The sequence below is a fragment of the Moschus berezovskii genome, chromosome 6, assembly GCF_049115385.1.
Source record: "Moschus berezovskii isolate FMDL1 chromosome 6, NW_MosBer_1.0, whole genome shotgun sequence".
NCBI lineage: Eukaryota > Metazoa > Chordata > Mammalia > Artiodactyla > Moschidae > Moschus > Moschus berezovskii.
In genome coordinates, this window is record NC_142465.1 from 94,700,247 (window position 1) to 94,772,335 (window position 72,089).

The window sequence follows — 72,089 nt, forward strand, 5'->3', positions numbered from 1 at the left end:
AATTTAGTTAATAATTACACAACATCTTTGTATGGTGACAGATGGTTTCTATACTGATGGTGATTACTGTAATGTATAGAAATATCAAATCACTATTTTACATGCCAGGAAAAAACATAATGCTGTAGGTCAATTATACTTTAACAAACAAACTCACAAAAACAGAGGTCAGACTTGTGGTTACTAGAGGCAGGAAATGAGGGAAGGGGAAATTGGATGAAAGTGGTCAGAAGGTACAGACATTCAGTTATAAGAAACAATAAGTACTAAGGATGTAACGTACATTATTAAGATAATAAGCACTGCTGTATGTTATATATGAAAGCTATTATAAGAGTAAATTCTAAAGAGGTCTCATCATGAGAAAAAAAATTTTCTTTTGTTTTCCTCTTATTTTGTATCTATGTGAGATGATGGGAATTCACTAAATTTATTATAATCATTTCATGATATATGTGATTCAAACCATTATACTGTACACAGACTTATACAAGGTTATATGTCATTTATATCTCAATAAAATTGGAAGAGAAAAAGTCAGCAACAAGAATTAAACAGTAAAAACAACAAATGGATCACTACTCTCTCTATTAGCAAGATAACTTTGTTTATTTTACATTGCAAATGTTATCTAATTTAATTTCTCCCTTTCTATAGCAATTTTACTTTGTCAGTTCATGTCTCTCCTTTATGCTACTAACACTGTTTGGCATCTGAGTCCACATTTGGAATTTTCTCATCTCATTGTCAAATAAGTAATTTTTTGTAACAGAAGATGTTACCGGTGAGCTTGGAAAAACAAGACATAAAGATCATCTCTAGTCTCTATTTAAGTAATATTCTTATCACTATTTCTCACATGGAATCCCTCTTTTTTGCACTTTTGCTTTAAATCTTTTTTTTTAATTTAGAATTGTATGAAGGATATGAAATACTGTATCAAACAAGCTGTTTTGAAAGATCATTTAAAACATTTCTGGTGTGTTCTTCTCTACATATAAAACTAATGAGGACATCAAGTCCTGCTCGAACTGTGAGCGTTATCATTAGCACTCTGAGTAAAAATGTGATTCCAAGTAAAAATATTTATCCATAAAACTGCAAAACTCAAATACAGTATGATTTATCAAGATAACTGACTCAATAAAACAGACTTCTATTCCCAAAGATAATTTATCAGAAGGGTTCCCACTCCACAGACAGTGGAGTATGTATGAGAAGTCTAAAACATCAGTGATATGCATGATCCCATCTGTAAGAAACAGGGAATGAACTAATCCTCTAATTACTGTCACAAAGAACAAAACTTAAATCATGTTAATCCTTTTTTTAAGTTATTGAAGAAATCAAGGAGACACTGAAAAGCAGATGGGAGCCAAAAGAGAGGAGTGATTTGAAGCAAATAGTTTATTAGCAGAAGCAGAAAAATTATGTTGGAAACAAGTCTAAAGATATTGTTTAGCAGAATGCTTAAAAGTACATTCTTGTCCACACGTCCACTCAGTGGTAAAGACACTTCTCTCAGAAAGTGACGTACTCACACTCGTCTTATACTGGGCACCTCCTTCTCACTATTATAAAACAAACCATCAAGTAGAATCCTCCAGCTTTCTTTTCCTGCCTTTGGTTGGGATGCAAATATATTAGGAACAAAAACATAAAATTCAGGGACTTCCCTGGTAGTCCAGAGGTTGGAAATCTGCCTGCCAATGCTGGGGACACGTTCAATCCCTGGTCCGGGAAGATCCCACCTGTGGTGGAGCAACTGAACCCCTGCACCCCAACTATTGAGCCCGTGCTCTAGAGCTCTGAAGCATCAGCTACTGAGCCCCTTACCTCGAATCCTAAAGTCTGTACTCTGCAACAGGAGAAGCCCTGTAATGAGAAGCCCACACACTGCAGCTAGAGAGTAGTCCACCACCACCACCACATCTAGACAAAGCCTGTGCAGCAACAAAGGCCCATCTAAAGACCCAAAATAAAAACATAAATTCCAAGGTTTATATTATTTTCTTGTTTCATCTCAAAGTGACTCCTTTCATACAGACTATAAAGTTGAATGATACATAGGAAAGTAAATAGACTGATGCTAAGTCATTTTTAAAAATCCAATTACTTAACTTACATTTTTTAACTAATAACATTCCAGGTATAAAGATATGTATTTACTTAACACAGGCAACTCACTCTTGTTAATACTTAGCATCACTACAATGGGACTTCATGTGATAGAGCTGTACAAATGAATTCCTACATGGAAACAATAAAATATGATTGCTAAAAATATGAGATCACCTTAGTGAAAGTGTGAAAGTTGCTCAGTCGTGTATGACTCTTTGAGACTCCATGGACTTCCAGGCCAAAATACTGCAGTGGGTAGCCATTCCCTTCTCCATGGGATCTTCCCAACCCAGGGATCAAACCCAGGTCTCCCACATTGCAGGTGGATTCTTTTCCAGCTGAGCCACCAGAGAAGCTCTCATTTTACTTTAAGTGAGCTCATATGTAGGATCAAGGGCTCAGACTCTCCTCTAGCAGCTTCCTTTGATTAAGCAAAGGGGGAAAAGGAAAAGGAACACTCTCATACAGAGGTGGATGTCACCAGAGTGAACCCCGCCATTCTGGATGTAAGGCCACTTGGAAATATGAGATCACCTTAGGCTGAATTTACAACTTTTTATAAAGCAGTCAAATATATGGTGGTAACAGTACTCTCATTGGTCATACCACATCTGAAATATCTTTCATTCTAGAAAGTGAAAGTGAAAGTCGCTCAGTCGTCATGTCTAACTTTTTTCGACCCCATGGACTGTATAGTCCATGGAATTCTCTAGGCCAGAATACTGGAGTGGGTAGCCTATCCCTTTTCCAGCGGATCTTCCTGACCCAGGAATTGAACCAGGGTCTCCTGCATTGCAGGTGGATTCTTTACCAACTGAGCTATCAGGGAAGGCCTTCATTCTAGAAGGAGTGTTTTAAGACATAGTAAGTAATGGGCAAATGCAGAAAAAGATAACAGCATTACACTGGAGCTTGAAGTTATCCTGCAGAAAGAACAGTAGCTGCTCTCAAAAAGAAGAGGAGGGGAGAAATAACTTGCTTACCCACTGAGTCTGAGGCACTCTGCTTGATAATTTAAGTGGGAAAAATTGCTAACACACATCTGCTTTCCAAAGAGACTTGTGATCACTAAGAAAAGTCTTTTCATCAGCTGGCCATTTCACATCCGGAATTAGTAAAATGAGCTAGGGACTGAGTTCTGGAGTAAGGACTGGAAAGAACTGTATTAATTTGAATTAGTTATAATATTTTGCATGAATTATGCAGAATTATTATTAAAACAGAATGAGTTTTGGAAATACCAAAGACAATCATGAATGCAAGGAATTATAAGGAAGAAAAAGGAATTGATAGGCAAAGGAGACTTAGAGCTAAAGGAGATACAGTTTAGACAAAGGAAACAAGTAAGTATGATTTAAAGCAAAGAAAATGTGTTGGGGTGGTGGTGCAGTTGGGAGGAATGAACAGGAGTTGTCAGACAGGAAAATTAGTCACAGGATAGAGTTTGGATTTTATCCAAAGGCTGGTGGGAAGTCACTAGCAAGGAAGCTGCATGCCCAATTTTGAATTTTCTAAGGGCTGTTTTGTCCATGAAGAACAAGTAGGAGTGTATAGCTTTATATCAGGTGAAAGATGATGGTGACAAGAAATGAGGCAGTTCCATTAGTAGTGGAGACAAGAGAATGATTTGATAGCCCAGGGTAACTGACAGAAAAGATAGTATCAAGGTTGACACTTAGGTTTTTCTGGCTTCAGCTCAAGTTACATTGGAAGGAAACCATGGAACTTCTCTTTGGAAATCCTTCCTTTGCTGGTTTGCCTTCTGAAATTCAGCTTCTGGTTTTCTCCCACGAAACATGCATCCTTTCCCGAAATCTTGAACCCTGGGGTTTTATGTTAACAGGGCTTCCCTGGTGGCTTAGACAGTAAAGAATCCGCCTGTTATGCGTGAGACCTGGGTTCAATCCCTGAGTTGGGAAGTGAGTTGGAAACCCACTCCAGTATTCTTGCTTGGAGAATCCCCACAGACAGAGGAGCTTGGCTGACTTCAGTCCATGGGGTCGCAAAGAATCAGACACGACTAAGCGTCTAAGCACACACACAGCACACAAGGAGCTAGACGGTCATAGAATTCACTAAGCTAGATGAAAACTATGATGACTTCTGTTTTGTACATGTTCAATATGCAGGTAGATACATAAGTTTCTTGCTCTGAGCCAGAGATACCCATTTGAGACTTAGCTTTACATAAGGATAGTGCATGGAGACTTGAGTGCAACAACTTAACACGAGGAGAATCTGGAGAGGAGATTGCTTAGAATAGAAATAAACAACCCCAGCAGTTAAGTGCCCTGGAAAGGCTGAAGATCCAGCACTGCACAGTGAAGAGAAATAAGAAGGATGAGAAAACTCAGACAAAAGCATTCCAGAGGAGAGAGCAGTTCAAAGTGATGAGATTTCAAGTAGCCTAAGAATGTCCTTTTAGATTAATAACCAGAAATGTTTGATGAGAATCCGGAGTACAGTTTTAATGGAAAAATGAGAATGTTATTCCATAAAAGTCCCTGTGATCCTTATATAAATATGATTAATTTTATTTTTTTAATTTAACACTGAAAGAGAATTTTATTGCCTAAATCCTGCTTAACATTAAATTATTCTGAAAAGTGAAAAGTAAAGTAATACTATAAATTTTGCTGAAGTCTGAGTATTTCTTCATAAACACAGTAAATGAGGAATTCATAGCAAGGCCAGGGATATAACCTATTTTCAAGAATCAGACAAGAGGTGTTGAAATCTGTTGCTCATGTTGGTTGGAAAGAAGTGACCGTAATGCTTATAAATTAAGAGGGTAAACTTACTGCAGTGAAGTTCTTGAGCAAGAGGGCTGAGATCAAGTGCACAAGTAGAAATATTGGCCTTTGATAGGTGTGTGAATGATCCTTTCACACTAACAGAAGAAGGGGAGTGATAAACACAGATATAGATTGTTAAATGTGATTCTAAGAGTGTGCAGTGGTTCTCTTCTAATGGCTTCTGTTTTTCTCAGTCAAATAGGACCAAGGTCATCAACTCAAAGTAGATGAGAGAGGAAGTACTGGAAGGTGGTAAACAGAGAAAAGATATGAAATAGAAATCCAGCAGGAAAGGGAATGAATGGTTTAGAGAAGTGTTCTAAGATTGTGGGCAGCTCTAAGGCCATACATGAGGGTCTGTGGTCATGAATTTAAAGTGAGAGCATCAGAATGGTATTGTATTGTTTCTAGCCACATTCATCTGGACATGTGCTGACCAACCAAAGCACTGAGGATTTTGCCTGGTAGGCACATTAAAGTACATAAAAACAGGGACATTACTTATTATGAAAGAAAGTGAAAAGTGAAAGTGTTAGTTGCTCAGTTGTGTCCAACCCTTTGCAACCCCATGAACTGTAGCCCACCAGGCCCCTCTGTCTATGGAATTCTATAAGCAAGAATACTGGAGTGGGTTGCTGTTCCCTTCTCCAGGGGATCTTCCTGACCCAGGAATCGAATCTGAGTCTCCTGCATTGCAGACAAATTGTTTACTATTTGAGCCACCAGGGAAGCCCTGGTGGATAACAAGTGAATTTATACTGAATAAGGAGAAAAATGAGAACTTTAGGGAAATGAAAGATAGTGAAACGCTGGTCAATTCATCTGGAGTACGATAACTTTTAGAATTGGAGTACTCACAGAAGTAAATTAGAGAGACAAGAGGTTATGGTCAGAAAACAATGTTTAAAATTGAGATTATGAAGTTTGGGTTATTGGTGATGACAAGATTTAAGTTACGTTCAAGAATGAAGACGGGAGATGGCTGAGGTAGAGTGCAGATCAGATCATTAGAGAAAGAGAGATTGAGGAATGGAGAGGGCAGCATATTTGAAGGACTGTCTGTGTAGATGCTGACATTGCTACAGAGAATGAGAAGAACAGTGCTGTGTGGACAGCGCCTTTGAGTGTGAAATTTAGACTTTCAGGAAATGAGGAAGAAGAACTTAGGAGTTCTACAGCTGTCTCCAGCAAGGTGAGTTAGGACGTGGTTTAGTTTGATGGGTTTAAAGGTAGTGACTTTTAGAGTGAAAAGGAGACAGAAAAACAGCAATAGAAAACAAAGTGAACTGATGTGATTTCACTGCTATGACTGAGAGCTTGAGGAGGGCTTTAAGAGAAGCAGTGTCCTCGAGAAGAAGCATGTGGTGGGTAGTTTCCTTCCTCTAGACCACATTTCACTCTCTTTCTCTCTCACACTCTTCTCACTTTCTTCTCTCTCTCAGCGTATACACACATACTCCCGCATATACATAGCGCTTATAAGCACAGGTATCAGATAATGACATCCCTTATCCTCTTTTTCAGGCAGCCTATCATTGTACGTGGGACTTCCCAGGTGGCGCTAGTGGTAAAGAACCCACCTGCCAATGCAAGGGACATCACACACATCAACGTGGGTTTGATTCCTGGGTTGGGAAGATCCCCTGGAGAAGGAATGGCAACCCACTCTAGTATTCTTGCCTGGAGAATCCCATGGACAGAGGAGTCTGGTGGGCTGAAGCACATGGAGTCACAAAGAGTCGGACACAACTGAGCGACTAACACCTTCACGTTTCAAAGCTGAAAAAAATTCCAAAAAGCTCCAATTTTCCTCTTGTAAGAAAGCCAGTCATTGATTAGGGCCCATCCTAATCCAGGATGACCTCATCTTACTCTGATTAAATCCACAAAGACTCTATTTCCAAACAAGGTCACCTCAGCCCATCCCAGATTAGAAATGCTGTGTTTCCTGCTGGACCAAGGAAACCGATTCCTGGAATCTGCCTCCAAGTCTGCTACTGCCCACACATGCTAAATTGCTTCAGTCACGTCCCACTCTGCAACACCATGGACTATAGGCCGCCAGGCTCCTCTGTCCATGGGATTCTCCAGGCAAGAATACTGGAGTGGGTTACCATGCCCTCCTCCACGAGGTCTTCCCGACCCAGGGATTGAGCTCAGGTCTCCCAAAGTGAGATGCTTCCTCCCATCGACAACTGGCAGACCTCTTCCAAGGCCACAGTTTCATTCCAAACCCAAAGAGAAAATTAAATGGAAAAAAATTTATATTATTTTGTTTTTTCGTGTACAGAATGTTTAATGCTCTCAGTAAGAGGAATGTGGTATGAATCTGTTAGTAGGATTAATGATCTTATTTTCCTTGATAATGAGACTGACCAAGCCCTGTACAGCTCCAAACAGAAAGGAGACTTCTGCCCATTGTCTTCTTTGCTTGTTTGGCATCATTGATTTTTCTCAATCCATTGTTTCTTAGTAGGAATCTTTTAGAAACACTTGTCAGTTTGGGTTAGTATAAATAAGATAAGATACTATAATCCACAAATCCACTTCATCAATCACAGGTAGACTGTGATATATTGTCAACTCCTTCTATGTTGTGAAATGTCTGTGGTTCTCCCAGGATGTGTTGGGGAATGTACATCGTATATGATTGTCTCTTGTACATCCAAGTGAAGAAGCCAAGACCAATCTACATACTTAATATTAAATAAAATACTATTCTTTTTATAATAAATATAATTAGTATTCAATTAGAATTCTTACATTTTCTCCATGTTTCAGTGGCTCGTCTTACAACACACATTTGGAAAACCACCTTTCCAGGAAACATCAACATGTATCTAAAAGAAGTATCCGATAAGATGCTGTTTCAGTTCTTTAATGTTCTCCCTTTCATATCAGTCACTGTCTCTTTTCTTTAGTCATCATCAACACTTCCATCTGACCTCAAGATTGTCCAATTCTAGATTTCCTGGTCAATTATTATTGTAAACCTAATGCTATATATCCAGAGAAGGCAATGGCAAGCCACTCCAGTACTATTGCCTAGAAAATCCCATGGATGGAGGAGCCTGGTAGGCTGCAGTCCGTGGGGTCGCTAAGGGTCGGACACGACTGAGCGACTTCACTTTCACTTTTCACTTTCCACTTTCACACATTGGAGAAGGAAATGGCAACCCACTCCAGTGTTCTTGCCTGGAGAATCCCAGGGACGGGGGAGCCTGGTGGGCTTCCGTCTATGGGGTCACACAGAGTCGGACACGACTGAAGTGACTTAGCAGCAGCAGCAGCAATGCTATATATCGGAGAAGGCAATGGCAAGCCACTCCAGTACTCTTGCCTGGAAAATCCCATGGACGGAGGAGCCTGGTAGGCTGCAGTCCATGGGGTCGCTAAGAGTCAGACATGACTGAGCAACTTCACTTTCCCTTTTCACTTTCACACATTGGAGAAGGAAATGGCAACCCATCCCAGTGTTCTTGCCTGGAGAATCCCAGGGACGGGGGAGCCCGGTGGGCTTCCATCTATGGGGTCACACAGAGTCGGACACGACTGAAGTGACTTAGCAGCAGCAGCAATGCTATATATTTCATTGAGAAAATCAGTCTCATTACCCTCGTATTGCACTTGCAGCTCTTTCATACCTTCACTTCCTTCTCAAGCCACTATAACAGAGACAGCAAAATATGTGAGCTAAAATCTAGGATTCTAGAGTCAGAAAAACCTGGGTGTATGACATATGCAGAGTTGTTTTACTTCTCTGAGCCTCAGTCTCTTTGACATAGAAAGTGGGGACAAAAACCAAAGCCTGCATAGTCTTCTTCAGAATAAAAAAAAAAAAAAAATTAAGGTATGTAAAGTATCATCCAGAAAGCTTGTGGTTCTAAAAAGAAAGTCAAATGTAAGAAATGGTCCAGATGGATGAAGTCGGCCAGTATCCAGTGAATCTGACTACACAAAATAAATGTGCTATAGTAGCAGCAGCATCATGTCTGTTGATTCCTTGGTTGTTTGTTCATCTCTCTCTAGACTCTGTACCATTCCATCACATCTGAATGAGGAGACGTCATTCAAATGCTGACTGTTTGTCACCATCTGCCCTCCATAAAATCTTGTCCTTTCCTTACTGCTTCCAGATACTTCTCTAGACTTTGGTGATGTCTCCCCTGGTTCCTATTGTTAACTCTCTCACCTTCACAACTGAGACTCAACTTGGACATTATCAATGGTCAAGCATTAAAGATACCAAGGCAGGGGCTTTCCTGGTGGCTCAGCAGTAAAACATCTACCTGCCAATGCAGGAGACAAGGGTTCCACCCCTGATCCAGGAAGGTCTTACATGCCACAGAGCAACTCAGTCCATGCATGACAACTACTGAGGCTGTGCTCTGGAGTCCAAGAGCCACAACTACTAAAGCCTGCTCACCCTAGAGCCCATGCTCAGCAACAAGAGAAGTCACTGCAAAGAGAAGCCCAAGCACTGAATCTAGAGAGTAGCCCCCACTTGACTCAACTAAAGAAAAGCCCACACAGCAAGAAAGACCCAGCATAGCCAAAAATAAAAGAAGCACTTTTTTTAATTGAAAAAAAGAAAATGACTTTTAAAAAGTTAGTGAGGCACAGAAAAGAAATGTAGGGGAATAGGCTGGGGTAACCTATATTGTGAAGTCTATCCCTAGGGCTACCACTAAAATAAATGGTTTTCAGGACTGGAATTTAGCATCATTAAAGAATTTTGTTCAGAAAATGGTAAATAGGCAGTGGAAAACCAAGTTGAAGGCTCTGTTTCTACCTGAGTCAGGTCATCATGAACTTGACAACAAAATATGCTCTGAAGTCATCCTCCATGTGGTGTTCATGGTGCCCTGGGTACATGGTGTCCAAGTCATCTGTAGCTGGTGGTACACTTTTTAAAGACAAAACTTTGTTTTCAAATTTTTGGTTAATTTGAGCACCCATGGCTTGGTTTTGAGTATGCAATCTCACTGAAAATGGAGGCTTAAACTGTCACTTTGAGTGACACTTTCTCATATACGAAGTCTGCATACCTGTATGTAGAACCAGTGGAGCAGTAATTTCTAACCATACAGGAAGGTTTCTCCACCTGCTATTCTCATTTCTCTGGTTTCCATGCAGTACTACCTCCCCCATTTATCTTACTTAAGGTTGTTTTCCTCAATTGGTCAAACTTTACAAGCTAAGCAGTATCTCTGTGAAATCAGTCATTCTTTCCAAAGATCTAGAGATGAGATAAAACTAATAAAAGTGAAACTTGTGCATAAAAAATAATGGCTCTTACACCTCCAGTAAATAAATATCAATCTTTGAAATTTATTGGAAATTTTATATTTTATATTACTAGAACCCAGAACAGAATTCTGAGCATTTAAATTGAGCTTCTAGGATTCCATTAGAGGATAACTTACACTTGAAGCATTTAGGACACTTAATTTTATAAACTTTGAAGCCAGGAAAATGTTCTTAGGATTTATAATCTGGGGGAAAACACATACACATGGAAATAAAAGGAAATATTCAGTTTATACTATCTTCAGGATCACTTTGTTGTTTTCCAGTTGCTAAGCTGTGTCCAGCTCTTTGCAACCCCATGGACTGCAGTACGCCAGACTCCTCTGTCCTCCACTATCTCCTGGAGTTTGTGCAACTTCATGTCCATTGAGCCAGTTATGCTATCTAACCATATTATCTTCTGCTGCCTCCTTCTCCTTTTGCCTCAATCTTTCCTAGCACCAGGGTCTTTTCCAATGATTCAGCTCTTTGCATCAGGTAGCCAAAGTATTGGAGCTTCAGCTTTAGCATCAGTCCTTCCAATGAATATTCAGGGTTGATTTCCTTTAGAATTGATTGGTTTGATCTCCTTGCTGTCCAAGGGACTCTCAAGAGTCTTTTCCAACACCCTCAGGATTATATAGAGAGTTATATTTTAATGGTCTGCCCAGAATTCCAAAACCTTGGATGTATATATCAAAGATACTGTGTCCATGCCTTCTCCTTTGCCTCTGTCACTTCAGACACCCAGTTTCCCTTTGACCTTAAGCAGAGACTGAATGCCATGATCTCTTGTCTGCAATGTGTGTACAGATAGCATGGTCAGACTGAATCAGAAATCTTCGTGTTTTCTCGAATGTTAAATAGACACAGCCATTTTAGAAGACAATTCCACTTGAGATGACAATGGCTAAGTATGAACCCAAATTGTCCATGTCTTAATGCAAGATCTAAAGTGGAGGAAAACTGAAAGGGGTCATTTCTTTCAATCTTCACAATGTGGGCAGCCATTTATTTGTATTCAGTAACTTGCAATTCCTTTCAAGTTCTCACCTCCTTTTTACATTTTAGATTCCAGCACCATGGAGAACACACTTTTTACAATACAGGATTTCTTTATAGCCTCAGAATTGGATTAGAAGTTTACTCAATCTTATAACTTTACTGAAGCTTTCAATGGCTAAGTCAAAGATCTCGCTTGGTAAATGTCACATTACATTTGAAAATAGGTGGTTATTTTCAAATATCTTTTGATATTGATTTCTAACATAATTCCACAGTGATGAGAACATACTTTGTATGATTTCAATAACTCTAGACTATGAAATTTTTGCACCTTGTTTTATGTCCATGGGTATGTTTCAGTGTCTCCTAGTTTATAGTCTATGTGAACTTGAACAGAATTTGTATTACTGTGGTGTGAAAGTTGTATAAATCTTATTATGTTGAATTGATTCATGGTGCTTTTCAGGTCTCCTATATCCTTCTACTTTTCTGTCTATTTGTTCCATTAATTTTTGAGAGTTTGATATTGAAACTTCAACTGAAAACCTTAATTTATCTACCTATTTAGTGGAACTATATGCAACTTTGTTTTGCATTTTCCAAATCTCCTGTAAATGTGTTATCATGCTTTCATAATTGAAAAAATTAAAAAGAAAGAGAAAAATCAGAGTCTAGCTACTGCTGAACAAACCAGGAATACCTTGCTTTGTGAACTGTTTATACTATGCATCTTTGTACACTGCAACATTATACTGGTTTTCCAATATGCAACATATTTGACACATCCTTAACTTGTTCTCTTTAATGAGTTCAGTTCAGTTCAGTTCAGTCACTCAGTCGTGTCCGACTCTCCGCGACCCCATGAATCACCGCACGCCAGGCCTCCCTGTCCATCACCAACTCCCGGAGTTCACTCAAACTCATGTCCACAGAGTCGGTGATGCCATCCAGCCATCTCATTCTCTGTCGTCCCCTTCTCCTCCCGTCCCCAGCCTTTCCTAGCATCAGAGTCTTTTCCAGTGAGTCAACTCGTCGCATGAGATGGCCAAAGTATTGCAGTTTCAGCTTTAGCATCAGTCCTTCCAATGAACACCCAGGATTGATCTCCTTTAGAATGGACTGATTGGATCTCCTTGCAGTACAAGGGACTCTCAAGAGTCTTCTCCAACACCACAGTTCAAAAACATTCAGAAAACAAAGATCATGGCATCTGGTCCCATCACTTCGTGGGAAATAAATAGGGAAACAGTGGAAACAGTGTCAGACTTTATTTTTTGGGGCTCCAAAATCACTGAGGATGCTGATTGCAGCCATGAAATTAAAAGGCGCTTACTCCTTGGAAGGAAAGTTATGACCAACCTTGATAGTATATTAAAAAGCAGAGACATTACTTTGCCAACAAAGGTCCATCTAGTCAAGGCTATGGTTTTTCCCGTGGTCATGTATGGATGTGAGAGTTGGACTGTGAAGAAAGCTGATCGCCAAAGAATTGATGCTTTAATGAGTTAGAATACCTTTAAATACTCTAGTGACATGAGTCACAGCAAGAAACACTGTAAAAAGAGGAGAAATAAGCATAAATTTTACTCAACCATCCCTTTTATCATATACAAGAAGACCAACATGTTATTATTTGGGCATTGCAAGGGATAAAATAAATTCTTTTAAATGTTTTACTAGTAAATGTAAATTGCAAAATTATAAAACTCCTACCGGATAACCTAGATGACCTTGAATATATCAATAACTTTTAAATATACCACACTAAAGACACAATCCATGGAAGAAATAATTGATAAATTATGTTTCATCAAATTTAAAAATCTCCTCTCTGTGAAAGACAATGTCAAGGGAATGAGAAGATAAGCCACAGACTAGGAAAAAACATTTGCAAAAGAAACATTTGGTAAAGAAATGTTATTCAAGTTATGCAAGAACTCTTAAAACTCAACAAAAGAAAGCAGACCACCCAATTAAAAAATGGGCCAAAGACCTTAACAGACATTTCACAAAGAAGATATATGGATGGCAAATAAGCACACGAAAAGATGTTCCACATCATATGTCATCAGAGAAATGCAAATTAAAACAACTATGAGCTATCACTACATATCTATTCGAATGGCCAAAATTCAAACACTGACAATACCAAATGCCAGTAGGAACTGAAGCACTGGGAATGGTCATTCACGGCTGGTAGAACTACAAATGATACAGCCACATTGAAAGACAATTTGTCAGTTTCTTACAAGATCTAACTTCTTGTAACACATGATCCAACAAGTGTGCTCCTTAGCATTTACCCAAAGTAGCTGAAACCATGTCTGCACAAAGACCTGCACGTGGATATTTATAACAGCTGTGTTCATAATTGACAAAACGTGGAAACAACCAAGATATCCTTCAGTGGGTGAAAGGATAAACTGGTACATTCAGACAAGGAAAATTGTACATATATATATGCTGTGCTTAGTCACACCCACTCCAGTGTTCTTGCCTGGAGAATCCCAGGGATGGGGGAGCCTGGTGGGCTTCCGTCTGTGGGGTCACACAGAGTCGGACACGACTGAAGTGACTTAGCAGTAGTAGCAGCAGCAGCAGTGCTTAGTCACTCAGTTGTGTCGGACTCTTTGCACACCCACGGACTGTAACCCACCAGGCTCTTCTGTCCATGGGGATTCTCCAGGCAAGAATACTGGAGCGGGTTGCCATGCCCTCCTCCAGGCGATCTTCCCAATCCAGGGACTGAACCCAGGTCTCCTGCATTGCAGGCAGATTCTTTACCGTCTGAGCAACCAGGGAAGCCCATACATATGCACTAAAGTCCATTATCAGCACTAAAAACAAATGAGCATCAAGCAATGAAAAAGCATAAACTTGGCTTCCCTTGTGGCTCAGCTGGTAAAGAATCTGTCTGCGATGCCGGAGACCCGGGTTCAATCCCTGAGTTGGGAAGATCCCCTGGAGAAGGGAAAGGCTACCCACTCCAGTATTCTGGCCTGGAGAATTCCATGGTGTGTATAGTTCATGGGGTCACAAAGTGTTGGACACAACTGAGCGATTTTTGGGGCATCCCTGGTGGCTCAGAGGTTAAAGCGTCTGCCTCCAATGCGGGTGACCCGGGTTCGATCCCTGGGTCGGGAAGATCCCCTGGAGAAGGAAACGGTAACCCACTCCAGTATTCTTGCCTGGAGAATCTCATGGACGGAGAAGCCTGGTAGGCTACAGTCCATGGGGTCGCATAGAGTCGGACACGACTGAGCGACAGAACGGAACGGAAATACATATTATTAAGTAAAAGATGATTCTGAAGCCGAAACTCCAATACTCTGGCCACCTGATGCAAAGAACTGACTCACTGGAAAAGACCCTGATGCTGGGGAAGATTGAAGGAAGGAGGAGAAGGGGACGACAGAGGATGAGATGGTTGCGTGGCATCATCAACTTGATGGACATGAGTTTGAGCAAGCTCCGGGAGTTGGTGATGGACAGGGAAGCCTGGCGTGCTGCAGTTCATGGGGTCGCAAAGAGTCAGACATGACTGAGCAACTGAACTGAACTGAAGTAAAAGAAGCCAATGAAAAGACTACATGCTATATGAATCCAAGTATATGTTAATCTGGAAAGGGCAAAATTATGGAAACAATGAAAGGATCAGTGGTTGCCCAGGATAGGGAAATGGGGGAGGGAAGAATAGGCTGAGCACAGAGGAGTTTTAAGGCAATGAAAATACTCTGCACCATCTTATAATGAGAAATGCATATCATTATACACTTGGCCAAACTCATAGAAAGTATAACACAAAGAGTAAAACCTAATGTAAACTATGGACTTTGGACAATTATGATGTGTCAATAGAAGTTCAGCAGTTGTAAGAAATGTATCTCTTTGATGGAGGATGTGACAATAGGGGAAGCTTAGCAATCATGAGGGCAAGGGATAATGCAGGAAACCTCTGTTCCTTCCTTTCAGTTTTGCTGTGGATCTAAAACTGCTCCAAAAAAGCTACTGAAAATAATAATTAAATTATTTTTAAAAGAGCGGGTGGGGGTGTGTTGGAAATGAGTGCTCTAACATATTTCCAAACAAAATTCACTTGTGAAAGCACTTTTAAACCTGTGGTCTATACAGATGAATTAATACTTGCCTTTGATAACCTTAAAGTCAAGGACCTTAAAATTAAATATATAATATTTTTTCATTATATTTTCTCTCTAAAATTGCCACTGTATTTCCTGACATTTAAATTCAATATCTAGGCTCCATCAATAGATATGAATGCATTTGAGATCCCTGAATCACCTAATACCTAAGTGCTCTGAACAGGTGTCTGCTAAGACACATATAATCCATTTAGTGGAGGCCTATAATACTTGTTTCGTTTTCACAGGTGGTGTTGGATTATTAAAGTGGAAAGATGCCAGGAAGTTTTTAGAGTATATTTCCATTTAAGTTGGACTTTACATTATTTAAAGCTATGATAATTCAACTCAACTCTAATCCTCTTATAGTCTAGTCTGACCAAATCCATTATTTTCTATATCACCTGAATTTCAGTTTTCCTGTTACTAACCCCCGCCTCGTACAAAAAGTTTCAAGGAGAAAAATATCACTCACGTCCAATGTGTTTAGGCCATAGCCATATTTTCTTTTTATTTTTTAGAAAGCAGACAATGGACACTAGTGGGTTGAAATAGAGTTAGGAAAAAAAAATAATGGTGAATATACTACTGACTGACTATGGGGAGGTCATTAGGTCGCTCCTTATTTCACTTTAATTATTCGCTAAATAAGGTAGTAAATTTGTTCACACTATTAAGTTTTAAAGAGCAAACATGTTAAAGTAGCTCAAGATTTGCTTGTTTGTTGAGAAATAATATAAATTTAAAATATTATCATTTTTTACCTAATCATATACAATATCTACCAAGGGCCTTTTAGTTACTCAGGGTGACAGTCCTTGTTGTAGAGTAGAAAGATTTGGAGTTGGATAATGAATTCAGTTCTTTTGTTTAGTTTTGTTTGTTTAGTTTGCTGTGATCTTCAACATATGACATATGTGTTTCTTTGGCTGCCTAGAATCTGAACTACTTTTGTATCCCTGGAGAGTTCCTCATCATACACATTTCTGTGGAACTCTCTCCTACTATGGAAGCCGAAAGACCAAAAACCTACTCCTCTGTCCTCTACACTCATCACTCCTAGCATCTTGGGTATTGGCACAGAACCTGCTACTGCTACTGCTGCTAAGTCACTTCAGTCGTGTCCGACTCTGTGTGACCCCATAGACGGCAGCCCACCAGGCTCCCCAGTCCCTGGGATTCTCCAGGCAAGAACACTGGAGTGGGTTGCCATTTTCTTCTCCAATGTGTGAAAGTGAAAAGTGAAAGTGAAGTTGCTCAGTCGTGTCCGACTCTTAGCGACCCCACGGACTACAGCCTACCAGGCTCCTCCATCCATGGGATTTTCTAGGCAAGAGTACTGGAGTGGCTTGCCATTGCCTTCTCCACGGCAGGCTTCTCCAAATATCAGATTATTCCACTTGAAATTCTTGAATGAAATAGAGTACAATTCATTTTGCCAGTTGGAATGGCAATGGTGGGGATGGTGCTCTGGGCATTTCCGCTGAGTTGTTCCTACTAAGCAGCGCTACTGTTAGTCAGAAGGCTGAAATGGGGATTCAGATGGACGGTCATGATATCTATCCTGACTTTATACTGAGAAACTGGGAGAAGCCAGAGGATGAATTTAAGGCATGATATTTCATATCAGAATCCCATTTATCATGTGACCCTTCTGAAACACTCATTCAAACAAATGGACTCAGTGGTAAGTTCCCAGCAATTAGTTTTAGCTCAGAGCTGGTATGATTAAGTCCTAAGAGATCTGTGGGGTTTTTTAAGCTGTCAGTACACTTGGGAGGCTAGAGGACACACTTACAGGAGGACTTGCAGCTACACTCTATTGTCCCTTCTCATGCTGGTAGATGGGGAAACAGTGGAAACAGTGGCTGACTTTATTTTTCTAGGCTCCAAAATCACTGCATATGGTGACTGCAACCATGAAATTAAAAGATGCTTACTCCTTGGAAGGAAAGTTATGACCAACTTAGACAACATATTAAAAAGCAGAGATATTACTTTGCCAACAAATGTCCATCTAGTCAAGACTATGGTTCTTCCAGAGGTCAAGTATGGATGTGAGAGTTGGACTATAAAAAAAGCTAAGCACCAACTAATTGATGCTTTTGAACTGTGGTGTTGGAGAAGACTCTTGAGAATCCCTTGGACTGCAAGGAGATCTAACCAGTCCATCCTGAAGGAGATCAGTCCTGGGTGTTCATTGGAAGGACTGATGTTGAAGCTGAAACTCCAATACTTTGGCCACCTGATGTGAAGAGCTGATTCATTGTAAAAGACCCTGATGCTGGGAAAGATTGAGGTCAGGAGGAGAAGGGGACAACAGAGGATGAGATGGCTGGATGGCATCACTGACTCAATGGACATGGGTTTGGGTGGATTCTGGGAGTTGGTGATGGACAGGGAGGCCTGGCATGCTGTGGTTCATGGAGTCGCAAAGAGTCAGACACGACTGAGGTACTGAACTGAACTGAACTGAACATGCTGGTTAGCCTCCCCTCGGGTGACATTGGACCCACAAAAGCACAGCATCAGTAATTTCCCTCTCACCATGAGAACCTTCTCCAGGCAAACCACCTCATAAGAAACTACTTTCACAATCCCCTAAGGAAAAGTAAATGTTCCTAATGTGCTGAAGCTTGTCTAGAATAGATTAAAATCGCAAGCATATGCAAATACTAAATGAGTTACCACTTAATTAGGAAATGTTAAATTTGTCATTTTTATTATCAAGAAGTCACTTTGAGGGATAAGCTGTATCAGACTCATTTTAAAGATGAGAGACAGAAACAACAAGTGTTCTTAGCAAATATTAACCTAGAGTTTGAAACTGTGGTTCTTTAATTTTAAATATATTGACTCATGGCTGAGTCTCTTCATGGTTCACCTGAAACTATCACAACATTGTCAGTCAGCTATACCCCAATTTAAAAAAAAAAAAAAGTTCAAAATAAAATAAAACACACTGACTCTAGAGATAAAATTTCAAAAGTACCAATACTAATAAGACATGTTAATTTGTATATTATAATATTTAACAAATGTCTGGCTTCAGAATTAATTTTGCTCCTTTTAAGAATATATAGTTTAAAAGGAAATTATTTTAAATGGATAATATCACATACAAAACAAAGTTTATCCACAAATACTGCTTACCTGGTGGCTCGAATGGTAAAGAATCTGCCTTCAATGCAAGAGACGTGGGTTCGATCTCTGGGTCAGGAACATCCTCTGGAGAAGGGAATGGCAACCCATTCCAGTATTGTTGCCTGGAGAATTCCATGGAGGGAGGAATCTTGTGAACTCCTGTCCATGGGGTCAAAAAGAGTCAGACACGACTGAGCAACTAACACTTTCCCATTCACTTCACAAGTCATACAATGAAAAATGTTTTTTAACTTAAAAAATTATTTTAAGGAATTTAAACAACCAGGACTTAATGATGAAATTCTGATCATTAAGGTAGTGGTTGACGTAGTAATAGAGAAATTGACCAATGAATAAAGAGAGTATAGAAGCCCAGAGGCAGAACTAGTCCAGTGTGGAAAAATTTTGGTATATAAAAAGAGGTGAGGAAGAGAGAAACTATTTAATAAATGAAGCTGAAATAAATTTCTATTATGAAAAAGATCAAATTTGATCCCTACCACAGGCCATAATTTTTTTAAAAAATCAATTCTAAATAGAATAGGTATTGAAAATACAAAAAAAAAAAATTTCTAGAAGAAAATACAGGTGAATATTTAAGACCCTGCTGTAGGGAAAGATTTCTTAAAAAAAAAAACAACAGAATAAATAAATATAAACTTTGCTGTATCTAAATTAGGAAATTTTGTTCAAAAACACCTTAGGGAGGCGGTGTGGATAGGAGAGGGCTTTAATGCAGGAGAAGACACATGAACATTTGTAACAAGGAAAATTTCTGTAAAGAATATATCTTAGACTTCCCTGGTGGCACAGTGGATCAGAATTTTCCTGCAATGCAGGGGTCACAGGTTCAATCCCTGGTCAGGAAATATCTCACATGCCATGCAGCAGAGCAACTAAACCCATGTAACACAATTCCTGAGCCCAAATTCTAAGGTCTGAAAGCTGCAACTACTGAAGCCTGCATGCCTAGAGCCCGTGCTTTGCAACAAGAGAAGCCACTGCAATGAGAAGCCTTTGCACAACTAGAGAGTAGCCCTCACTTGCCACAATTAGAGAAAAAAAAAAAATCCTATCACATTCAAAATTTAAAAATAAGCTAATAAATAAAAGAATATATATTTTAAAACTCTTAAGAAAACAATAAGAAAATCAATATAGAAACTATTAGAATAAAGGACACAAACACTTAGCTAAAGATAAAATGCATATAAATAAGGAATACATGATAGGCAATGTTGTTAATAATCAGTGAAAGGTAAAACAAGACCCAAGTGAGATACCATGTTATGGCCATTAAATTTGCACAACTTAAAAAATCTGGAAATGTCAAGTGTCAGGAAGCACATGGAATTCCAAGGTCTCTTATATATTTCTGTTGTAAAGGTACCTGAACGAAATCACTCTGGAAAACAGTTTTATATTACCTCCAAAATCCAAACATTCATAAACCTTATGACCAGCAACTTAATTTGCAGGCATATATGCTTGAGAAATTCATAGATACGTACAATAGGAAACATGGATAGGATTCTTATAATAGCACTACTTTCAACAGCAAAAAGCTAAATGCCCATCAACATGAATAAGCTGGTATATTTACACAGTGGAATATTACATAGGCAGCATTTTACTATTCAGTTCAGTTCAGTCGCTCAGTCGTGTCCGACTCTCCGCGACCCCATGAATCACAGCACGCCAGGCCTCCCCGTCCACCACCAACTCCCGGAGTCCACCCAAACTCACGTCCACAGAGTCGGTGATGCCATCCAGCCATCTCATTCTCTGTCGTCCCCTTCTCCTCCCACCCCCAACCTTTCCTAGCATCAGAGTCTTTTCCAGTGAGTCAACTCGTCGCATGAGGTGGCCAAAGTATTGCAGTTTCAGCTTTAGCATCAGTCCTTCCAATGAATACCCAGGATTGATCTCCTTTAGAATGGACTGGTTGGATCTCCTTGCAGTACAAGGGACTCTCAAGAGTCTTCTCCAACACCACAGCTCAAAAGCATCAATTCTTCGCATCAGCTTTCTTCACAGTCCAACTCTCACATCCATACATGACCATGGGAAAAACCATAGCCTTGACTAGACAGACCTTTGTTGGCAAAGTAATGTCTCTGCTTTTTAATATACTATCAGCAACACAAATTGTGGTAGACTGAAAAATGGCCCCTGACAATACACTCAAATCCCAACTCCCAGAACCTATGAATATAGTAAGTCCTTCACATCCTCTCTGTCTACGGGTTCCATATCTATGGGTTGTACATTCCTGGACTGAAAATACAGTTTTTTAAATCCTGAATGTTCCACTAAGCAAAATTTGAATTTACTGCTCACTGGCAGCTATTTACTTAGCATTTATATTACAACTATATACCTAGCTTTTATATTGTATTAGCTATTATAAGTAATCTCAAGATGATTTAAAGGATGTACATAGGTTATATGAAAATACTACACCATTTTATATAAGGGTCAGGAGCATCCTCGGATTTTGATGTCTGGTGGGGATGGGTCCTGAAATTAATACCCCACAGACCCCAAGGATAAAAGGCTCACTTAAAACTCAACATTCAAAAAACTAAGATCACGACATCCAGTCTTATCTGGACCAGACTTACCATGAAGTCATGGTAATAGGTGGGGAAGAAAATGGAAACGGTGACAGACTTTATATTTCTTGGCTCCAAAATCACTGTAAATGGTGACTACAGTCATGAAAGAAAAGCTATGACAAACCTAGTCAGCTTACTGAAAAGCAGAGACATCACTTTACAAAGTTCTGTCTAGTCAAACCTATGGTTTTTCCAGTAGTCATGCATGGATGTGAGAGTTGGACCATAAAGAAGGCTGAGCACCAAAGAAGTGATGCTTTCAAATTGTGGTGCTAGAGAAGACTCTTGAGAGTCCCTTGGACTTCAAGGAGATCAAACCAGTCAATCTTAAAGGAAATCAGTCCTGACTAGTCATTGGAAGGACTGAAGCTGAAGCTCCAATACTTCTGCCAACTGATGTGAAGAACTGACTCACTGGAAAAAACCATGATACTGGGAAAGATAGAAAGCAGGAGGGGAAGGGGTCGACAGAAGATGAGATAGTTGGATGGCATCACTGACTCATTGGACATGAGTTTGAACAAACTCTGGGCAATGGTGAAGGGCAAAGGGGAGCCTAGCATGCTGCATTCTATGGGGTCGCAAAGAGTCAGACATGATTGATGACTGTACAACAGACACCAAGGGACAAATGTATTACCTTATACGGCGAAAGATTCAATCAAGTTAAAGCTACTGAGAGGAAGAACTTATTCTGATCTTTCTTATGGGCCCTAAATGATATCACATATATCCTTATAAGAGAGAGGAGAGGGAATTCTGAGACAGACATCCATAAAAAGAGGAGACAAAACCCACCAGACATCAAAATCCGAGGATGCTCCAGACCCTTATATAAAATGGTGTAGTATTTGCATATACCCTATTTACATCCTTTAAATCATCTTGAGATTACTTATAATAGCTAATACAATATAAAAGCTAGGTATACAGTTGTAATATAAATGCTAAGTAAATAGCTGTCAATGAGCAGTAAATTCAAATTTTGCTTAGAGATTTGAAAATGTTGACAATGTGGTGAAAAGCAAAGGCACGCTAGCAGCCACAGAAGCTGAAAGAGACAAGCAACAGAGTATTCCTCTTGAGCCTCTGAAAAGTGAACAGCCCTGGTAGCACCTTGATTTAGGTCCCAATGAAACAAATTTTGGACTTCTGGCCTCCTGAACAGAGGATAAATTTCTGTTGTTTTTAGCCACCACATTTATGGTAATTTGTTACAGCAACCACAGAAAGCTAACACACAATCCAATGATACTTCCATAAATACAGCAAGTATATTTTCTAAAATGTTGGCTGAGTGACTGCTCAGTGCATGTACTAAAACTGGAACAATACAGAGAAGATTAGCATGGCCCTGCCAAAAGATGACATGTAAATTCGTGAAGCATTCCATATTTTTAATGAATATTAGGATGTTAACAATAAATACAAAAGAATGGGAAAAAATTAGCTGAAACAGAAAACAAAAATAAAAGGCCTAAATAAAAACCAAGTAGGTTTTGTAAAATAATTTATATTAACATGGAAGGCTATATGGCAAAAATGAAAAGAATAAATCTAAAAAATTAAGGGAGAAATCTTCCTTAATCAAGAGATCACTGTATCAAGGCCAATGTCCTTTTCTGGGACATTGATCATACTGTCTGACTATCCACAGTGCATGCTTAGTCACTCAGTCGAATTGTCTGACTCTTTGCAACACCATAGACTATAACCCACCAGGCTTCTCTGTCCACAGAATTCTCCAGGCAAGAATACTGGAGTGGGTTGCCATTATCTTCTCCAGGGTATCTTTTCTACCCAGGGATCAACCCTGGGTCTCCTGCTTTGCAGGCAGACTTTTTACTGTCTGAGCCACCAGTGATCCATAGGATTATAACAACATATGAGGCTTCCTAATTATAATTAGATATGAAATGATGGAATGATCTTGGAATGGTGATAAGAACACTAGCTCTTTGGGATGTAAAGAAAAGAGACACAGGAATAGTTTGTTAAGATATAGATAGGAAGAACCAGCAATTTGAGAAACATAGAAATGACAGGTAGCATCCAGAGGGAATTCTGATTTAATTTGCATTAAGCAAGCAGCTTATGATAGCCTCATCTACTTTTCTACTACAATATATCCAAGACAGTGGTTCTGAAACTTTGATTGGAATCAGAATCACCTAAGAACTGGGCATAAACCCAAAGGCACAGGTCTACCCTCTTCAATGAGCCTGCTCTACTGTGTTTGTCCTGAGTTCTCCAGGTGTTCTGATATACACCAGCATTTGAGAAAACCAGCAATGTGGGGAAAATACACACAGGGAAAACTGTAATGTCACTGGCAGCTATTGACTAGGCCCCCAAAAGAGTAACAGAAAGCTATTATTTTCTCTCTGCCCATTCAAATCTGTTCTCTGAGGTTAATTCAAAGCAGAAATCTAAACAGATGCCATGACTTTTTTGATCACTCTCAGAAAAGAGTTCCTCTAGTCATCTTTAGTCACAAAATATTTAATTTGGGTACTTAAATGATCACTCCCAAGAAACACTCAAGACTCCAAACTTAATTTAAAGCTCCTCCCTCCCTCGCTTCCTTAGAGAGGAAGCTAGCATGGGAAGGTTTCTAGCTCCCTTGTTCTCACTCACTGCTCTTCTTCCAATCATCTAGATTTCAGGAAGGCATATTAGAAAGAGGTAAGGCCAAGAAAGTTTTCCTTTAATAGTCACCAGTAGAATCTGGCACTGGTATACCCTGGTTTGGCAGGAATTTAAGGCTGATTCTTTTCCTGGACAGTATTTGGACTTTCTATGGAGTCCCATCACTGGCAATGGGATCCCCCACTGCTGCTCTCTTTAAATGTGTGTGGGCTCCTCTGCCTGGACATTGATGATCTCACCCTGACTTTCTGAGGCCCATTCCACTCTCTCAAGAGCATAGAGCCCCTCCAAGGTAGCTCCAGGTATTCTTTCTCTTCCATATGGCCCCCTCTGGCATCCCCAGGAAGCCTGAATGAGTTCTTCCTTCCAAAGACTTCCAGCAATAACAAGCTGTTCCTAAGGCAGCCAGACTTCAGGTTTTTCTAGCAGCAATATCTGTGCCTCAGACTGCAATACACAAGGCAATCTCTTTAAAGGGCCCCCTTGAATCCTCTCTCATTTGGCTTGAGGAGAAATGGAAAAGCATTTCATAGGACTCCAAATCAAATAATCTCTACTTAAAAGATAGACAACCAAAACAAGAAACAAAAGAGTGGGTTACAGTGTATTTGGAAGCATTGAGAAAAACAAGACAAACAGCTTTGTTAATTTGAACAAAGTAGAATAGAAAGATTGTTTTTAACATGGATAAAAGAGAATCATGAGAGTAATAAGAGATGAAAATCCTAAAATGTATCAAAATACAGAAAGACAAATTCTTGGAATTGAGTGATAATTTGACATAGGATCAATTCTATACACATTTCTCAGCCCCTAATCAATTATATAGAAAATATATGATTATACTTAGGCTTCTCTGGTGGCTCAGATGGTAAAGAATCCACCTGCAATGCAAGAGACCTGGGTTCAATCCCTGGGTTGGGAAGATCCCCTGGAGGAGGTCATGGCAACCCACTCCAGTATTCTTGTCTGGAGAATCCCATGGACAGAGGAGCCTGGAGGGCTACAGTCCTTGGGGTCACAAAGAGTAAGACACAATTGAGCAACTAGCACAGCACACAGCACATAAAAATTAGAATAAATGAATTCAGAATTTTATATATATCAAATTTTGTGAAATTTTCAGTAGAAAATTAACCAATGCACATGACCCTTTAAAAACAATATATATCTTGCAAAAAACCTAAATTCCAAAGTACCAAAAATATGCTACTTCTAGTCTTTCTCTGCAAAAGAATAAAACTAGTATTTCCAAAAGAAATATTTTTTAAAAAGGATCTGATTAGTTAATAATTCAAAAATAGCCTCATAATACTTTGGGCCAAAAAATATGTATAATTATAAACTGTTTAGGAAGAAATGGTAATGAGTTATATGTATAATTTGTAGGGGCTGATCAAGGCAATGCTCAAAGGTAATTTCACATTAAATAAAATTTAAATTAGCTTAAAATGAATTATTTGTTTTTTATTATGTTATCCTAAATTCAAGCATTTGGAGAAAATCCATAGAAATCGAGGCAAGTCAGAAAGAAAATATTAATAGTTTTGAATCTTTGGACTTTGATGCTGAATGAAAAAAGACCTACTTTTTATTTATTAAAAAATAATTGGGGCTTCCCTGGTGGCTTAGTGGTAAAGAATCCACCTGCCAATGCAGGAGACATAGGTTCGATCCCTGATCCGGAAAGATCCCATATGCCGCAGAGCAACTGAGCCGGAGTGCCACAGTTATTGAATCTGTGCTCAAGAGCCCATGTGCCACAACTATTGAACCCACATGCTGCAACCGCTGAAGCCCACATGCCTAGTGCCTGTGTTCCATAACAAGAGAAGCCACTGCAATGAGAAGCCCATGCACTGCAACTAGAGAAAAGCCCCCACAGCAACGAAGACCCAGCAGAGCCAAAAATAAACTAAAAAATAAAAATAAGTTTTACAATTGGGTGCTTAATTCATGCTTGGCACTTTTCTATACAAAAAAAAAAAAAAGAACAAGTCACAGGTGTTATCCTCCAGAAATAGGGAATGAAGTCAGTAGGGAATTAAGTCAATAGATAATTAAAATATAGGGGATATCAGAGATTCTCTGACAGTAAGTACAAGAGGCCAAAAGGCAGGTAGCTGTACCATCTATAAGCCATAAGGTGACAGTGAAGGTCTTTTGAAGGAAGGATATGAAAAGCGAGTCTTGAGGGTGAAAGGCATTATCCATTAGGGAGAAGGGTGTGGTACACACACAGGGAAGCATATGGAAGGAGAAAGAACAGAGTGCATTTAAAGAACTGAACACAATATTGCTGTTGTTCAATTGCTAAGTCATGTCTGAATCTCTTGCAATCTCATGGAAATGTAGACGCGAGATGAAGTTAAGCAAGGAAATGAACACTGAAAACCTAAAATTATGTACCAGGAGCCAGGAAGTGAATACTAACAAATACTGACTAAGTAGAGAACAGAAGATCCAAAAGTGAAGGAAAAAGTAAAAGCAGCCAGAGAGAAGGGTACAAAGGAAAGATACAAAACTCAGAGGAAAGTGGAGATGAAATAATAAAAAATTAACAGAGATGTTATAAATTATCAGAACTGAGGAAAATTGGCAAAGCCTCCATTGTAACCTTAAGGAGAATAATTTCAGTAGAGTTGCACCACAATTCTATCAGGTTTCCTTTAAGGTCAATTGGCAAACTATTTCTTAGAAACTCATCATTCGGTCCTATTATGAAATTTCAATTCTCCAATCAATTAAAAACACGTATTAGACGACCATTCTCAAGATATACTAGGTAGGCTGAATGTGAAAGCTTAGAAATCAGGTTGTGATTCTCCGGAATCACAGAGCAGTAGTTACATAAGGACTTTAAAAAAAACAAAATAAAAGTTTTATGGGACGCTTCAGAGTAATCCTGCAAGTCAATCATTAATTTGAATAATATTGGGATTTTTTAATAAAATAATATTAATTTCCTGAACATCATTCCTAACAGTGATGGTAACATCACGTCAACTTATAACCAAAGCAGCATATGCTAAAAGTGAGAGGCTTCAATCTAAAATGTGAATTATGGGAATGTATGAAATTGCAGCAAAGAATTTTTAGGGGCTATGATTAGTGAAATATCACGTTCTCTCCACAGATTAGGAAATTGCTTCCCAGTGCCACTGAGCCCTTATGCTTCCATCAATTTGGTTACCAATTATTTCCCAATATCCATCAATTCCAGTCACTAATATGTTTATCTGTGGTATTTTAAAAGTAATCTTAAGGATAAAGTGGAATGGAAATGACTCATCTGCTCTTGCTGGAACAATTGGCCAATTCAAAATATTTAAGTGCCAGTTCTGAGTGTTATTATGAATATCACATTAAATACATCAACTGCCAGAGCTGATTATGTGGATACACTCATAGATGAAGTAAAACTTTGCAGAATTTCAGGAAATTTAAGTTCCAGGATTATATAAGCATTATTTAACTTTTTAGTCAGTTATTCAATCAATCATACATTAAGTATTTATTGAACATCTACTATGTACCAGGTCCTTTTCCAGGCACAGGGAGTAGCAGGAACAAAAAAGAAACAACTATATTCTCAATGATTATCACAGAGTTGCTTTCTCTAAGTATTCATTTCTGAAATAAGAAAAATTCGTGACACAAGACATTTTGAAGAGGTATGTGTTCTCTGAATGCTTTGATGATGAGTCTGATATATTTTGTCCCTTCTTCCCAAATCCATTTAAAATATTTATCATCTTTCTCTGACAAAATGTAAAATAATGTTTCTTTTTTGAAGGCAATGAAAAAGGATTCTGTAATAAAATTTGCTTATTGCTCATGAGAAAGAATTCTAATAACAGAGAGAATTTTTTTAAAAAAACACAGTTTTTTAAAATTATTATTTTAAATTTGGAATCTGTCAGCCACATACTTGATTTACCAGTCACTTGCATATTAGAATATTCAGTAATCTCTAGATGTGTCTCAATTACACGAAGAATAAGAACATATCAACCCATGTTTTATACCTTTCTTAGCCCACTCCTAATGCTTTTGTTCTGCTTACATATTTTAAGAATTATTCATCCTTTTGCATATTCATGAGTAGTGTCATATAAAGACATGGTAGAATTGACAGCTTTTCACATTTTCATTTATTCAGAAAACATTACAACTTATAAATTCAAATAACATGCCTAATGATAAGTGTTAGGTCCATACCATTTCTGTCCTTTATCGAGCCCATCTTTGCATGAAATGTTCCCTTGATATCTCTAATTTTCTTGAAGAGATCTCTTGTTTTACCTATTCTGTTGTTTTCCTCTATTTCTTTGCATTGATTGCTGAGGAAGGCTTTCTTATCTCTCCTTGCTATTCTTTGGAACTATGCATTCAGATGCTTATATCTTTCCTTTTCTCCATTGCTTTTCGCTTCTCTTCTTTTCACAGCTATTCATAAGGCCTCCTCAGACAGCCATTTTGCTTTTTTGCATTTCTTTTCCATGGGGATGGTCTTAGTCCCTGTCTCCTGTACAATGTCACGAACCTCCATCCATAGTTCATCAGGCACTCTATCTATCAGATCTAGTCCTTTAAACCTATTTCTTACTTCCACTGTATAATCATAAGGGATTTGATTTACATCATATCTGAATGGTCTAGTGGTTTTCCCTACTTTCTTCAATTTAAGTCTGAATTTGGCAATAAGGAGTTCATGATCTGAGCCACAGGCAGCTCCTGGTCTTGTTTTGCTAACTGTATAGAGCCTAACAGAAGCAGAAGATATTAAGAAGAGGTGTCAAGAATACACAGAAGAACTGTACAAAAAAGATCTTCACGACCAAGATAATTACGATGGAGTGATCACTCACCTAGAGCCAGACATCTTGGAATGTGAAGTCAAGTGGGCCTTAGAGAGCATCACTATGAACAAAGCTAGTGGAGGTGATGGAATTCCAATTGAGCTATTTCAAATCTTGAAAGATGATGCTGTGAAAGTGCTGCACTCAATATGCCAGCAAATTTGGAAAACTAGGCAGTGGCCACAGAACTGGAAAAGGTCAGTCTTCATTCCAATCCCAAAGAAAGGCAATGCCAAAGAATGCTCAAACTACTGCACAATTGCACTCATCTCACACACTAGTAAAGTCATGCTCAAAATTCTCCAAGCCAGGCTTCAGCAATATGTGAACCATGAACTCCCAGATGTTCAAACAGGTTTTAGAAAAGGCAGAGACACCAGAGATCAAATTGCCAACATCCGCTGGATCATGGAGAAAGCAAGAGAGTTCCAGAAAAACATCTATTTCTGCTTTATTGACTATGCCAAAGCCTTTGACTGTGTGGATCACAATAAACTGTGGAAAATTCTGAAAGAGATGGGAATACCAGACCACCTGACCTGCCTCCTGAGAAACCTGTATGCAGGTCAGGAAGCAACAGTTAGAACTGGACATGGAACAACAGACTGGTTCCAAATAGGGAAAGGAGTACATCAAGGTTGTATATTGTCACCCTGCTTATTTAACTTATCTGCAGAGTACATCATGAGAAACGCTGGGCTGGAAGAAGCACAAGCTGGAATCAAGATTGCTGGGAGAAATATCAATAACCTCAGCTATGCGGATGACACCACCTTTATGTCAGGAAGTGAAGAGGAACTAAAGAGCCTCTTGATGAAAGTGAAAGAGGAGAGTGAAAAGGTTTGGCTTGAAGCTCAACATTCAGAAAACAAAGATTATGGCATCTGGTCCCATCACTTCATGGGAAATAGATGGGGAAACAGTGGAAACAGTGTCAGACTTTATTTTGGGGGCTCCAAAATCACTGCAGATGCTGATTGCAGCCATGAAATTAAAAGACGCTTACTCCTTGGAAGGAAAGTTATGACCAACCTAGATAGCATATTAAAAAGCAGAGACATTACTTTGCCAACCAAGGTCCGTCTAGTCAAGGCAATGGTTTTTCCCGTGGTCATGTATGGATGTGAGAGTTGGACTGTGAAGAAAGCTGATCGCTGAAGAATTGATGCTTTTGAACTGTGGTGTTGGAGAAGACGTTGAGAGTCCCTTGGACAGCAAGGAGATCCAACCAGTTCATTCTAGAGGAGATCAGTCCTGGGTGTTCATTGGAAGGACTGATGCTAAAGCTGAAACTCCAATACTTTGGCCACCTCATGCAACGTGTTGACTCACTGGAAAAGAGTCTGATGCTGGGAGGGATTGGGGGCAGGAGGAGAAGGGGACAACAGAGAATGAGGTGGCTGGATGGCATCACCAACTCGATGGACATGAGTTTGAGTGAACTCTGGGAGCTGGTGATGGACAGGGAGGCCTGGCATGCTGTGATTCATGGGGTCGCAAAGAGTCGGACATGACTGAGCGACTGAACTGAACTGAAACTGAATTGAATTGAATGGTAAGTGTATACACTTCTTTGTGTCTCTTCCTTAAATTCAGCACCTCTTCATTACATTTTCCACCATTTCATGACTCGGTTGCTGGCCAGCTCATATCTTTTCTTGTGATTTGCTGCTGAAAAGTTTTTACACTTTATGTAAGTTGATGCCTATCATTTTTTCTACTTTGATGAAATTTGAGAGCTTTGAAATTAGGATATATTGACATTTCCAGTGAGTCTCATATATACTTAAATTCTTGTTTTCTTAAAGGTTTCTCATAATATATTGTTGAATAAGTTGAATAAGTGATCTCATGTACTGTGTCGTTTTTGTTAATGTCAAATGTATTCCCTTTTTTTAGGAATCTACTTGCTGTTTACATTTCTTGTTTTTCAGGCTAATGCAATTAATTAATCATTTGATAACTCACCAAACATGTATTTAACACTACTTTGTAGGAGGCAGTTTTCCAGGTGCCAAGATTATAACTGTGAACAAAATATACATTCTTGCCCTCATAGAGCTATCACATCCTCCTAATATTAAACAACTTTTTTTAAAGAAATATATTCCACTTCCCTGGTGGCTCAGATGGTAAAGAACGTGCCTGCAATGTGGGAGTCCCGGGTTCAACCCCTGGGTTGGGGAGATCCCCTGGAAAATGGAATAGCTACTCATTCCGGTATTCTTGCCTGGAGAATTCCATGGAGAGAGGAACCTGGCAGGGCTATAGTCCATGTGGTTGCAAACAGTTGGACATGACTGAGCAAGTAACACTTTCATATTCTTTTAAAGACAAAATTTAGTTACTCTCTTTTATTCAACCTCTCCTGAGTAAAGTTTTGGTCCTTTATGAACACAGTTTTCGTAAAAAATATACTTTAAAATCACAATAATTTAAAGTATATTTCATATCTTTCTTGTATTTTATGTTTCTAGGGCTCTCTTTCTAACTTTTTCTCTACAACACCTTGTCTTATAAATGTCTTTTCTTATATTTAAATTATTCGGTAAAATAATTGGTGTAAATAGCTAAATGTGCCATAGTTTTACCATCAAAAATATGAATATCAGTGTTTTTAAAAACTCAGCATTGGGGGCTGGGTCTGCGATTCTCCAGAGTGCAGGAGGCAAGTTTTTCAAGCTTTTTCTGGTAACTTGCTCGTTTCGCGATGTGTGAGGGTTTCCTCCTGCTGGTCCGGAGTCAGGAGACTGAGTTTGGTATCATAGAAAAATTCTGGCTTCAGGCAGTCTGGAATAGATATGAGTGACTTCAGTGAAGAATTGATAAGACCCATGACAGAGGATGAACAGGGGGAACCGTATGTGCGCTCTGGTTCAGGAATGTGTTTCTCTTGGCTCCAGAAGCATATAGAATCCATAGGCTCTGGAGGAAAACAGGAGAAGGATTTTGCTCAGACAACAAGCGCTTGTTTAAGTTTTATCCAAGCTCTGCTGAAGCACCAGTGGCAGCGAGCTGCAGAATACATGCACAGTTTCCTTCAGGTTTTGGAAGACACGGATAGCAACAAAAGGCAGGGTGCACCTGAGTAACTTCTGTTTTGACAGATTGTTTGGAGGCTTGGAAGTGAAATTCTTTATTAGCATCCCAAAAGCAACGTGGAGACTTTCAATACCTTTGCTGACAGGATGAAAAATAATGGTATCACGAATTACTTGAAGATTTCCTTACAACATGCATTATACCTTATGCATCATGGATTGCTTGACGATGTGAACAGAATTCTCACCCAGGCAGAGACATGGCGATATGGTGAAAAGTCTTCTTCCCAGGAAGTGTTAGTCAACCTTATTCAGGCCTATAAAGGGCTTCTGCAGTATTATTCTTGGTCTAAAAAGAAGATGGAATTGTCTCAACTCAATAAAGATGATTATGCTTACAACGCAGCATCCCAGAATGTGCTTAACCACAGCTGGAAGACGTCTATAAACCTCTGCTGCTGCTGCTGCTGCTAAGTCGCTTCAGTCGTGTCTGACTCTGTGCGACCCCATAATCGGATGCACATTGATTCAAACTCCTGGAGTTTGGGACCCTTTTGTGAAGAGTTATATAGAGATGCTGGAATTCTACGGGGATCAAGATGGCGCCCGAGAGGTGCTTAACAATTGACCTAATTAATGTAGAACTTAATGCTCCTGTAATGCATTTTTACCTCTGTACTTTGCCTGCTGCTCGTAAAACCAAAGTTACTCCATTTTAAGATAAGGTTGTTTTTAAGTAAAGATTCCTAAAATTGTTTTTGAAAAAATAAAAAAATAAAATAAAATTGAAAAAAAAAAAAAACAATTACGCCTATGATGAAAAGTTCCCATCAAATCCAAACGCTCATGTCTACTTATACTTTCTAAAGAGAGAGAAAGCACCAAGAGAGAAACTGAGAAGTCTGCTTAAGATTTTGTATCAGATTGTACCATCTCATAAACTGATGTTAGAATCCCATAGGTTACTGCGAAAATCAGACAAGGAAGAACACCATGAACTGGGATTGGAGGTGTTATTTGGAATTTTAGATTTTGCTAGCTATACTAAAAATATAACTGCTTGGAAATACCTGGCAAAATATCTCAAACAGACTCTAATGGGGAGTCATCTTGCCTGGGTTCAAGAAGAGTGGAACTCCAGGAAAAGCTGGTGGCCAAGCTTTCACTTCAGCTACTTTTGGGCAAAAAGGATTTGGAAGGATGATAAAACTTTGGCTTGTGAGAACGCTTTGGTAGCTGGGTTATTGTTAGGAAAAGGTTGTAAATATTTTCGGTATATTTCAAAGCAAGATCATCAAGTGTTAAAGAAGAAAATGAAACAGATGAAGAAATCAGTGAAAAAATACAGCATTGTAAATTCAGGACTCTGATACTGAATTTTAGTTATTTCAGATTAGTAGCTACAGAGTAGTAATTCAGTGATAGTTTTAAGTGTATTTATTTATTTGGTATTTTAAGAAGTAGTTTATTTGACTACAAAAAGTTTATTTGTATATATTTATATTTTAATTTTTTATTAGAAAACTGAGATTTACATTGTGTTTGTATCACTCACTGAGTGCGTGGAATTTAGAAACAACATCATTGCAGAAAGATAGCAAAAATGCAAAGTCTTGAAACCTGTGGGATATGGAAAACATTGTCCACTGAGGTCTTAAATGTGGTAGACTTTGCATGAAGGGAAGAGCAATGAGTATACAAGTGTGCAACCCAGTTTGGGAAGTTGGCAGGGTGAACGGAGTGATCATGGAGAAGGGAAAGCAACTGATATGTGCCAGGTATTAATGCAATAAAGATAGAAATAAGGCTGAGAGACTCAACAGAGTCAAAGCTATTTGAATATTTGTATATTTTTTATATATTTTTTTACTATCAGTTATAGCTAGAGGAAGATTCTCACTTGTTCTTTGTAAATACATTTTTCGCTTTTGTACTGTTAAATGTAACTTTAAAGATTAATCTTCAGATAAAAATATATATTAAAAAAAAAAAGACTCTGCATTGTACCTTTAGGTTTGAGATAATGTGGGTTAATAATTTTGTGACTGAGATTGGAAATTGTCCCTGACATACATTCCTCCCCCTCTTTCATAGTTGAAGTTTGTCCTTATGGGGTTCTTCTTTTTCACTGACTGGGCCATAAATAAGAGGTGCTGGTGGAGATTTAGTTACTAAGTCATGTCCCATGCAGACCCCCATGGACTATAGCCTGCAAGGCTCCTCTGTCCATGGGCTCTCCCAGGCAAGAATACTGGAGTGGGTTGCCATTTCCTTCTTCAATAAATAAGAGACTGGAGCTTAATCGGTCACATGTAACCATAATATGGAAACCACATAGTGACTATGGCCCAGCAACAAGAGAGAAGGCATTTCGATCCCCAATGATTATGCAGGCATCATGCCAACCCTGGACAGGTAACACTAAGATTCTGTTTGCCTGAGACAGAAAACCCCCATATTGCTTACGACATTATCATTTATAGATTTCTGTCAGTTGCAGACAAATCTAATCCTACGTGATGCATAGTCCATAACTTACTTTCATAAATTTAATAATCTTTTCTAGATCATATGTAATTATGGTCACCCAGATTATTTATTGGAAATGATGAAACTTTAAGCTATGACTCTTACTGACAACAGCATGATTCCCCAGTCCAACGCTTGGAGACTTTTTCTGAAAAATGAAAGCACAATCTTTTTCTGACATCATTTTCACATAATCACAGATACCTAGGGGAAAAAACAAATGAACCATGTCCAAAATAGCAAGTAACTGGTGATAATAAAAGTACATGCTTGTTGAGTTATCAAATAATTGACTAATTACATTAGAATGAAAGATAAGAAATATTTCAATTTATGAATTACAAGTAGATTCCTACCAAAGGGAATAATAATATTTTGAAAGTGAGGCAACAGACAAATATGTTAGCTCAGGCAGCTAACACCAACCAGGCAGAAAAAAAGCACTACTGGAGGGTTGGATTAAGAAAGATGCATTAAGTTGACCATAAATTTTACTTTTTTTAATCAAATAAGATATTGAAAAAAATCCACTCTATAAAATTACAGTAAAAGGTGTGACTTGTTTTGTATAATTGATTTAATGTAATTGTTTCTATTTTATCACTTTCCTTAGAGTTAAATTTTGCCTCCCCCCATTTTTCTGGGGAATTAGGATTTGCACATTCCCCAGTCTTCCCTTTTTCTTCCCTCTGCTTGATGCTATCTTATGCATGAAATTGTACAACGGGTTCACCTTCATTTTCTTCTTATTTTTTTAAAAATGTTTTATTTTGTATTGAGATATAGCCAATTAACAATATAGTGGTCATTTCAGGTGAGCAGTGAAAGGACTCAGCCACACAGACACATGTCCATTCTCCACCAAACCACCTTCATTTTCTAACCAAGATCTTGTACATTAAATACCAGATCCACCATATGTCATGCAACTGTCACATGGTGCTGATTATTTTTCCAAATTTCAATGATTCACAACCACTGCTGAGTTGCTCAAGAGCATTTTTAATCCAGAGTGGTTAACATGACTTGAACAGTGACATTATTTAACTGGTAACACTGTAGATTTACAAGCAAAAGCAAGCCTTACACCAGAGACATCAAGTTGGCAAAAAAAAGAGAATGAAACCTCAAATTTTAAAAGCTGATGTGAAAAGTGTCTTATTTAATTCAAATAAACCACTATGAAATAATCCTTTAAAACATGTAAATGAAGAGCTAAGCACCTAAAAATGAAGATAACATCTAGTTGAGAGAGAGAGTTTATATTCTTTTGGATGGTGGGATTAAATAACACGAAGACTCCAAATACACCTACATATAAAGAGTTTGGTTCCCAAAACAATTTTTAAATATTTATACCATCTCTAAGGGAATGGCTGGAAAACGAACAAAGTACCCCATTTAAAAGAGTTTCAAAGAGCATACCTATTGTTGCAATTAATTTACTTCCTGACAGGCTGAAAGAAATTACAGATCTCATCTATAAGTTTAGATGAGAAATTATATTAACATTTGTGATTATCAGTAATAACAAAACAGTTCAAGAGAGTCACACAAGAGAAAAACAAAATGCTTTTAGTTTGGATGCAACTGTACAAAAGTACAACTCAAACTTCTTTTTTAGCAAGAAGTTCAAGTTACATATTAAATCTCTATTTCCACTCAAAAGTTTAGGAGGTTTTAATAGACTGCTAAGCAAGCATAGCAAGTGTCATACTCTGATACCACATTAACAATGCAAACAGAAACTCGTTTATTCCATAAGTACAAAGTATTAAAATTTTATTGACTTTTAGTTTTTACTACTTTAATTAATTTTTTTAATGTGCACAATATTTACAGAGACAGCACAGAAATGCTTATTGACAATATGGTATTGGTACTGTCTTGGTTTCAAGCCCAGGTCTTTGCCATCTGTATAATTTCAAGCAAATTGCTCACTTCCACTTGCCTCAATTTTTAAAATGAGAAAAATAATAATATTTCCTTTATAAAGTCATATGAAGAGGAGCATGTAAGGCTCAGAGTCTCAAATGAGAAGTGGACACAAAAAGCCAATTCTGGCCTCATTTACCCTCACTTGCTTACTTTCTTTTACATCTTTGAATAGCAGTCCAAGGAAAAAAAACTACAGACACACATTTCTGGATGAATTGCTAACGTCTTCCTTCTCTTTATCCACCAGTGTTCTTGATACACTGAAAGGAAATTTACGGAATTGGAAAAATCCTATTTTCCATGTCAAAAGCTATGACATCATCTTACTTGCAACACGTCTTAATCTTCTCCAGGTGGGATAAATTCTTGGGCCAACTAGAATAAATGTCATAGACTTGGAAAGCTAGAAAAGCATGCATATTTGAATTTTCCAAAGTATTATCTCCATCATTACAGTGAAAAACGAAGAGCAGAGTGATTGAGCTGGAAGGACAGGAGGTAACATGGCTATGCTTCTGAAAGGATACCAGTCAAACAATGGAGAGGAAATAGTATTATCTGGATACAAAGCCAAGCAGACCTTGACAGACACAGACATGGTGAATCATTTCCTTATTAGACTCGTTGGTCTCAGCTGCCCACTGAGCTTTAGAGTTTAGCTACATCTACTCCTCCTAGTCACAATGAAAAATCTATAAGGAGAAGCTATTTAACAATTAGAGAGGCTCCCAGGGATGTGCCCATGAGTAATCTCCTTTAATTTGTCAGTTTCCTACCAATACATTAGAAGGGTGTCTCCATGTAGGCTGTATATTTTTATTTTAAAAAATTAACTTCACTCCTGTCAATGCAGGAGATACAGAAAACGAAGGTTTCATCCCTAGGTCCGAAAGATTCTCTGGAGGAGGAAATGGCAACCCACTCCAGTATTCTTGACTGGAAAATCCCATGGACAGAGGAGACTGCTGTGCTACAGTCCATGGGGTCGCAAAGAATCGGACACGACTGAGCCACTGAGCACAGCACAGCTCAAGTTCTGTATCACTATGAGTTTTACCACCATTTATGGAGAAGCGACATCCAGTTAAAAACAGCAGTCACACTGATTTAGCCTCACATGGCCCTATAGGATTGATAGGAGACTCATTTGTACCAATATTTTCTGATTCTGTTCAGGGATTATAAAAAATGTAAATATAAAATATTTTTATATCAAAAATATAAATTCAATTTAGAAAATTTCAATCTCTAATCACACATTTAAACTTCAAAAAATCAAGTAGTTCATTTTCAATTAACTAAACCATGAAATCATGAAAAATATTAATCTTGTCAGTTAACACAGTTAATCAGCAGTTAACACACTTCAAGAAGCTGATTTTTGGCTTCCGTGTGTCTTCTCTTATACACATAGCATTAATATCTACCCTGCTGTTCTAAATATTAACGCTCATATTTAAAGGTAGAGGCACATACATCTTAAAATGTATTTTAAAATTTAAATTGTGAAATCAAGGTTTTAAAAGATTATATTATGTCACAGTAAAATGTTTATTTTGCCCGTGGGACACTTTTAATATGACACTAGATTGGCCCTAGTAGTAAAGAACCTGCCTGCCTTCCCTGGTGGCTCAGCAGTAAAGATTCTGGCTGCCAATGTAGGAGACTCAGGAGACACGGGTTCGATCCCTGGGTTGGGAAGATCCCCTGGAAGAGGGCATGGTGACCCATTTCAGTATTCTTGCCTGGAGAATCCTATGGACAAAGGAGCCTGGCAGGCTATAGTCCATAGGGTTGCACAGAGTCGGACACGACTGAAGTGATTTAGCATGCGTCCAAGAATATTTAGTGTTTGAGCAAGACAAGTCTTGTAAGGATTGCTAATACTGTCTTCAAGCTTCCTAGAGAGCATAGGTCTTTAGCCTCCCTTTTCAGATGCAAATAATAGCTTGTTAAGTATTATTCTTAGAGCAATGACTCCTCTTGGCTCACTTTATGATCCTAGTTCTGGAGAGATAAAGATGCATCTTACCCTAGCATACACTGGGTCATACTTTTACCAGATCACAAAGCCCAGGTAAGACCCTTATGTCTGCCAGTGTGTGACCTTCCACCTGAAGAAACAGCTATCACCCCTTCCACCCTCAGTGTGCTTCCTCTGAGGAAATAAAAGGAAGGTGAGATGGTAAAGATGCTGAACACTTGTTTTTGTTTTTGTTTAATGATATATTTTATTTGTTATTTGTTTATTTATGGCTGCACTGGGTATTTGTCGCTGTGCACAGGCTCTATCTAGTTGTGGTGAACTGGGGCTACTCTGACTGCAATACGCAGGCTTCTAATTACAGTGGCTTCTCTTGTGAGCATGGACTCAGACTCATGGGCTTCACTAGCTGTGGTGCGCGGGCTTGGTTGCTCCTCTGCATGTGGGATCTTCCCAGACCAGGGATCAAACCAGTGTCCCTTGCATCGCAAGGTGGATTCTTAACCAATGGACCACCAGAGAGGCCCAACGTTTTAAATGGGCAAGTGATCTCCAACAAGTTATTGTTGTTGTTGCTGTTCAGTCACTTAGTCATGTCCAATTCTTTGAGAGCCCATGGACTACAGCACACCAGGCTTCCCTGTCCTTCATTATCTCCTGGAGTTTGCTCAGACTTATGTCCATTGAGTCCATGATGCCATCCAACGATCTCATCCTCTGTCATTCCCTTCTCCTGCCTTCAATTTTTCCCAGAAACATAGTCTTTTCCAATAAGTTGGCTCTTCGCATCAAGTGGCCGAAGTATTGGAGCTTCAGCTTCAGCATCAGTCCTTCCAATGAATATTCAGGGTTGATTTCCTTTAGGATTGACTGGTTTGACCTCCTTGCTGTCCAACGGACTCTCAAGAGTCTTCTCCCTCACCACAGTTTGAAAGCATCAATTCTTTGACTCTCAGCCTTCTTTACGGTCCTACTCTCACATTTGTACATGACTACTGGAAAAACCATAGCTTAGACTATACAGACCTTTGTTGGCAAAGTGATGTCTCTGCTTTTTAATACACTGTCTAGGTTTGTCATAGCTTTCCTTGCAAGAAGTGTCTTTTAATCTGTTATGACTGCAGTCACCATCTGCGGTGATTTTGGAGCATAAGAAAATATTATCTGTCATTGTTTCCACTTTTTCTCCACCTATTTGCTGTGAAATGATAGAGGAAGAAAATGTTCTCAGTAAAAGAGGTAACATATGAGAAGGGAGAATTTATACTGACTGTGTAAAGTCTTGTCTAGGGCAGAGGTGATAAGGGATTGATTCAGGACACTGATTGTAGAAATAGAAAATAAAAGGAATGGCCTGATTTATGAAATGTTTAAGGAAGAATTGACAGGATTTGATTATTACTTGGATGTGTGCAGTAGTGGGAGGAGGCATGCAGTACTACTCACAACACTTCCGATACCATTAGTGTGGGAGTTTTTCCCCAACACCATTCAACTCTTCAACTCTCTGAACACCAGTGGGGTGTCCTATAACTTAACCTGGAGTTGGTGCAGACCACAAAGGTTAAAGGCTCAGTCTCGCAAGACTGTCTCACCCACTTCAGACGCCCGTTACAAACCCTCCCCTTCTTCTAACCAACAAATATTATCAATTATCAATCAAGGGTTCCCACAACACCCTCCCATCATTTGATGATTTGCTAACAGAATTCCAGAGAAGTTTACTTACTATTACATGTTGATTATAAAAGATACAATTCAAGAACAGGCAAGGCATAGGGGCAAGTTCACAGAGCTTTCAGGTTCTCTGGGTACACTCCACCCTCTCAGCACCAAGATATGCTTTGAATCCAGTTATTTAGGGCTTTTATGGAAGTTCTGTTAATTAGGAAAAATGGATTAAATCATTGGTGGTAGGTAATTAATTTGATTTCTAAATCTTATCCCTTCCCAGAGGTTGGAGAAGAAATATGGATGCCAAAAAGTTCCAATCCTCTGGTCATGTGGTTGGTTCCCCCAGCAACCAGCCCTGTTCCTGATGCTATCCAGTGGTCCAAGAGTTACTAAACTAACTTAAACTCAGATATGGATAAAAGGAGCTTATTATGATTAACAAAGATGTCCCTCTCACCCCTCTCAGTAAATTTCAGGAGTTTTAACAGTCAGACATGACTGAGTGACTGAACAACAACAAAACAGCTCTGTACCAGGAACCAGGGGAAAAAACCAAATAGGTTCATATTATCTCACAGTATCACAGGGTATGGTTGTTATTTTCCTCCCCAGGTTGTACATTAGGAAGAGAATCTATGATTTAAATATATAATAACTGCAAATTTATATATTTATAGTCACATTTATATTGAAATCCTAGCATAACCTTGGGTGTACAAAGACAGCTCTAGAGATAGTTATGGTCAAATACTTCCTTTTATCAACTACTTACTTTAAGACATCATGTCTAAACATGAATATGAATATGCCCTTTTCAAAACAATTTCAAGGGGTTTTATTGTGGAATCGCAGAATTTCAGGGTAGGAAAATTTGTTGCAAAACCCAATTATTTGGGACATTCTGCAATTTAAGCTCTATCCATAATTTTATGAGACCAATAGGCTAGAGAGCAAGGGACTCTTGCTTTGACAAGTTTATCTTCAATTCCTGGTTCTGAGAAGTAAGATTTTGAGAATAAGCTGGGAACAAAAATATGTGACTACTGATTTTATAGCCCCCTGTGATTTCAAGTTCACTTTCTTACTTTGTCAAACAAGCTTATTTTTTTCCTCCTTATTTCAAATTCTCTCATGCTTCCTGATATTAGAATCATACTAAAATGAAATTAGCGATTGTTTGTTCTCCTTTTGCTAGCTTGTTTTACAGGAAAGAATAATATACCCTAAAAGGAATATACACTTAAATGAATGGGTGAAGTGTGACTATATGAGTCACATGGGGAATAAAACTGCTCTCTCAGAAACAGTAAGAACTACTGCTATATGGTTCACAAACTAGAAACTTACAGATAATTTTCTGAAATTTCATTTTCAATATTGAGAACATTCAGTATGAGGATATAATATTTTAAAGCTCTAAATTCAGAGGTAGTGTTGGTACAGTTTAAATAAAGTATTCAACAAAACATAATTTATCAACTCTGTTTGGGACAAACCAAAATCTTTCCTCTTCTAGAAATTGAGTTACCTTACTAGAAAATGATTGCTTAGAACATTCCTTAAGTATTCAAAGACATCTATAAGTATAAAGAGTTACATGGACTTATTCAACCTAGAAAACATGTATACACACACAAACACACACTTCACTTATATATACCCATGTCATACCAGATTTATAACCTTTACCATTTGGAGCAAGGAAAAAGAAGGAAAAGACTTTACATATGGAAACAAAAAGAAAATGACAAGTCATTTTTGGTATTTGATAACCATAGATTTCTAGCCATAGATTTCTGACATAAATGCATGATTATAAATGCAAGGTATCTTTCTAATGCATCATACCAAATAAGCCATAAATTCTGAAACATGAGATCAACCAATGACTAAGGTCTGGATAAAAATCATGACTGAGTACACAGGGTGAAAGCCAAAGAACAGACTCCTATGGATAAATAACAGTTAAACATCACACATTTAAGTTAATGTTTTACTTTCCTTATTTTCCAAAATATTGCATTAAATCAGTGAATATGTGAAGATCCTATTTGTGTGGGGGTGTGTGTGTGTGCACATGCGCACGTGAGCTCAGTCATATTTGACTCTTTGCTACTCCATGGACTATAGCCTGCCAGGCTCCTCTGTCCGTGGGATTTTCCAGGCAAGAATACTGGAGCTGGTTGTCCTTTCCTACTCCAGGGAATCTTCTCAACCCATGGATTGAACCCACGTCTCTTGCATCTCCTGTATTGGCAGGAGGATTCTTTACCACTGTGCCACCTGGGGAGACCTAGTATATGCTGGAATCATTATTCTGTTTGTAGCACATTCAGGGTCAGCAATAGGTGCTAAAAGGTAATATCTTCCCTAAGAGATTTGATTTCATTCACTGCTGACCTTGTGCTCTTTCCTGTTGCTTTTGAAATTGATAAATGTTTACCACATTCAGTAACATTTTCCAGACTTCCAGACAGATGAATTCATAGCATACACATTCACTTCCTCTGGAAAACACAATTTGACCTTTTGTTTCCACAGAATACAAGCTAAGTTTATTTTTAAGGAGAATTAATGAAATAAAATGATTGCTTCACCTAGGAGCCTAACCTCAAAGCCATGGATAATCTAGAGAGCTTCAGTGACCTATGTCTTTTTCCCCAGGGGTCTGTTCCAATTAAAATGAATCTACTCTCCTGTAAAGTTCTCTTTATCCAGCTACCACCAACTTAATGAGAACTCCACTACCTGCTCCAGGCTCATCAAATAGGCATTCAGGACAAATCCTTCCATGTTAGCTGCCTTAAATGTTGACTTTGTAATGACTTTTTGTACAAATATTTTTAAACAATAGTCTTATTTCTTTTACCTGTTCTACTATAGTTACTGGAAAAAGAAAAATTATTTTAGGAATGTAATTTCCTGGGTTCCTTGTATTGTTCTCTGTGGGTATCTGTATGGGTATCTATGTTTTGTTCATCTGCCTTGTCCTCACTTGAGGGCAAGAATCAAATTTAAGGTCCTATATAGCCCTGTAACTAAAATATCTTTTAAAACCATAACTCATTTTGCTTACTACTCCTCTGGAGATTATACAGATTTATTTAAATATGTTTATATCACACCTATCTGCTGATATTAACAGGGACATTAGTGATTTTGTCATGTGCCAAATAGTTATTTAATTAAGGCTTCCAAAGACTGACAATCAGAATTGGAATTCTCTAAATTTGAGTCTACAGAGTTTGTTGGTGAATATGTGTATATATATATAATATTCTGGATATATACTAACTAGTGTCAAAGGCTCAACAGAAGAACCTTGTAATGTTAATGCTAATTCGGGTATTCAATGTTTCATTAAGTAACTTGATTATTGTATCTAGTCCTGAAGAGGCTATTTGATCTCTCTCAGCTGATTTGATTTCTACAACTTTTCCAAAGTCACATAGCCAAGAATAACCTAGAAGTGGACTTGAGTTTTTATGTCTAGAAAGCTTGCGTTTTTCATATTGGGCAGAATTACATTTTGTTCTCCCACCTCCACCTATGACCGGTTTTTCTGTATTTTAAACATAAGTGAACAGCAGCATAATCTATCAAGTCACCCATGTCATAAATCAGGAAGCCCTCTGAGGCTGCTCCTCAGAGACCATTTATAATTAGTCCCAAAGATCAGGAGAGTTGACCTCTTTAATATTTCTGGTACTTTGACTCTGTTTTTCTACTTCTACTGCCTTAGATGAATTCCTTATTTAAATTAACATTCTCCTCTTTCTCTCACCTACTCCCCTCTATTGAATCCACTTATCAACAAATTATCCACATGGCAAAATTAACTTCCCATACATACACATATGCATGAACACACACATACACACACACACACACCCCACCATAAAATTGAAGATAGAATTCAATTTCCTTGGTATGCCATATAATCACTGCCTAACTCCCTCTGGATTTTGCTGACATATCACACCTTTTATTTTACTCCTCAATTGTATTAAATCACGCATTTCCCCCTGAATATGTCAAGGGTTTTTATGTTTCTGCAACTGTGTTCAGCAGCTCTAATTATCTGAATATGCTTTGCTTCCCCCAACCTCTTCAGGTCAAGCAGTGCTTCTTCTGTGAGGCCTTCTGTGAGTTTCCCCTTTGGGAACACTGGCTGCTGCTGCTGCTAAGTCGCTTCAGTCGTGGAACACTGGCATTGACTGCCAAACATTAATCTCACCCAAAATTTATTGGCTTAAATTAGCATAATCTCATTGTTTTATTTTCTATGGCTTCAGGATAATGTATTTCACGACTCCAGCCAAAGTTAGTTTCCCTGTTATTTTACAAGACTAGCATCTTTTACAAGGCTTTAATTTCTTGAATGGCAATAAATCTCTGACATTCATTTTTGTAGTGGTAATATATGTAACTCTTACATGGTAGGTATGACCACATTATTTCTATAATAGACACTGTCATTTAGTAACTAGAATCATATTTGTCTTTGACATATAGCAGACTGTCATGTAGAAGACTCAATCACAGTTCAACTGTCATAGAGCAGGCACTTAAATGTTCACATAGTAAACTGGTATTTGAACAGCAGTACTTACATGATAATTTATACAAAGTTGTGAATTAATCAACATTTTTCAGCATAATGCAATTTCACTGTGCTCCTATTGTAGTTAGTGCTTCCTTTTAGTGACTTTATCCAGTGTTTTCAGATTCTTAAGATTGTTTATGGTAAATTTATCATTTTTCAGATGGTTCTATCCTTAAAAAGATCTCCATCCATGTCATTATACTATTTTCCGCTTTCATGAAATTATATTACTAAATCAGATTGTGTCATGTTTGCTTCAATGTGTTCTTGATAGCTTCACTGAAGTATCCGTTCCGTTCCATCGCTCAGTCGTGTCCGACTCTTTGCGACCCCGTGGACAGTAGCCTACCAGGCTTCTCCATCCATGGGATTCTCCAGGCAAGAATACTGGAGTGGGTTACCATTTCCTTCTCCAGGGGATCTTCCCGACTCAGGGATCTAACCCGGGTCTCCCGCATTGGAGGCAGACACTTTAACCTCTGAGCCACCAGGGAAGCCCAATTAAAAATGACACATATTTAATATATACAGTTTGATGATTTTATAAATAAGTCATGATATCATCACCACAATCAAGTTAATAAACACGTCTATCACCTCCCAAAGTTCCTTGTGTCTTTGTTTTCATGAAGTAAGAACACAAGGTGAGATCTGAACATGAGGGTACTCTAAACAAACTTTTGACTGAACAGTATTGTGTTGTTAACTACAAGTCCTATGTCAAACAGCAGCTCTCTCAACCATATTCATCTTGTGTGATTTGTAACTTTATACTCATGGAGTAACAACTCCTTATTTCCCCTCTGTCCCTCTCCAACCTCCATACTATTATTTTTTCCTCTGTAACTTTGACTATACTTTTTTTTACCAATTAAAAAAGAAACCACAATTCACCCATTTCGCCCACCCTCCATCTTCTGCCACTGATGGCAACCAATCTGCTCTCTGTAACTATGAGTTTGTTGGTTTTTCTCTTTTAGATTAGACATGTGAAAAAGTCACATGGTATTTGTCTCTGACCTATTTCACCTAGCATAATTCTCTCAACGTCCATCCATGGTGTCACAGATGGTAAGATATCATTAATTTATGGCTGAATAATATTCCAGTATACCCACCTAGAGCCAGACAACCTGGAATGTGAGGTCAAGGGGGCCTTAGGAAGCATCACTACAAACAAAGCTAGTAGAGGTGATGGAATTCCAGTTGAACTTTTTCAAATCCTAAAAGATGATGCTGTGAAATTTTGCACTCAGTATGACAGCAAAACTGGAAAACAGCAGTGGCCACAGGACTGGCTAATCTCACACGCAAGCAGTGATGCTCAAAATTCTCCAAACCAGGCTTGAACAGCATGTGAAGCATGAACTTCCAGATGTTCAAGCTGGATTTGGAAAAGGCAGAGGAATCAGAAATCAAATTGTCAACATCCATTGGATCATATAAAAAGCAAGAGAGTTCCAGGAAAACATCTACTTCTGCTTTATTGACTACACCAAAGCCTTTGACTATGGATCACGACAAACTGGAAAATTCTAAAAGAGATGGGAATACCAGACCACCTGACATGCCTCCTGAAAAATCTGTATGCAGGTCAAGAAGCAACAATTATAACTGGACATGGAGCAACAAACTGGTTCCAAATAGGGAAGGGAGTACATCAAGCCTGTATATTGTCACCCTGCGTATTTAACTTCTATGCAGAGTATATCATGAGAAATGCTGGGTGGATAAAGCCCAAGCTGGGATCAAGAATGCCAGAAGAAATATCAATAACCTCAGATAATCAGATGACACCACCCTTTTAGCAGAAAGTAAAGAAGAACTAAAGAGCCTCTTGATGAAAGTGAAAGAGGAGAGTGAAAAATCTAGCTTAAAACTCAACATCGAGAAAACGAAGATATTGGCACCCAATCCCATCACTTCAAGTCAAATAGATGGCAAAATAATGCAAACAGTGGCTGACTTTATTTTTGGGGGCTCCAAATGCAGATGGTAACTGCAGTCATGAAATTAAAAGACACTTGCTCCTTGGAAGAAAAGCTATGACCAACCTAGACAGCATATTAAAAAGCAGAGACATTACTTTGCCAACAAAGGTCCATCTAGTCAAAGCTATGGTATTTCCAGTAGTCATGTATGGATGTGAGATTTGGACTATAAAGAAAGCTGAGCTTCAAAGAATTGATGTTTTTTGTTTGTTTGTTTGTTTTGTTTTGTTTAGTTATTTTAATTGAAGCTAAAAGACTCTGATGCTGGGAAAGGTTGGGGGCGGGAGGAGAAGGGGACGACGGAGAATGAGATGGCTGGATGGCATCACCGACTCTGTGGACATGAGTTTGAGTGTACTCCGGGAGTTGGTGATGGACAGGGAGGCCTGGCGTGCTGTGATTCATGGGGTCGCGGAGAGTCGGACACGACTGAGCGACTGAACTGAACTGAACTGAATTACTTTATAATATTGTAGTAGTTTTTGCCATGCATTGACATGAATCATCCATGGCTGTACATGAATCCCCTATCCAGAATCCCCTCCCACATCCCTCCCCATCCCATCCATCCGTCTGGGTTGTCCCAGTACACCAGCTTTGAGTGCCCTGTTTCATGCATCAAACTTGGACTGGTGATCTGTTTCACATATGATAATATATATGTTTCAATGCTATCCTCTCAAATCATCCCACCCTCGCCTTCTCCCACAGAGCCCAAAAGACTGTTCTTTATATCTCTGTCTCTTTTGCTGTCTCGTATATAGGGTCGTTGTTGCCATCTTTCTAAATTCCATATGTATGCATTAATATAATGTATTGATGTTTTTCTTTCTGACTTACTTCACTCTGTATAAGAGGCTCCAGTTTCATCCACCTCATTAGAACTGATTCAAATGCATTCTTTTTAATAGCTGAGTAATATTCCATTGTGTATATATACCACAACTTTCTTATTCATTCATCTGCCAATGGACATCTAGGTGACTTCCATGTCCTAGCTATTGTAAACAGTGCTGCAATGAACACTGGGTACATGTATCTCTTTCAGTTCTGGTATCCTTGGTGTGTATGCCTAGCAGTGGGATTGCTAGGTCATATGGCAGCTCTATTTCCAGTTTTTTAAGGAATCTCCACACTGTTCTCCACAGTGGCTGTACTAGTTTGCATTCCCACCAACAGTGTAAGAGGGTTCCCTTTTCTTAGCACGCTCTCCTGCGTTTATTGTTTGTAGACTTTTTGATAGCAGCCATGCTGACAGGCATGAGATGGTACTTAATTGTGGTTTTGATTTGCATTTCTCTGATAATGAGTGATGTTGAGCATCATTTCATATGTTTGTTAGCCATCTGTATGTCTTCTTTGGAGACATGTCTGTTTAGTTCTTTGGCCCTTTTTTGTTTGGGTTGTTTATTTTTCTGGTATTGAGCTACATGAGCTGCTTGAATATTTTTGAGATTAATTCTTTGTCAGTTGTTTCGTTTGCTATTATTTCCCCCATCCTGAAGGCTATCTTCTCAACTTGCTTATAGTTTCCTTCATTGTACAGAAGCTTTTAAGTATAATTAGGTCCCATTTTCACCTTTGGACACCTTATCTTTGACAAAGGAGGCAAAAATATACAATGGAGAAAAGACAATCTCTTTAACAAGTGGTGCTGGGAAAACTGGTCAACTGCTTGTGAAAGAATGAAACTAGAACACTTTCTAACACCATACACAGAATAAACTCAAAATGGATTAAAGATTAAATGTAAGACCAGAAACTGTAAAACTCCTAGAGGAAAACACAGGCAAAACACTCTGTGACATAAATCACAGCAAGATCCTCTATGACCCACCACACAGAGTAATGGAAATAAAAGCAAGAATTGATGCTTTTGAACTGTGGTGTTGGAGAAGACTCTTGAGAGTCCTTTGGACTGCAAGGAGATCCAACCAATCCATCCTAAAGGAAATCAGTCCTGAATATTCATTGAAAGGAATGATGCTAAAGCTGAAACTCCAATACTTTGGCCACCTGATACAAAGAACTGATTCATTGGAAAAGACCCTGATTTGGGGCAAGATTGAAGGTAGGAGGAGAAGAGGATGACAGAGGATGAGATGGTTGAATGGCATCACTGACTCAAAGGACATAAGTTTGAACAAGCTTTAGGAGTTGGTAAAAGATAGGCAAGCCTGGCATGCTGCAGTCCATGGGGCCGCAGAGTCAGGCAAAATTGAGCAACTGAACTGATATATATGCAATATATCTTATCCATTCATATATTTATGAACAATTTAGATTGTTTCCATATCCTGGCTATTGTAAATAATGCTGCAATGAATATGGGGATCATATATATATATATATATTTAGTTAATTGTTTTGTTTCCTTCAGATAAATACCCAGAAGCTGAATTTCTGGATCATATGGTGATTCTGTTTTTCAATTACTGAGGAAACTCTACTGTTTTCAGTTGTGGCTCCACTAACTTTCATGCCCAGCAACAGCAATAAATATTTCCTCTTTTCCACATCCTCAACAGCACTTACTATTTCTTGTCTTTTTGATAATAGCTAACATTCTGAAAGAGACGGGAATACCAGACCACCTGACCTGCCTCTTAAGAAATCTGTATGCAGGTCAGGAAGCAACAGTTAGAACTGGACATGGAACAACAGACTGGTTCCAAATTGGAAAAGGAGTACATCAAGGCTGTATATGGTCACCCTGCTTATTTAACTTATATGCAGAGTACATCATGAGAAACACTGGGCTGGATGAAGCACAAGCTGGAATCAAGATTGCCGGGAGAAATACCAATAACCTCAGATATGCAGATGATACCACCCTTATGGCAGAAAGTGAAGAAGAACTAAAAAGCCTCTTGATGAAAATGAAAGAGGAGTGAAAAAGTTGGCTTAAAGCTCAACATTCAGAAAACTAAGATCATGGCATCCGGTCCCATCACTTCATGGCAAATAGATGGGGAAAAGGTGGAAACAGTGGCTGATTTTATTTTTCTGGGCTCCAAAATCACTGCAGCTGTTGATTGCAGCCAATCAAATTAAAATTGAAATTAAAAGACACTTACTACTTGGAAGGAAAGTTATTACCAACCTTGACAGCATATTAAAAAGCAGAGACATCGCTAGTCCAGGTTCAATGAATGATACAGGATGCTTGGGGCTGGTGCACTTGGATGACCCAGAGGGATGATATGGGGAGGGAAGTGGGAGGGGGTTTCCAGATGGGGAACACATGTACACCTGGGGCAGATTCATGTCAATGTATGGCAAAACCAATACAATATTGTAAAGTAATTAGCCTCCAATTAAAATTTCAAAAATTAAAAAACTAAAAAATAAATAAAATAAAAAGCAGAGACATCACTTCATCAACAAAGGTCCACGTAGTCAAGGCTATGGTTTTCCCAGTAGTCATGTATGGATGTAAGAGTTGGACTATAAAGAAAGCTGATCACCGAAAAATTGATGCTTTTGAACTGTGGTGTTGGAGAAGACTCTTGAGAGTCCCTTGGACTGCAAGGAGATACAACCAGTCCATCCCAAAGAAGATCAGTCCTGGGTGTTCATTGGAAGAACTGAGGTTGAAGCTGAAACTCCAATACTTTGGCCACCTAATGCGAAGAGCTGATTTGTTGGAAAAGACCCTGATTCTGGGAAAAATTGAGTTGGAAAAAATGGGCATGAGTTTGTGTAAACTCCGGGAGTTGGTGATGGACAGGGAGGCCTGTGCTGCAGTTCATGGGGTCACAAAGAGTTGGAGATGACTGAGTGACAGAACTGAACATAAAACATAAAATGTGGTATAGGAAAGTAAAAATGTTAAGCTACAAAATGGCATTAAACTTAAGCTATTATCTGCTTAGACTATAATAGGTAAAAATTTTTATATCTAAGGCTCATGGGAACCAAAAAAGAACTATAGAAAATATACAAAAGGAAAGGAAAAGAAATACACCTCTACCTTTGAAAAAAGACATCAAACCACAGAGGAAGAGAGCAAGAGAAGAGCAAAAGAACAGAAAAGAACTATAAAAATACTCAGAAAAATATTAACAAAATGGCAATAAGTACAGATTTTCAACAATTACTTTTAATGTAGAGAACGGGGCTTACCTTGTAGCTCAGTGGTAAAGAATCTGCCTGTCAAGTGGGAGACATGCCTTCAATACCTGGGTCAGAAAGATGCCCTAGAGAAAGAAATGGCAACCCACCACAGCATTTTGCCTGGGAAATCCCATGGAGAGAGAAGTCTGGTGGGCTATAATCCATGGGATCATAAAGAGTCAGACATGACTTAGTGGCTAAACAACAACTATACATATTTTTATTATTTTATATACATATATATATAACAATGGGTGTTCATTGGAAGGACTGATGCTAAAGCTGAAACTCCAATACTTTGGCCACCTCATGCGAAGAGTTGACTCACTGGAAAAGACTCTGATGCTGGGAAGGATTGGGGGCGGGAGGAGAAGGGGACGACAGAGAATGAGATGGCTGGATGGCATCACCGACTCGATGGACATGAGTTTGAGTGAACTCCGGGAGTTGGTGATGGACAGGGAGGCCTGGCGTGCTGTGATTCATGGGGTCGCAAAGAGTCAGACACAACTGAGTGACTGAACTGAACTGATATATAACAAAACTGACATGGAATAGGTTAAAATTAGAACTTCTTGCTGGTTTTGAGTTCATGGATTATGGTTAGCATAACATAAAGGGAAAATTTAGCTTGTAACTAGTAATACCATTATGAAAAATGTCAACAACCATCATTTTCACATACATTAAAATATCTACCACATGCCAGACCTAGGAGCTTAGGGGAAACTTCCAAGGTAAATAGCCTTGCTTAGTAACCACTGCAGTCCTTTTCTTCTGAGGACAGCATATATTTTGAAATGACAGAACGTAGTTAATTATAAAGTCTCCTGATAGGATTTGTAACTCATCATCTGCTACAAGGCAAGAGCACAGTCCCTTTATCATAACTCAGCCTGTGATGCAATGCAATGCTAGGAATTTGTTGATAGACTTGAACAGTTGCCTATCCAGGAAGTCTCTAACTATGATCTTGGCAACACAGTCTATGAGAAAGCTAACGGTTTTGCCTCATAATCAATGTTGCCTTCAGGGCTCTAGAACTCTATTTTTACCCCCGTTTTTGTTTCACCTTTATAAGAATTGAGCTGCTGCCACCAAATCAACGTGATGCAATTCAAACCACTTTTCTCATCAGTCAGTTATTCCCCATTTTTATCCAACAGCTTTCTAAGAAACTATATTCTTTGGAAGCCAGGTACAGTGACTCTCCTTTGTTTTAAAACCCCCTTCTTCTGACAGTTATCTGAGTTTTTCATTTCTTCCTACCTTACTGCTTCCCTGTGTGTGGACGTGTGTGGGGGGCCTGTACACTTCCTGAGCATAGTCAAGACCACTGCTATGCTAGTGTCTCCTGTGAGTATGTCTCACTGAGAGAATTGTGATATCAGAAATAGCATCAAAACCAGAGTACAGAAGATATCCATCAACTGAGTTTAACCAGAGGCTGGTCTGCTGTTTTGTTCTCTTCTTAGGAGAAAAGAAAGTATCAGCATAATATTTCTACAGGAATTGCATGCTAGTTCTTCCAACATCTTTAAACAAATGTTTCTCTGCCTACTGTATGTGCTGTGCTTAGTTGCTCAGTCACGTCCAGCTGTTTGCAACTGCTTGGTCTGTAGCTCACCAGGCTCCTCTGTCCATGGGAATTCTCCAGGCAAGAATACTATAGTGGGTTGCCATTTCCTTCTCCAGGGGATCTTTCCAACCGAGGAATCGAACCCAGGTCTCCCATATTACAGGTGGATTCTTTACCATCTGAGCCACCAGGGAAGCCCCCTGCACCCTCCCCCACCCCCCACCACCTGCTAGCAGAGGGGATTTATTCAAACTGCCCAGTATCAGACTCCACCACTACATACAGCCTTACCTGGGTAGCTTCCCCTGGAGGTATTCAATATTACAAACCTCTCATCTTTTATAATCAATATAGGCTTAATTTTTCTTTGTAATAAGGAGAATCTACCCCCCAACCTCCAGGTGGCACAGTGGTAAAGAATCCACCTATCAATGCAGGAGATGCAAGTTTGATCCCTGAGTCAGGAAGATCCCCTGGAGAAGGAAATGGACACCCACACCAGTCTTGCCTGGAAAATTCCATGGACAGAGGAGTTTGGTGGGCTGCCATCTAGGGATCACAGAGAGTCGGATGCGACTGAGAACACACCCACCACTGCCACAGGAGAATACTTGCTTTGAAATCTGAAAGAACTGGGTTTAAATCCCCAGTTTGTGCTGAAAATTATCATCATGGAAAACTTAATACTAACTTCAAGTTCTTTCAAGGATTAAATGACAGAATGTATCAAACATAGCAATATAGGAGATGTTTTATAGTTGTCTATGAAATGTCCTTTCCTTAAAATAATATGAGGGAAGTCTTGAATTATTTTGTGCAAAAGTCAGAAAACACAAAGGTAAATGAGTTTCTCTCAGTAAGACCAAAAGATTCCCTGAATCTTAAGCAATTTGAAGCAATTACAAAAGACGCAGCAAGAGCCCCTTGCACGGCCCTGTAGTCAGTGAGGCTGAACATGGTATGTAGCCAGAATCAGATGTAAGAGCTGAAGAAACTGGCTCTGGAGTTAGGCCACTGCTTACGGCTCTTTGTTGGGCAAAGATCTTCGCCCCTCATGTACTCTAGTTTCCTCATCTCTGAAATAGTTTCTGCTTCATAGGTTTATTAATAAGGCTTAGAGTTGATACATAAAGCATACGGCAGAAGATGAACAGGGAAGCATAAAAATAAAGATGTCTTACTGACCAACTCTGTAGACCTGACAGTTTATTTACCCAGACCTGAGCACCAATTTTTATTTTATGTGACTATTAAGAACAACTACATGTTTTCCACATGCTGAAATTTCACTGGTGCATATATTACATAACCTTTCCTCCCAAGTGGTTTCATATTTTTAGAAATTTATTTTATTGAGGTACAGTTGGTTTACAGTGTTATGTTAATTTTTGCTGTACAGCAAAGTGATTAACTTATATGTGTATATTCTTTTTCATACACATATTCCTTTCCATTATGGCTTATTACAGAATATCAAATATAGTTCCCTGTACTTTAGAGTAGGGCCTTGTTGTTTATCTGTTCTATATATAATAGTTTGATTTTGCTAATCCCAAACTTCAAATTCATTCCTCCTCCACTTGCACCAGCCCCCAACTTGTCAACCACATGTCTCTATGTCTGTTTGTTTCTGCTTCATAGAGAAGTCCAAAAAAAAAAAATCCAAAAAAAAAAGAGAAGTCCATTTGTGTCATATTTTAGATTCCACGTGTAACTGATATCATATTAGTTTTTTTCTTTTTTGTTTCACTTCACATGAGAATGTGTAGTTGCACCCATGTTGCTGAAAATGGCAGTTTTTCATTCTTTTTAATGGTTGAGTAATTTTTCATTGAATATATATATACACACACCACATCTTTACTCATTCATCTGTTAGTAGACATTTAGGTTTCATCCATTTCTTGGCTATTTTAAATAGTGCTGCATGCAGATAACAGTGCATGTATCTTTTTGAATTATAGTTTTGTCTGGATATATGCCCAGGGGTGGGACCACTAGATCATATAGAATCTCTATTTTAAGTTTTTTAAGGAACCTCCATACTGTTGTCCATAGTGGCTGTACCGATTTACATTCACCCAAGTGATTTCTTTTGTTTACCCTCTCTTTCCCACTGTTGTTTATATAAGGTACACATTCTCCCCTAGAACTTTCTATCATTTGCACATTTTCTCCTGCTTAGTTTGTAATCACGATGACTTACATGTGAAAACCTACAGGGATATTTCCATTGTTTTTCATTCTTACCTTTTGACATATTTTAAAGGTTTCATTTCAAATATTCTTGATGAAATAAAAATTCTAAGTTTTTAGTTATTTGTTCACACATTCAAATAACTTCAAATCACAGAGACTTGTGACTCTTAAACCATTCATTCCAAAAGAAAGAAAAACAGATCAGTGTTGGGAAAAAGTTGGAAGCAAATATTGGTGCAAATGTTCATCTTAAAGAAGTTTTGATTGTGTTTCTTGTAAAATAATAGTTATAGGAAGCAATAGACTTTGACTGATAGCTTCTACTCTATTTAAATCTAATACAGCCAACAAAGTATCACAAGAGTGTACTTTTTTTCTGTGATTAAGTCAAGACATGACTTATTTGGAACAAACCTCTTATACCTCAGCAGCTGACTTCAGCTTTATTTAAGAGAATCAACAGTTGAGTGAAATTTATTAATAAAGGAACTGACCAAGACCAAGCAAGAAAAACATGAGGCTGAATGTTCTCAAGATCCTACTGCAGAGATCTTCTTTTAAATCTTGTTTTAAAAGATCTGTTTTAAATGAATGTGGTTCAAATTTCTGAGTGTTGAGTTCTACATCAGTTGGTAGTAATTCTACCTTCCCCTTTTTATATCCTAATTATATTTTAAAATCATTTTGTTACACATTTTAACAAGTAAGCCCTAGGTACCCCTGTGCTATGGCTGAGAAGGTTATGAGAAGGCTGGTCAGGAGGGCATACCATTTCCTGATAAAAACTGTTTCTAAGATATATAAATAGAAGCTTTTCCAAGACTGCAGCTTGATACTATATTGGGAATCATGGAACGTTTACAATATACTCCCATGCAAGACAATCTTGTGCTAAAGCACTGCTAAAAGAGCTAGAAACTTTGGAGCTGACTACATATGCTATTCAGAAGTAATGGCAAGTCCAATCCCCTATCTTAATCCTCACTTGCTATTATGGTAAGCAGCTTCCTGGTTTTAGGCCTTGCCCAGCAAACACTGCACTATTTTGCCCATTAGAAGTAGATAGTGAACATTCCTCTCAAAATTCCATTTGCTTGATCTGTAGCTACTGTAATAGAATTGAAATGAAAGATTTTAAAAAATAGGATGAAACCTTATATTTAAGCTCTTTTCAAATGAGATAGGTTTAATTCAAAAAGGGAAAGAAATTTAACTCAAATATCTAAAAGAATACCATGCAATGATTGGAAACTTTTATGAAGAGTTAATAAGAATGCCCCAAATTTTAAATTTAGATACTCATTTTATTATATGATAGTTTTCCACACATTTTTACTCATTGGTTTCCTAAAGAAGCTGCATATCTCAGTATCTCAAGTTTCTTGTATAAATTCTAGATGATGTTTGACAATTTAAAGAATTCCTGGAGGAAATCTTATAATTCATATGGGAAAAAAAGATACGCATGATTAAGATGCTTGTGAAGCTCCCTAATTAAAGTAATATTGTGAACTTGAAAGTTGATGCCGCTATGGACATATTTCCTTAACACTGAATTTTATCATATGTTTAGAGTAATAAATGTAATTCTTAACTTGAAGATGAAGGGAAAAATAGCTACATGATGCCACATTTAAACATGAGGATCAAATAATAAATATAAGACTATAGGCTAAATTCTTCTCAGAGACATCAGTGAGCTTAAAGATACCCCCAGGATTTGCTGGACCAAGATCTGGAAGAAGGCAACAAATCAGAGACAATGATACAAGCTCAGCCACTCAAAGCACACATGCCCTAAGAATATTGACCACTCCTGTGGGAATAGCTGAAAAGCTGAGCAGTGCTTTTAGTGGCCTTGTGGGACTGCAGAAATAAAGGTCAAAATTAGGAACATTGATAATGCACCCACTCCAAACAGTGATACCCTTAAAGTAAGTTAGAATAAGTAAACCCTCTCCTGAACAAGCAACCTATCATCTTTTGGGACAGGGAAGCTTAACTCTTGACTTTAAGTATTTCTAAACTTGTAGAACCCTGATGCAGCCTGAAAAAGCAAATACAAATCTGCTATTAAGGATGATATCATATGAAAGCTATCAAAATTTTTTTAAATGATTTTTAATATAATATTATTTAAAGTCAAATAAAATCAGGTACACAAGGAAAGGCAACATCATGAGTGAGAACCAGCAGACACAATAGATAAAGAGCCTCCCTATGTTTGGGGCTCCCTTCGTGGCTCAGCTGGTAAAGAATTCACCAGCAATGCATGAGACCTAGGTTCGATCCCTGGGTTGGCAAGTTCCCTGAAGAAGGGAAAGACTACCCACTCCAGTATTCTGGCCTGGTGAATTCCATGAACTGTATAGTCCATGGGGTTGCAAAGAGTCAGACAGGACTGAGCAACTTTCATTTTCACTTTCCTGGGTTTGAGAATTCCCATGCTCCTCCTCAGGCAGGAGAGCTAATACATGGCCCTGCCTACTATTGACTGTAGTTATAAACTTCATGCAACCAGAAAATGTGGCCATAAAGCCTAGAAGCTGTGTAGCTTAGCAACGTTTGAGCACAGAGTCCAGGCAGGCAGAACTGACTGTCTGTAGAGCAAACTAGTGGCCCTGTTTGGCCAGAGAACTTGGATTACCGGTTGGCTTGACACAGGACCACAAACAAAGCCTTCCTGATCTTCGAAGTCGTTTTCCTGCTCTTCTCAGGAAACTAACTTTTAGCCCCACCCATTGCTGAATATAACCTTCAGCCTGCAGACCAGGGAACCTAACCAAAGCACACGGGAAGCTGTATAACCCATCCAACCACCCTGCTTACAGTGACACTTGAACAGACAGCATAGTCTGTGACTTTCTTCATGTACAGAGCATAACCAGGGGCTCTGCCAAGTCACTGCAAAGGTTTGCCTGATTTGGTTCCCCAAACCATGAGCCACGCAGGTCATGGGCCCTGTTCTGTCAAGGACAATGGCAGGGAAGCTAATTCATAGCCTTGACTACTTCTGTGTAGAACTCAGGCCCAGTTGTCTAAAGAGCCTGACCAAAGTGCCTAGGTAACTTCAGAGTCCGTCCTACAGCCTAACTTAAGCAGGGAAGCAAGCCAGTACTCTATCCAAGTGTTCTCAGCCAGTGACCTTGCCTCAAAATAGACCCTGATAACAAGCCCCACCTGCCAAAGGACAATGCCAGCAGATAAATCTGGAAATTAAATCTGAACTGATTGGAGAAGAACTGTCTCTGCCAAATCAAACTTGTTAAGTCTGGAAGAGGAAACCACTTATTCAAATGTGCAGACACCTATGTAAGGAATCAAGGTTCACAACAAATCATGTAAGCACAGTATCAAAGAGAACTCATAAAGATCCAATGTGCTATGTGAGGTGTGCTTAGTCACTCAGTTTTGTCCAACTCTTTGGGACCCCTTGGACTCCTCTGTCCATGGGGATTATCCAAGCAAGAACACTGGGGTGGGTTGAAATGCCCTCCTCCAGGGGATAAAGAGATGGAAATCTGAATTGTCAAAGAATTCAGAATAACCCTGCTAAAGAAGTTCAGTGAACTACAGGAACACAAACAGACAACTAAACAAAATTAGGAGTACAATGAATGAAGAATATAAGTAGTTCAACAAAGAAACAGAGATCATAAAAAAAAAAAAAAGGTCAAACTGAAACCCGAGAGCTAAAAAGAACAATGATTGAACTGAAGAATTCAATAGAGAACTTCAAAAAAACTTAACCATGCAGAAGAAAGATGAATGACCCAGATGATAGGATATTTGAAATTATCCAATCAGAGGAGGAAAAAATAAAAAAATAAAGGAACAAAATACATATATATATGTATACACACACACAATTATAGGAAAAATGGACATCCAAATCAACAAGGTACAAACAGGATGAATTTAAACAGGGCTACACAAAGTCACATTATAATTAAACTGTCTAAGGTCAAAGCATTTTGAAGATTGCAAGTGTAAAGAGAGATGTTATATACAAATAACCCCCATAAGATTACTGACAGAAACTTTTCAGGCTGGGATATAATGGGAAGACATATTCAAAATATTGAAAGAAAAAATTGTTAAAAAATAAATCTACATCTAGCAAAATTATTCTTCAGAAATGAAGGTAGATAAAACCTCTAAAGCTGAGGGAGTTCATCACCAGTAGATCTGACATATAAGAAATGCTACAGGGAATTGTTTGAGTGGAAGCAAAAGGATGGAAATTACCAACATAAAAACATAAGAAGGTAGCATGAAACTCACTGGTTATGGTAAATACATAGTCAAAATTAGATTCTGTAATATGATAATAGTAGTGTACAATCCACTTCCGTTCCGTTCTGGCGCTCAGTCGTGTCCGACTCTTTGCAACCCCCTGGACTGTAGCCCACCAGGCTTCTCTGTCCATGGGATTCTCCAGGCAAGAATACTGGAGTGGGTTACCGTTTCCTTCTCCAGGGGATCTTCCTGACCCAGGGATCGAACCCGGGTCTCCCGCATTGGAGGCAGACGCTTTAACCTCTGAGCCACCAGGGAAGCCCACAATCCACTTACAAATCTATTTTAAAAGTTGAAAAGCAAATGTAGTAAAAATACCCATAACTACAATAATCTGTTATTGGATATACAATATAAAAATATGTAAACTATAACATTAATAACCTAAAATTTGAAGGAGAGGAGAAGTAAAATTGTAAAGGTTAGGAATATTATCAAATATAAGTTGCTACCAGTTTAAAATAAATTGTTATAATTTTCATGTATTTTATATAAACCTCATAGTAACTACAAGGGAAAAACCTGCAATAATTACATAAAAGAACATGATAAAGGAGTCAAAGCATATTAATACCAAAAGGCATCCAAACATCCCCCTTAAAGACAGCAGGCTAAGAAACAAGAATAATGAATCTACAAAACAACCAAAAAACAATAAAACCCAATAGTGAGTCCTGAGTCAGACACAACTGAGCAACTGAACTGAACCTATCAATAATTACTTTAAACATAAAAGGATTAAGCTATGTATTAATAATTAAAAGCATGGAATGACTGAATGAATCAAAAACAAGATTTTACAATATGAAACATTCGCCTTAAATATACATATAGACTGAGAATGAAGGAGTACATAAAAGTTGTTTTAAGCAAATGGTAACCAAGATCAATTAGGGGTAGCTATACAAGCTAGGCTCCAGCAATATGCGAATCGTGAACTTCCAGATGTTCAAGCAGGTTTTAGAAAAGGCAGAAGCACCAGAGATCAAATTGCCAACATCCGCTGGATCATGGAGAAAGCAAGAGAGTTCCAGAAAAACATCTATTTCCGCTTCATTGACTATGCCAAAGCCTTTGACTGTGTGGATCACAATAAACTGTGGAACATTCTGAAAGAGACGGGAATCCCAGACCACCTGACGTGCCTCTTCAGAAACCTGTATGCAGGTCAGGAAGCAACAGTTAAAACTGGACATGGAACAACAGACTGGTTCCAAATAGGAAAAGGAGTACGTCAAGGTTGTATATTGTCACCCTGCTTATTTAACTTATATGCAGAGTACATCATGAGGAATGCTGGGCTGGAAGAAGCACAAGCTGGAATCAAGATTGCCGGGAGAAATATCAATAACCTCAGATATGCAGATGATACCACCCTTATGGCAGAAAGTGAAGAGGAACTCAAAAGCCTCTTGATGAAAGTGAAAGAGGAGAGTGAAAAATGTTGGCTTGAAGCTCAACATTCAGAAAACGAAGATCATGGCATCTGGTCCCATAACTTCATGGGAAATAGATGGGGAAACAGTGGAAACAGTGTCAGACTTTATTTTTTGGGGCTCCAAAATTACTGTGGATGCCGATTGCAGCCATGAAATTAAAAGACGCTTGCTCCTTGGAAGGAAAGTTATGACCAGCTTAGATATCATATTGAAAAGCAGAGGCATTACTTTGCCAACAAAGGTCTGTCTGGTCAAGGCTATGGTTTTTCCCGTGGTCATGTATGGATGTGAAAGTTGGACTGTGAAGAAAGCTGATCGCCAAAGAATTGATGCTTTTGAACTGTGGTGCTAGAGAAGACTCTTGAGACTCCCTTGGGCTGCAAGGAAATCCAACCAGTCCATTCTAAAAGAGATCAATCCTGGGTGTTCATTGGAAGGACTTATGCTAAAGCTGAAACTCCAATACTTTGGCCACCTCATGCGACAAGTTGACTCACTGGAAAAGACTCTGATGCTGGGAGGGATTGGGGGTAGGAGGAGACGGGGACGGCAGAGAATGAGATGGCTGGATGGCATCACCGACTCGATGGACATGGGTTTGAGTGAACTCTGGGAGTTGGTGATGGACAGGGAGGCCTGGCGTGCTGTGGTTCATGGGGTTGCAAAGAGTCGGACACGACTAAGCGACTGAACTGAACTGAACTGATAGACTTATATCCGAATGACTAGACTTTAAACTAAAAAGTGGCAAAAAGGGATAAAAAAGGATATCCTATAGTAAAGAGGGAATCAATTCATCAAGAAGATATAATAATTCTAAATATTCACCTATCCGATATCAGAGCACTAATATATAAGCAAAAACTAACAGAGCTAAAATGAGGAATAAATATGAATTCAGTAATAGTTGGACACTTTAATACATCAGTTTCAACAATGGATAGATCATCCAGGCAGAGAATCAATAACAAAACAGCAGATTTGAATAACGCTATCAACCAAACAAACTTAACTAACTAAACAGAACATTCTATCTGACAACAACAGGATACGCATTTCTCTCAAGCGTACACAGAACATTTTCTTGGATAAAACATATGTTAGTTCACAAAACAGTTTTTAGTAAATTCAATAAAATGAAATCATACAACTATCTTCTCTAACCACAATGGTATGAAGTTAGAAATCAATACAGAAGTAAAACCGGAAAACTCGTGAATACATGTAAATTAAGCAACACTCTCCTGAACAACCAATAGATCAAGGAAGAAATTAAAGAGGAAATTTAAAAGTATCTTGAGTCAAACAAATGGAAACACAGCATACCACATCTTATGAGATTCAGGAAAATTAGTTCTAAGAGGAAAGCTTATTGCAATAAACAGAAACAAGAAAGATTTAAATAAACAAACCTATGTCTTAAGAAACTAGAAAAAGAAAAACAAACTGAGCCCAAAGTTAGAAGAGGTAAAGGAATAATAAAGATTAGAGCAGAAATAAATGAAACTGAGAAGAGGAAAATAATAGAAAACAAACATAAGAGTTTGTTCTTTGAAAAGATAAATAAAATTGACAAACTTTTAGCTACACTAACCAAGGAAAAAAGAGAGAGGGCCCAAATCAATAAAATCATAAATGAAACAGGAGACATTACAACTGATATCACAGAAATACAAATGATCATAACAGAATACTATAAATAACTACACCAACAAACTGGACAACCTAGAAGAAATAGAAAAGTATCTAGAAATATTAATATAAAACCCACAAAGCCTGAATGAAAAAGAAATAGAAAATCTGAACAAAGTAATTATTAGTAAGGAGATTGAATCATTAATCAAAAATTTCTCAATAAAGTTAAACACAGGACCAGAATCTTTTGCTGGTGAATTTTATCAAACATTTAAAGAAGAATGAATACCAATTATCAAACTGCTCTGAAAGTTGAAAAGAATGGACTATTTTCACACTCATATTATGAGTATAGCATTACCCTGATACCAAAGCCAGTAATGGACACTATAAGAAAAGAAAACGGCAAGCCAATATCCTTAATGAACATGGGCACAAAAAATTCCTCAATAAAATACCAGCAAACCAAATTCTGAGCACATTAGAAGGATCATTCAACATGATCAAGTGAGATTTATCCCTGGGATGCAAGGATAGCTTAACATTTGTAAATCAGTAAATATGCTATACCTGATTAGTAGTGTTACTGTTAGTCAGTCGTGTCAACCCCATGTACCCCAGAGGCCCACCAGGCTCCTCTGTCCATGGGATTCTCCAGGCAAGAATGCTAGAGTGGGTTGCCATTTCCTTCTCCAGATCAGTAGAATAAAAGAAAAACAATTATATGATCACCTCAATAAACACAGAAAAAGTATTTGAGAAAATTAAACATGTATTCATGCTAAAAAGTCTTTAAAAATTAGGTATGGAAGGAAGGTACAACAACATAATAAAGGTCATGTGATTCATGGGGTCGCGGAGAGTCGGACACGACTGAGCGACTGAACTGAACTGACTGATGACAAGCCCAGTGCTAACCTCACACTCAATCATAAGTTTCATTCAATGCTAAAAGCTTCACCCTCCAAGATCAGGATGAAGACAAGGGCACCTGCTCTCACCACTCCTATTCAGCATATTACTGGAAGCCCCAGCCAAGTAACTAGGTAACATAAAAAATAAAAGACATCAGAATTGAAAAGGAAAAAGTAAAATTGTCAATATTTGTATAATAATTTTATATGTAAAAAAAAAATCCCAAAGACTACACACGCACACACACAGATGTAATCAGCAACTTCAATGAAGTTGCAGGACACAGAATTAGCCTACAAAAAAACCAGTACCTTTACTGATTCACTAACAGTAAATTATCTGAAAAGGAAATAAAGAAAATGATCCCATTTACAGTAGCTCAAGAGCAATGAAACACTGAAGAATAAATTTAACCAAGAAAGTGATGATATCTACACTGAAAACTATAAGACATCAATCAAATTGAAGTAGACACAAATAAGTAGAAAAGTATCCCATGTTCATGTGTTGGAAGAATTAATATTGTTAAAATGTTTATTGTATCTAAAATGATCTACAGATTAAATGCAATCCCTATCAAGATTGCAATAACATTTTTTTTTAAGAAAGAGAAAAACAATCCTCAAATTCATTTGGAGCTACATAAGACTCCAAATAGCTAAAGCAATCCAGAGAAAAATCAAAGTTGGAGGCACCACACTTCCTGATAAACTCTCCTTTTCCGTTCCGTTCCGTTGCTCAGTTGTGTCTGACTCTTTGCGACCCCGTGGACTGTAGCCTACCAGGCTTCTCCATCCATGGGATTCTCCAGGCAAGAGTACTGGAGTGGGTTAGTGTTTTATAAACTAGAATAATTAACCTCATTATACTGGCATAGACACATAAACCAGTGGAATAAAGAGTTTAAAAGTAAAGTCATAAATACACGGTCAACTAATGTTTGACAAAAGACCTATCTTACACCTCTTACAAAAGTTAGCTCACAGTTGGTTAGAGACTTAAACATGTAATATCTGACAACATAAAACTCCTAGAAAAAAGCATAGGGAAAAGTCCCCTTACCATTAGTTTTAGCAATAATTTTGAATATGACACCAAAAGCACAAGCAACAAAAGCAAAAAATAAGTAAGTGGAACAACATCAAACTACAAAGTTTCTGAATGGCAAAAGAAATAATCAACAAATTGAAAAAAACTAACATATGATTCAACAGTTTTAGTTCAGTTCAGCTCAGGTCCTCAGTTGTGTCCGACTCTTTATGACCCCATGGACTGCAGTACGCCAGGCCTCCCTGTCCATCACCAACTCCCAGAGTTTACTCAAACTCATGTCCATAGAGTCGGTGATGACATCCAACCATCTCATCCTCTGTTGTCCCCTTCTCCTCCCACCTTCAATCTTTCCCAGCATCAGGGTCTTTTCCGAAGAGTCAGCTCTTATCGGAAAGACATACTGCAATATTCTCCCTTTTAAATGTCTTCTAAGATTTCTCTGGCTCTCTAGCTCTTTCTCCCCCACCATAGTTTAGCATTCTTAGCTTATATGGTGGTGGCATAGGCAGCTGCTTCTGCCTTATCATTTATTTTCTCAATTTTATTCCTGTCTTACAGTTATTCAGTGAGAACCTTCCTTTGAACAATGCCTAGCTGGCCACAGTGGGGTTGGATCACAGTTCTAAAGTAGACAGATGAAAGTGGAGGCAGAATAGGAATATATCAGTTATTTGTGCATAATCCTATCCTATTCACTGTCCAAATAAATTGCAAATATACGGGCAATAAATAAGCTTATCATTCTTACATGCAATGCAGAGAGTTGAATGCATGGTAAATACTAAACTGAGTTTGTAAGTTTAATTTGTTGACTGAACCAACAAATCCTTTCTGAGAGAATTCGTTCCTTTTGCATGTTTGACTCTTCTCTCCTCAAAGGAAGGTTATACTTCCAAATCTTTTGAAGTCAATGGGCATAAATCTTTCTCAAAATATCTGCTGCTGCTGCTGCTAAGTCACTTCAGTCGTGTCCAACTCTGTGTGACCCCATAGACAGAAGCCCATCAGGCTCCCCAGTCCCTGGGATTCTCCAGGCAAGAACACTGGAGTGGGTTGCCATTTCCTTCTCCAATGTGTGAAAGTGAAAAGTGAAAGTGAAGTCGCTCAGTCGTGTCTGACCCTTAGCGACCCCACGGACTGCAGCCTACCAGGCTCCTCCATCCATGGGATTTTCTAGACAAGAGTACTGGAGTGGCTTGCCATTGCCTTCTCCATCTCAAAATATCTATACACCCAACAAGTGGCTGCTGGGTAATTTTCTAACCAAAGACCAAAGGAAAATGGGATACGGGAGAGGGAGAGAGTTATTATGTACTCTACATTCATGAAAACACACTTTAGGTTCCATCCTGGCTCAGTTCAGTTCAGTTCAGTCGCTTAGTCATGTATGACTCTTTGCAACCCCATGAACCGCAGCATGTGAGACCTCCCTGTCCATCACCAACTCCCGGAGTTCACACAAACTCATGTCCATTGAGCTAGTGATGCCATCTAACCATCTCATCCTCTGTCATCCCCTTCTCCTACTGCCTTCAATCCTCCCCAACATCAGGGTCTTTTCAAATGAGTCAGCTCTTCACATCAGGTGGCCAAAATATTGGAGTTTCAGCTTCAACATCAGTCCTTCCAATGAACACCCAGGACTGATTTCCTTTAGGATGGACTGGATGGATCTCCTTGCTGTCCAAGGGACTCTGAAGAGTCTTCTCCAAAACCACAGCTCAAAAGTATCAATTCTTCTACATAGAATTAGGCCAAGCAGTTCTTAAACTATAATTTTTTGATACCTTAATTAGTTCAGTGGTACAATAACTAGAGTTTGTAATCTGCTTCAGATTTTATAGCTTGCTGATTTTCTGAAATATACTTAGAGATTTTTAAAATTTTTACAGTAAGGCTTTGATTATATCAGATATTCATATACTATAGGTGGGAAACAATGTAAGATCATGGAAAGCTGTTTAGTTTGAAATATAAATCAGATATCATTCATCATGTGAATAAATAAAAATATGAATTTTCTACTCATTTCCAAGTTATCAACGTGACTGCTGTTATTGTTCAGTCTCTAAGTTGTATCCAACTCTTTGCAACCTATGGACTGATGTCCGACAGGATCCTCTGTCCATGGGATTTACCAGGCAAGAATACTAGAGTGGGTAGCCATTACCTTCTCCAGGGGATCTTCCTGACCCAGGGATAGAATCCATGTCTCCTGCATTGGCAGGCGGATTCTTTACCGCTGAGCCACCAGGGAAGCCCATCGATATGATTAGTGGATAGCAAGAGCTCATATTTTTCTAAAAAGCAGCACTGGTTCAAAATCCAAATCATTAACAATATCTCTTTCCAGATCCGTAACTGAAATTTCAAGGCAAAATAATAAAAAAATATTTTTGGAAATAGTGTAAGTATATATATATATATATATATATATATATATATATTTCTTTTCTATCCATGTGTATAACAAAGTTTACAAAGTAAGGAAAACCTGTTATGCAACTCTAGAGACACACACACAAATGGAATGACATTGGTAAAATGTGAGACACAGCAAAGTTTCCAATAAAATTTTTGAATAAACTTGTATTGATTTTGGAGAGCTAATTTCAAAGTTTAAATAATTAATTTCACTTCATAAATTACTCTTTGCAAAATAGTAACAATTCAGGTAAATGAACATTTAATAACTATGTATTCATTGTAAATGATACTGTTTCTAAGAAAAAGTTCCTGCCTTTTATCAACACTTCTTTTATCCAAAAAGAAGGAAGCGAAAAGGGATTAGTGTGAATTTTGCTTATTTTGTTTGTTTGTTGTTTTTGCCTTCCCCACTCAGTTTTTTTTTTTTTTTTCTTTCTGGATCCAGATATTTAACTTATCAACCGGATAGTTTCATCAGTATACTACTTTTTTATTTTAAACAATACTGGATTTCATGGAACCAGCGACTCTAAATAAGTTCAGCGAAGCACAGGGACTTCTCAGAGAAACACTAAAAAATAAAGTATAAATCACAAATATAGTTGTTCTGCCATTAAACACTAAGATTAGATCATTTTAGGTCTAGATTTTTATTCCAAATATTCTGATTAAAATTTATTATATTAGTAATTTTGTTGAAAATATTTATTGAGCCAAGTTCTCCTTGGTGCCAAAGTTACTCCCTAACAGTAAACATAACAGTTCCAAAAAGTGAAGTTCCAGTAGCCTGAGAGAGTTAACGCTCTCCTTGAAGGATTAACTTAAATCCAAAGAAAATATAAACCCATAAATGTAGAGATTTTCATTAAATGGAAATTAAGAAGAGCACTTTGGAAGACTGGTACAGAAAAAAACCACATTAGGAAATATCCTTTCAGTTGGAAAGAATAATAATAACCACTTCAGTTCAGTCGCTCAGTCGTGTCCGACTCTCTGCAACCCCATGAATCACAGAATGCCAGGCCTCCCTGTCCATCACCAACTCCCGGAGTTCACTCAAACTCATGTCCATCGAGGCGGGGATGCCATCCAGCCATCTCATTCTCTGTCGTCCCCTTCTCCTCCCGCCCCCAACCTTTCCCAGCATCAGAGTCTTTTCTAGTGAGTCAACTCATCGCATGAGGTGGCCAAAGTATTGCAGTTTCAGCTTTAGCATCAGTCCTTCAAAAGAACACCCAGGATTGATCTCCTCTAGAATGGACTGGTTGGATCTCCTTGCAGTCCAAGGGACTCTCAAGAGTCTTCTCCAGCACCACAATTCAAAAGCATCAATTCTTCGGTGATCAGCCTTCTTCATAGTCCAACTCTCACATCCATACATGACCACTGGAAAAACCATAGCCTTGACTAGACGGACCTTGGTTGGCAAAGTAATGTCTCTGCTTTTTAATATACTATCTAGGTTGGTCATAACTTTCCTTCCAAGGAGTAAGCACCTTTTAATTCCCTGGCTGCAATCAGCATCTGCAGTGATTTTGGAGCCCCCAAAAATAAAGTCTGACACTGTTTCCACTGTTTTCCCATCTATTTCCCATGAAGTGATGGGACCAGATGCCATGATCTTTGTTTTCTAAATGTTGAGCTTCAAGCCAACCTTTTCACTCTCCTCTTTCACTTTTATCAAGAGGCTTTTGAGTTCCTCTTCACTTTCTGCCATAGGGCGGTGTCATCTGCATATCTGAGGTTATTGATATTTCTCCCAGCAATCTTGATTCCAGCTTATGCTTCTTCCAGCCCAGCGTTCCTCATGAGGTACTCTGCATATAAGTTAAATAAGCAGGGTGACAGTATACAATCTTGACATACTCCTTTTCCTATTTGGAACCAGTCTATTGTTCCATGTCCAGTTCTAACTGTTGCTTCCTGACCTGCATACAGATTTCTCAAGAGGCACGTCAGGTGGTCTGGTATTCCCTTTTCTTTCAGAATTCTCCACAGTTTATTGTGATCCACACATTCAAAGGCTTTGGCTTAGTCAATGAAGCAGAAATAGATGTTTTTCTGGAACTCTCTTGCTTTCTCCATGATCCAGCGGATGTTGGCAATTTGATCTCTGGTGCCTCTGCCTTTTCTAAAACCTGCTTGAACATCTGGAAGTTCACGGTTCACATATTGCTGAAGCCTGGCTTGGAGAATTTTGAGCATGACTTTACTAGCGTGTGAGATGAGTGAAATTGTGCAGTAGTTTGAGCATTCTTTAGCATTGACTTTCTTTGGGATTGGAATGAAAACTGACCTTTTCCAGTCCTGTGGCCACTGCTGAGTTTTCCAAATTTGCTGGCATATTGAGTGCAGCACTTTCACAGCATCATCTTTCAGGATTTGAAATAGCTCAACTGGAATTCCATCACCTCCACTAACTTTGTTCGTAGTGATGCTTTCTAAGGCCCACTTGACTTCACATTCCAAGATGTCTGGCTCTAGGTCAGTGATCACGTTATCATGACTATCTTGGTCGTGAAGATCTTTTTTCTACAGTTCCTCTGTGTATTCTTGCCACCTCTTCTTAATATCTTCTGCTTCTGGTAGGTCCATACCATTTCTGTCCTTTATCAAGCCCATCTTTAAAAACTACTAAAAAGTCATTTAAACACAAATTCTATATGAAGTCTGTTTGACCATAGTTTGGGGATGTCTAAGAAAATTGGAGATTTTTAAAAGCACAATATGCAAACATTTTTATGCATATATATATATATATATATATATATCCCCTCAGACTCTTAAAAGGTGAATTTTTCCCCTAGAGCTCATGTATCTATGTGTATAAAAAATGCCTTAAAGCCCAATCTCCCTGGCTCAGAATTCCATGTATGGTTTGCATGGTGTTAATGAATTACTCAACCTGTAGTCAAGATGTCAATTGGGGACCTTATTCTGTCTGTTGCGAACTCTTTCTTCAATATCTTCAACATCTTTATTTACCCAGCCTGGCTGGAACCCTTAATTGTTCCTTCCTTGCAAGGTAACAAGAGCTCTATACGAAGCGTGGCTATGTTCCCAAAACACATGCAGTTTCTCTAGGATCTAGTTCCTACAGTCTATTTTAATGCTTTCATGACAGGTTTATTTACTCTGTTTTTATCCTATTGCCTTGAATCAGGAGTCTCCCTTTAGATTCACTCAAGTTGAAAATCTGCCTGCCTTGGATTTTCTCTCCCCTCCCAGAGGACTTTTTTCTTTGTTCTTCAGCCCGGAGGCCAGGCCTGCCCAGCTCTAACCCGGCTGGTTGCTTCCTAACTATTGCACCCGTCTCATGACCTGGTTGGCCCCTGTTTATCCACTTATGAAGTTAGCCAAAACTGAGTCTTTTTTTACAGCTTTTAAACATACTCAGGTCTACCCTATCTAAAAAAAAAAAATTTCCATGACTTATCTCAAATTCTTCTGTTTTCGAAGACTTCCCTGGCAGTCCAGTGGATAAGACTCTGCTTCTACTGCAGAGGGCATGGATTGGGGGAGCTAAAACCCACATGCCATGTAGCAAAGCCAAATAAATACTAAATTTTAAAAAGGAAAAAGTAAAAAATCTGGAGGAATTGTTTTAAAGATCTTTTTGAATTCTAATTCCTCTCTCTCCTTTCCCTTTTGATCAATCTCTGTCAAGATGCAAGCTGCTTTTAGTCTCTACTTTACCTGACAAGCCCCAGACTACAGTCTCCCACAGCACATTGAAGCTGCACCATCCTCCTATTCATTAGCTCCCACCCATACTCCTCTGGATTTATTTTACTTAAATCTCCTTATGGCCTGAGACTCTGTAGACTGTTCTTTCTTTTGTGGAATTCTCTCTTATGATGTATGTGGTCCTTCTTTCTTTCAGCTTCCAAGCAGGTCAGAAAGGGGGAGTGAGAATGGACCTAAATACCAAAGAAAATGGTCTAAAACACAAATAAAAGCATAAAATGTGAATCTTCGTATGACTTGCAACATCTCATTTCATCATCATACCCCATACTGAATACAAAGCAGCACATAATGGCATATTCATGCTTCATTTTGGTGTCTAATGGCTACTTATTCTGGTAGCTCAGATGACAGAGAATCTACCTGCAATTCAGGAGAACAGTTCGATCCTTGGGTCAGAAAGATCCCCTGGAGAAGGGAATAGATACTCCAGTATTCTTGCCTGAAGAATTCCGTGGACAGAGGATCCTGGGTAGGCTACAGTCCGTGGGGCCACAAAGAGTCAGACACGACTGAGTGACTAACGTTCTCACTCTATACCTGCTTACTCAGCTTTACTGGAGAGCTGCTAGCTGAGGGGCCAGTTTAGTTATAATTCTTGAGGACAAAGAAGGTAGAAGAGAGCCTAAGCCAGATTTTCAGCCCTTCTCAGACAAGTTGCATCAAAGCTTCCCCACCTGGGAGGTTATCTGCTGAAGGTTGGGATTTTCTTGAGGCCGAGGCATATATGGTTCCCTAAACTTTCCTGATGGAAAATGGAAGAAAAAATGCTGGAAGAGGTTTTTAAAAAGCAGGACAGACACAAATGTTTTGCTTCCATTGAAGTTTTCAGAGCAATTGCTGAAACCCAGGGCTAAAAGTTGGCTGGGTGTGAGGAGGTGGTTCCCGTAGAACCACAGAGTGGAAGATAAGCATGGGCTTGCTTTACCCTCCCACTAAAGATTCTTTCAGTTCAACAAATATTTGTTGAATGGCCCTTATGTACCAGGCATCTTTTTGGGCAATGAGGATCTAAGCACAGGTTCTAACCCCAAGTCTAATGAACAGCCAGTTTTATCAGGTGGACCTCAGAGAATAAAACATAAAAAAACATCAGGAATCCTCAGTCTATCTAGTGAACTCTCTCCCTCCTCTTCAACCTCTGTAGCTGGAATCTCAAATCAGTCCCCTTACAGTACTATTTATACCTGTAATTCTGAGTTTCATAATGACACTCGGGTGAAGCTTTTATTACTGCCTTCAGTTTGTCACAGGAATTTTACTTCCAGTGAATTTTTTTATAGGGGATATGAATTCACCTCCTGCATGAGTCGTTAAGATATGCAACTTCTGTTGGATAAAACATTGGCAGGGACTTTTGACTCATCCCATGTTATCCACATTTCTGTTCCTTTCGTAAGTATTCCTACCGCTTTGGGATTTTAGTCATTAAGAGGACAACCAAATTGAATCAAAACAATTATGCAATAACGTGTATGCCAAGCTTTCCTGGCACTACTTCCCAGAAATTCTGCAGTGTTAGAGTGTATTGCCCAAATATTTTATTTACATTCAATGTGTCCCAAGGTATTGCTAAGAATAGGAATGAATATATAGCCTGCTTGTCTGGAATAGTAAGCCACATGGCCATATTTGGACTGGTTAATGTTGCATCTCCCTCATGAATAGAGAATATGGAATTGAAAAATGACTAGCATGGAAGACAGAATGACTCAGAAATCTAAGAATAACTAAATCATGTGAAAAGACCCAAAGGCTGCTTCAAAATGAACTGCATCTGCCCGACTCACAAAACCAGCAAATTACATTATTTAGGTCTTTGCAAAATAGCATCTTACCAGCCTTTCATCTACATATTTAAACTGGCTTTGGGTTGATAAGGGTTTGCCTTCTTGTAAGAAGATAATGCATAGGTTCAAAGATGCACTTCTAGCTTAAAAATTCATCTTAAACGAATTTGTTTTGTATATGATTATAAATGAATAGCTTCAGCTTCAGCATCAGTCCTTCCAAAGATGGCATCACCAACGCAATGGACTTCATGTCCATGGACATGAACATGTCCGTGTCCATGGACATGAAGTCCATTGCATGGTGACAGGATGGGAGATGGTGGACAGGGAAGCCTGGGGTGCTGCAATCCATGGGGTCATGAAGAGTCAGACACAAGTTGGCAACTGAACAGCTACATAAACAAATAACTTGCACTGTCTGAAATTTTAAGAATAGAATAGATTTGAAAATACACTTTGGACAAACCATATGCTCTGTGGAGGTTTAGGAGTCACTAAC

The 72,089-nt window shown here is 38.6% G+C and overlaps 1 non-coding gene and 1 pseudogene across 1 annotated transcript; both read left to right on the forward strand.

Annotated features, from left to right (window-relative positions):
• Positions 1 to 22,411: 22,411 nt before the first annotated feature.
• On the forward strand, positions 22,412 to 22,513 carry LOC129537365 (U6 spliceosomal RNA). The gene has a single exon (XR_008682017.2). It is a non-coding gene; the product is annotated as a U6 spliceosomal RNA (small nuclear RNA).
• Positions 22,514 to 31,426: 8,913 nt separating this feature from the next.
• On the forward strand, positions 31,427 to 33,061 carry LOC129536299 (TATA box-binding protein-associated factor RNA polymerase I subunit A-like; annotated as a pseudogene).
• Positions 33,062 to 72,089: the final 39,028 nt, after the last annotated feature.